General features: G+C 37.0%; 1 protein-coding gene and 3 non-coding genes across 9 annotated transcripts; 3 read left to right on the forward strand and 1 right to left on the reverse strand.

The window, feature by feature from the left end:
* The first annotated feature begins 7,309 nt into the window (after positions 1-7,309).
* Positions 7,310-7,391, forward strand: Trnas-aga (transfer RNA serine (anticodon AGA)). Its single transcript has one exon. It is a non-coding gene; the product is annotated as a tRNA-Ser (tRNA).
* A 6,583-nt stretch (positions 7,392-13,974) lies between these two features.
* Positions 13,975-14,056, forward strand: Trnas-aga (transfer RNA serine (anticodon AGA)). The gene has a single exon. It is a non-coding gene; the product is annotated as a tRNA-Ser (tRNA).
* Positions 14,057-17,887: 3,831 nt separating this feature from the next.
* Positions 17,888-17,971, forward strand: Trnas-aga (transfer RNA serine (anticodon AGA)). The gene has a single exon. It is a non-coding gene; the product is annotated as a tRNA-Ser (tRNA).
* Positions 17,972-19,873: 1,902 nt separating this feature from the next.
* LOC127856353 (uncharacterized) lies at positions 19,874-51,169 on the reverse strand. Of its 6 annotated transcripts, XM_052392498.1 has the most exons (8): positions 50,654-51,168; positions 37,643-37,913; positions 37,250-37,484; positions 31,877-36,751; positions 29,889-30,208; positions 25,729-25,836; positions 23,927-23,977; positions 22,988-23,098 (listed from the first exon to the last, which is right to left on the reverse strand). In XM_052392498.1, the coding sequence occupies exons 2-7, from the start codon at positions 37,865-37,867 to the stop codon at positions 23,975-23,977; spliced, it is 5,766 nt and encodes a 1,921-aa protein (XP_052248458.1). In that variant the 5' UTR covers positions 37,868-37,913; positions 50,654-51,168; the 3' UTR covers positions 22,988-23,098; positions 23,927-23,974. The 6 variants fall into 6 exon arrangements, with proteins under 6 accessions (XP_052248452.1, XP_052248456.1, XP_052248455.1 ...); XM_052392492.1 differs by lacking the exon at positions 23,927-23,977 and having other exon boundaries at positions 19,874-23,098; positions 50,654-51,169; XM_052392496.1 differs by lacking the exons at positions 22,988-23,098; positions 23,927-23,977 and adding an exon at positions 19,874-21,612.
* Between the last annotated feature and the right edge of the window lie 3,116 nt (positions 51,170-54,285).

A 54,285-nucleotide genomic window follows, 5' to 3' on the forward strand; every position in this document is an offset into this window, starting at 1 on the left:
CTGCCAAATATTCATCAGTCCGCATTTAACAAAAATGTTTCGGATGCACTCTATCCAGTCAAATTTAGCATTTTCTATTGCATGTATATTAAATAAGGTGTTGTAGATTTGATATGACAATTTAAAACACAATGGATGGACCAATTTAGACCAAAAGGAAATCATTCTAGTTTCAATGTCAATTTGGAGGGGCTTTACTCCAGTTTCTCCGTATATAATGCAAGATGCCGTACTGGCTTTAACCCCTAATATAATTTTCAGAAACTTCAACTGAACTTTTTCTAATATATAATTATTTCCAAACCCCCAACATTCACAACCGTACAAAAGAATAGGTTTAATCATCTTATTAAAAAGATCAATTTTCATATCTATTTGTAAAGCGAGGTTATTGCATTTATTAATCAGACAGTACATAGCTTTTGTTGCCTGTTCGGCTAGATTCTTTTTGGTCTGGAAAAAAGAGCCACTTCTATTGAATAAAATACCGAGGTATTTATAATTTCTAACAACTTCAATGGGATGATCTTTATAGTAGAATACATAATTAGATGGTCTACCTTTACTAAAAATTACAATTTTTGACATGTCTATGTTAACAGTTAGTTTCCATGTGTCACAATATTGGGAATACACATTTAAACAATTTTGAAGATCGTTAGCTGACTCTGCTACAATAACAGTATCGTCAGCGTACAGCAAAACAAATAGTTTGAAAAAATTTAACATATCGTTTTCATTTGATTGAACATGAAAATTTATTCCGTCTACATCACTGCTATTATTGAAATATGAATGTAGGTCATTCAAAAAGAAGGAAAATAGTATGGGGGATAAATTTTCTCCTTGCCTTACCTCAACTGAACATGAAAAATAGTTAGATTTTTCGCCATTACACATGATACATGATTTTGCGTTGTTGTACATATTTTTGATAATATTTAAGAGCTTTCCATTTATACTGTACTTGCCTAACTTATACCACAATAATGACCTATTAATCGTATCAAATGCAGCCTTTAAATCGATAAATGCACAAAACAGTTTTTTCTTTTGAGTTCTAAGAATGTTAATCAGCGCATATAAGACAAACATATTGTCAGCTGTTGAAAAATGTTTACGGAAACCCGCTTGATGCTTATCAATAAGGTCATATTTCAAAATAAATTTTTCTAAACGTATGTTTAAGACTGAAGTGAATAATTTACTCACACAGCTCAACAGAGTGATTGGTCTATAGTTAGAAGGATCGTTTTCAGAACCTTTATTTTTAAAAATTGGATTAATAAGCCCAATGGTCCAATTGCTAGGTACTATACCAGATTTAAATACTAAGTTAAATAATTTTACATATACATCTTTCATAATTGGAAAGGATGCTTTAATGTGCTCATTTAAAATATTATCAATGCCGCATGCTTTGTTATTTTTAGCAAATTTATAAGTGCTCGATTTCTTCGCATGTTATCTCGGCATTAAGTAAATCGTTATTATAAACGGTAGTTGGCTGTGATTCATCGCTAGTGAAATCAAAGACAGTGTCGTCGGCATTTACAGTTTTAAAATGGTTTTCCAGCAAGGCAATATTTGCTTTTACCGTATTGCGTTTTTTGCCTGAAATAGTTTTCCAGAATACTCTGGGGTTAGTGTTTTTCAGGGATTTAATTTTTTGAGCATTTTTCTTTTTAAATGTGTAATAACATTGTTTAATGGTTTTCTTGTATATTTTACTTGTGCTTTTAATATTAAGGCGATGCGCTTCAGATTTCTTAGTCTTGTATACATATTTTGCACGGTGAAAATTTGTCCGGGCTTCTTTACAATTTCGGTCGAACCATTTGGGCTCGTTGCTATACTTTGATTTATTTACATGTTTATGAGTGCCGAAGCTGTTTTTACAACTGTTTTGATAAACAGAATCAATTTTGGAGACTATATGGTCCATGTCATTAATTGAATAAGTATCCGCGTTTTCAAAAGCTTCGAGATCCCGGATGATGTCATTGACATTTAAAGTATTTATATTTTCTACAAATGCATTACATTTATCATGATCCCACAATTTCACGTTTTCATTGATATTATTATTATTATTATTTTTATTATTATTATTATTATTATAATTATTATTATTATTATTGTTGTTATTGTTATTATCTTTATCATTATCATTATTACTAATAGCATTATAAACATCACCGACATTTGCATCAGCAACAATACAATTCTCACAAACATCAACATTTTCAAAGACATTTAAACATATACATGTATTGTTAACAGTGACAATATCCCTGTTATGATAATTTGGAAATTCGAACACCATAGAAACGGGGTTGTGCACATCTGAAAGTAATGGGCAAAAATCTAAAACTTCTATATTGATTATATGCTTAAAAAGCGTAGGAGAGCTGACAAAATAGTCTATGCTGCTTGAATTTTTACAAGTGAATTTACCCATAAAGTCGCCTTTTGTTCTACCATTTAATATGAACAGTCGGTTTCGTTGTAAGAAATTTATTAACTTGTAGCCAAAACCATTTGCCGCTTTATCTTGGTTATTTCGCGTAATAGTCATACTTGCTTCTAAAAATAGTTTCTCATCGCATATTAAATCAGTGTACATGTCATCTAAGTGTAATTCGCACAAAATATCATGATCAGGTTTAACATAATCTGCTAGCTGTTTTGTACGACTATTCCAATCACCAAACATGCATATATTACTGTATTTATCTCTAAAATTATCAATTTCTATCTGGATATCGGAAAACGGATCATCGTTTACATACACAGAGTTTTCAGGCGGTACATATACAACACCGCACAGTATATCCTCGTTTTTAGTAAAATGTTTAGAGATTTTAAACCACAATACAAATTTACTGCTTGCCTGAATAATTGTGACATGTTTACAGATTGTGCTTTTAACAGCGAGAAATATAACGGAGCGACTGCTACATAACATCTTCATCGAACGGTAGGTGCGATACAACATATGCGATTATTTTATGCTCCCATTTAAACCACACAACGATTAAAATGAAGTTTAAAGACGTATTCTCCGCCTAGTAAAATATATTGAAACATATGCTGTGTCGCATAATTGGTGTATTTCATGTATATTCCTTGTTCGGTGTAACTGAATACATAATATCTGTCTTCATGAAGAAATGCATAAATGGGCATCATATGTCATCGTCAAATTAGACGAGAAAAATGCACCAAGTTATTGCCCATGGCTGGGTTCACTAATTAGTTATGTCTATGGTAAGCACATGCAGCACTGATAATTTGTGTATATTTTCATGTTAAATGACAGGTGAACTTTCATATATGCAGTTAAACAAACGTGGTCTCGCTTAATTATTGGCACATATATGCACAAGATATGTAAGTCACACATAAAGCCATCCCGTATCAGGTAATTCAACTCATGTTAAAGTCAATCACCCAGACAGCCGTCACCCAATTTATTTGTCCATTATTGTATAAATTGGCATCTGCGTTGTATGAAGAGGAGTCCTAAGTTTGACAATCGAGTAGAGTAGTCACGCTTTCTTGACGTGGCGGCCAATAGGCCGCCGCGCTGTAAAATTGTACCTTATGAACATTAGAAGCGTTGTGTTAGAAATTATTTAACAGAAATAAATCTCGATGAAAAAAGAAATGAACTTTGGTTGTTACTGTGCGTTCTCCACGAACAATACGCAATTACGCTACACAGTACATTTTATGGTGCGCAGTGCCAGGATGAACCAGAAGTGCCACTCATTTTAACGACCAACAGGAAAAAACCAACGCGACATGGAAAACGGAGTACAAACAACACTATACGGAATCACGGGCCAACGGAGAAAAAAACGCAGATGGAAAAAAACGGTCAGTATTTTCATAAATTATGGCAAACAGGGGTTTATGTCAAATTTTATAAAGTAAGAAATAAAACGTAAAACAAAAGCGTCAGGACAACGAAATTTTTAAAAATTGTTTTAAAGAATTTTACGTAGTCAGATATTAAAATAATAATGATGATAATCAATTATGTACGAACAAATTTAGTAAATATCAAAATCATGCCAATTTTGCATTTATCGGTACATTTTTATAAATAGCGGTGAATTGAGAATAATAAGAGATATTTGAGTTTTACATTATTTTTATGAGTTATGGAAATCATTTAATTAAAGGTGTACACACAGAGAGTATTTAAAGAATTTTTATATATTTTTGGTATTGTTAGAATATAAGATTATGTACGGACTTATGTTTTTTTTTGCTTACCAATACATTTTAAATTGTTGGAATGTTTGTAAATTTTCATTTAATTAAAATGTACGAGGAAAAATAAGAGTATTTAAAACAGTTGTGTTTATTATTTTAATAAAGAAAATTTGTGGATGATTGTATTTATTAATATAATAGAAAAACTCGAAGAAGGAACAAATATAAAAAATATTCAAAGAATTTACCTAGTATTTTACATTGGCAGAACTAAGAATTTAGGAATTTAGATTATTTAAGACAGTTTTGTTTATTATTTTAATAAAGAAAATAAGGCGGGTTTTGTTTATTAGAATGATAAAGAAAATTAAAGAGGACGAATAAATAAAATTATTGGAAAATTTAAAAATAGTTTTCCGAATTGTAAAAGAAAGAAAATAGGAAATAAGAAAAATAATGTTGATTGCGAATATGAATAGGGCAGACACACACAAAAAAATATTATGTAAATATGTATATACGTCATTGTGTTGATGCAAATATATGTAGGATATCGGTAATATTGAAGGTCTTGAGTAATTTTAAGTAAGAATTTAATGCGATCTGACGCGTATAGCGCAGTGAAAATATAACGATATGTACGCATTAAATTTCTAATATAATTGTTTAAGGGTTACAATTATATTTTATGAGCACGGCTGACTGATCAGCGTTCGGACATACCGAGCCCGAGGTTCTGATAACCTTAGCGTCCTCATGAGTAAGAGAATTTATCCCTGTGCCATCGAAGCAAATTACGCTATGGACAGAAGATGCGATGTCGCATAAGAATTATTTGAGTAGTTCGATTAGGAGCAAAGACCTGAATTTTGAAGTATACCGATACGTGTTCTTATATTATGAATGCATATATATAAAAGTCTGCCTTGTCATATTTGCGCATTTTTACAAGTGCACAGGTCAAACATGTCAATAAATCTATGCCCAACGGCAAAACTATAGTGATAAAGATGAGGTTTATGAAACCATGATATGAACAGGTACGTCTATCATTACCCATTACTCTAGGTCAATAAAGTGGCGCGCGCCTGTCAAAAATTTACTGGCTGCACGTGCGTAAAATGAAAAAATACCAAATAGTCGAAATAGTAATCATATTATGCCTAAGGCGGTACACAAGTCATATTAAGTAAATGGCTTGTCAGATGTCAAACTGTCATGTACTTATCCGAAGTATGTTTTGAGGAATTGACTAATATTTTTTCGTTGTAAAGAATTTTTTTTTTTTTAATAAGATATCACAGTAAGTTGTCATGACGATATTTAACAATAACTAAGGGGATATTTATAAATGTTTGCCATGATTTTGAACAACTGATACTTGTATCACCACGACGCAGATAAAAATATCGAGATTTGAAGACAACGCCGAAGAAGAGCGACTTCGCGAGACAACGCCTTCCACAACGAATAGAAGAAACAAACAACATAATTAGAATGGAACATCACGGCGTTTACTCTCAAAGTGAATACCTGGTTCTATCGCTAAAAGAAGACCAACGCCAGAAGATTTCGAAGGACAACAAGTGACGCAACACTGGACACAATACTTGTGACGTTAAACACTATAGAGTAGATGCAGCCGTTCAACTGTTTGACGTGCGTAGATAACGCATTTGGAATGATACTTCCGAGGCCTAAGACATCAAGGAGAACACTGCTATAGTTAATACCTCGTGAGCATTATGGCCAATAGAAGATCTTAATGTCCCAAGAGAAATGGAGACGCTGGAACCAAGAACAAAAGTACAATCAACAACAACAGAAACAACAATGCGATCACAAAGGTTTTAACAGACGTCACAATTGATAAGCAACGCGGTACGCATCAACACCATATCCAGAGACAACATCACGATGGATTCAACAACAGAAACAACGACGTGATGACGGCTGGTTCAGCGACAAAAACAACAGAAACCACGATGACATATCCAGCCTCGATGTGAACCTTGATACGCAGATGAGTGCAACCGACCACGTGCGATTTGCCTACACAGCTTGGCGATAGATAGAGCTTCTTCACGACAGCAATGGTAGATAACATCACCCATGAATCAACATAGACAGAAAACAACAAACAAAGACATCGTCTTGACAGCAACAGGTACATATTCAACCCGGGCAATACCTACTTCGAATGGACAGCACAGGAGGTCACTAGTCAAACAACGCCTGTAGTGTTACGTGGACAATCGATCAACGTCATTTAACATTGATACATGATATTGTAAGACACTTGTCATTCAGGATTTGATCTTTCTAAAGATTTTAAATCATAAAATATAAAATCTTTCTTTAATGAAAATGAGGTGTGTCGCATAATTTGTGTATTTCATGTATATTCCTTGTTCGGTGTAACTGAATACATAATATCTGTCTTCATGAAGAAATGCATAAATGGGCATCATATGTCATCGTCAAATTAGACGAGAAAAATGCACCAAGTTATTGCCCATGGCTGGGTTCACTAATTAGTTATGTCTATGGTAAGCACATGCAGCACTGTTAATTTGTGTATATTTTCATGTTAAATGACAGGTGAACTTTCATATATGCAGTTAAACAAACGTGGTCTCGCTTAATTATTGGCATATATATGCACAAGATATGTAAGTCACACATAAAGCCATCCCGTATCAGGTAATTCAACTCATGTTAAAGTCAATCATCCAGACAGCCGTCACCCAATTTATTTGTCCATTATTGTATAAATTGGCATCTGCGTTGTATGAAGAGGAGTCCTAAGTTTGACAATCGAGTAGAGTAGTCACGCTTTCTTGACGTGGTGGCCATGTCGGCCACCGCGATGTAAAATTATATTTCATGAACATTAGCAAGCGTTGTGTTAGAGAATATTCAACAGAAATAAATCTCGATGAAAACAGAAATGAACTTTAGTTGTTACTGTGTCTTTTCCACGAACGATACATAATTACGTGACGGTTAGAAAGATAAGGTGTAGAGTTGTAACGTTGATTTACTGGCGACGTAATGAAGGCCGCGCACACTCCGTCAACAGACAGTTGTCGTGGCCGAGTGGTTAAGGCGATAGACTAGAAATCTATTGGGATCTTCCCGCGCAGGTTCGAATCCTGCCGACAACGCGGAAATTTTGTTTCTTTCAGTTATGTTAAGCTTTAGTTTATACGATATATTAGAAATCCATTGCTGGTAAGTTCTCTTCATGCGTAAAGAAGGCAGAGTCTTACCGCATATTTATAAGAATCAAATATTAAGGACTTAAAATATTGTTGGATACAGTAAACTATCTAGGGATGTTTCAAATCAACAAATTACGCTGCATTTTTTCAGCCGGGTCACTACACAGTTAGTCAGGGCTTTGATATCTTATTAAAATCCAATTATATCTTGATGAAAAATCGCGCTTGAATTGTTATTGTATTTATACTATTTTACTTGTTCGTGTTAACGCCGTGTAGCTATTTTCTGAGTTATATAATATCTTATTTGTATCTTAATATTATTTTGCAACATGCAGTTGCGCTTTATGCGACATCAAAATGGCAATCAGAACCAAACCAATCAAACGTTACTCGAATTTTACATTCATTACCAGAATTCTGCCGCACTACATGTTTAGATATAAACAATTCCAACAATAATGTTGAATATTCCTAAACAAAGTTTAACTGGGAGCCTAAAATAATCGCATATTTTATATCGCACTGTTCGATGAAGAAGTCATATAGCAGTCGCGCTGTCCGTGTCTCAGCCATAACTTTGCAATATATTGAAGGGTTTTTAAAGGGGCCTTTTCACAGATTTTGGCACGTATTGAAGTCTGTCATTAAATGCTTTATATTGATAATTTTAAAAAAATTGGTTTTAAAACGCTCTAGCAACAAATCAAGAATACAATTTATGAAAGATAAAAAAGTAACCCTCAACTGGGCTCGAACTTCTTACCCCTGGAGTGATAGTATGTCGCTTATACCACTCGGGCATCCGTGCTTATACAAAGAGCGATGTTATTATATACATGTACTTTATATCTGCAATTCTCGTAATTTCACAAAATATAACGAAAAAAAAACAGAACTCTCCAAATTATTCAATCGTTTCGCGTTGCAACGCTTTATAATTTTCAGGTTTTTAATTCGTCAAAGCAGACAAGGATCTGATATAACATAACATACTACTATAAGTACTACTATTACTGCTACTAATACTGCTGCTGTTGTTGTTGTTGCTGCTGTTACTACTACTACTACTACTACTACTACTACTACTACTACTACTACTACTACTACTACTACTACTACTACTACTACTACTAATATTACTACTACTACTACTACTACTACTACTACTACTACTACTACTACTACTACTACTACTACTACTTACTACTACTACTACATTCGGTTAATATAATTTTTCTTTATAAACTTTAAATCGCGGATAACTTATTAATGAAATCGTGTTAGAATCGAAATAATCGACGGGTAACCGTTGGTTATTGCGGTAATAACCACAAAGCCACTTATTTTGTTTTAAGGATCATTTCGTTATGTTCAAACAAGTAAAAAAGTATAAGTCACAAATCAATAAGATTGCATATTATTTTATTAAATTTTATTAAAATATTATGAATTGAGCTAAAAAAAAATTAACAGGTCAAAATAGTTACTTAAAATGTGGTTAATGACCAATTTTCTGCAACGAATCTTGCTACCAGTTGTTTTATAAAAAATATGTATTATATTCGATAGTTTACGTGACTGGTGAATCCTCTTAGTCGAAATGATCCGTAAAATAAAATAGTGTCTTTGTGTCGTATGAACGAATCTGCGTAAAACTCAATTTAGATTCACATTGTAAATCGAATCATTCCTGTCGTCAGTTGGCAAAACGAAAGTACGGTTGATATTCAAAAGCATTATATTTCTCTTTCCGGGATATTTTTTTCAATATGTTGATGCTGCATTAACGAATATACGTGTATATGAAGTAAAAGCACCAAAAATAAACAACGGTTGCGATAGACACCTATAAACTGTTAGATGCACATAATATCACTTAAACATTAGTTCATTTTTGTTGTTGCAGAATTTATATATGTCGTGCATTAATTTATGACATCAATCTTAACTTTTTATATATAATTTAAACCTAAAGTAGCATAACTTATATTGTTTCACATGTTTTTCATTAAATTAATCGCTTGCATTTATTTAGCTACTGCCGTTTGCATATTTTTGCTAAGAAAGTTTGCCATTCCTAAACGTACTACTGACGTTTGCCATATTTGTTTTCACTCTTTAAACGTTTATTCAATATCTGGTAGATATTTGTGTTTGTTTAGACATATGTAATATATATTCGTCCGGTAAAGCATAGACTGTTCTGTGATCGTTAATTTTCGAGAACACTGACTCTTTGTAATTTTACTACTGACGTTTGCTTCTTAAATGGAAATTTGCGCCGAAGTGTTCTCGAAAACCAGAGCAACACACAAAACGCGTGATATACCGATCGAAAGCTATATGCATGCCATATTGCGTGCACTAGGTCGTATGAAAGTCAGAGGATGATCAGCAAAAATATTGGAAAAAAAACCTACCTTGCGCGGCTGTTTGTTGTCATAAAATGACTACTGACGTTGACTTTTGTGGTCACGTGACAGTTTTTGTTCATTCACAGTGGATATGTTGGTTGAGTTCAAAAATGGTTTTAGTCCATTGAAAAACATGGCCGCCAGGGGGCGGGGCAGTATTCCTTATATGGCTATAGAGAAACTTTGTGAACACTCTAGAAATCACAATTTTTGCCCAATCATCATAAATTATGTAAAAACATTGGTTTCATTGATATCTCGGACGAGTTCGAAAATGGTATAGATTGGTGAAAAAGCATGGCCGCCATGGGGCGGGGCAGTTTTCTCTATATGTATATAGTGAAAACATGTGAACGTTCTAGAAATCACATTTTTGGTCCAATCTTCGTGAAATTTGGTCAGAACATTTGTTTCCTGTATACGACGGTTGAGTTTGAAAATGGCTCGGATCGGTAAAAAAAACATGGCCGCCAGGGGGCAGGGCAGTTTTGCTTATATGGCTTTAGTTAAACCTTGTTAACACTCTAGGAGGCACATTTATTGTCCAATCTTCATGAAACTTGGTCTGAACATTTGTTTTTATGATAGCTAGGCTGAGTTTGAAAAAAGTTTTGGTCTGTTGAAAAATATGGCCGCCAGGGGGCGGGTCAGTTTTGCTTATATAGCTATAGTTGAACGTTGTTAACACTCTAGAAGTAACATTTATAGCCCAATCTTCATGGAACTTGGTCCGAAGATTTGTTGTATTGATAGTTGGCTGTGTTTGAAAATGGTTACGGTTTGTTGAAAAACATGGCCGCTAGGGTAGCGGCAGTTTTCATAATATGACTATATTGAAACCATGTTAACGCTCTAGTTGTAATGCGGATGTTGGTGCACAATGATGATGATGATGATGATGATGATGATGATGATGATGATGATGATGATGATGATGATGATGATGATGATGATGATGATGATGATGATAATGATGATGATGATGATTATGATTATGATGATTATGATGATTATGATAATTATTATGATACTGGTAATGGATTCAGAAACATTAACCACAACCCAATTATCTAATTATGATTATTGCATTACTCAAATTAATTATTGCCATCACTTATGTTTGTTATCTATATCTTTGCAGAAATTTAACATAGTGGTAAAACCAATAAAACAACAAGAAGTGTTACATATGAATCTTATTTGACTTTTCATTCACTTATCATAGGCTACTCTCTATAAAACTCATTTTTACCATTGCTTGCATTGTTGCCAGGTGGTAATTGTGTAACACTCCTGGAAATTGACCCCAATTAACAGGGCACTTCCATCAAAGACCTTTGTGTTGATGTCAGATGGAAATCATTCATAAGTTTAGATAGATAAGACATTACATCTTGAAATGTTTTACCCCTACAATTTGCAGTTAGTCAGTAGTTTGTGTTTGGTTATGAAAGATTTGTGATTTTAGCAGGTTTTATTGTTGTTTCAATTGGAAATATCAATGCAAGGTGTCAGTCCTAAAATTGTTCCAGTTGTTTAAAAACACTTTGTCAAAAATGTGAACAATTTGGTAGTAAAACAACAACGTATCACATCTTTTAAGAAGCACAAACAGCTGTTCAAAGATAAGTCTATTTGCATTTGTTTTTGCAAAAATAATATATTTATGCTACAGATTGTTTGTGCATTTAAATTACAAATAGTTTGATAGTTGTTTTGATATGATACATTTCAAATGTATTGTGTGTGATTTCTTCTATTTTTGCACACATTTATAACTATAAGAAAGATCAAGTGATGTTTTGTTCTATAACAGAAGATAAATATTAAATTTCTAGTAGCTGGACATATTCTCATACTCATTTACTTTTTTATAACTGACTTTGATATATGATAACAATTCAACATATTTTATTTAATTATGCAAAAACTATTTTACAAAAACACATTCTCTTGAACAAATACGGTTGTTTTCAGTATCTAAAAGTTTTCTTGCTAAACAGATTGTAAACAGTTATCCCCTATAAGATGCTTATCTCATGATCTCACATTTGGACAACAATTTGTTGAAAAATGTACTTCCATTTTCTTTTGCTGATGCTCATTATTAAATTACTGTCCGCATATTACTTTTATCCAAAATAATAGCTTTTGTCGCAACAGGTAACAAATGTCTATTTAAAAAAAACACACACACACACATCTACTGCGCATATATGTATATATCTACCGAAACAGCAAACCTTTTCTTTTCACAAAACAATGTTAACAACCCTTGAGTTCAAAAATAGTTTTGATCCATCTAGTAATATGACCGCCAAGGTGGTCATTTGCCTTATATTTATATACTGAAAAAGCCCGTAACACTCTAAAAGTCACATTTTTTACCAATCATCATAAAACTTGGTCAAAACAATGGTTTTATTGATATTTCAGATGAGTTTGAAAATGGTCGTGATTAGTGGAAAAACATTGCCGCCAGGGGATGGGGCAGTTTTCTCTATATGTTTGTAAGAAACATTTTTCTTATATATATATTTTTTTTAAATCTGGGTATTAAAAACATGACCGCCAGGGTGGGTGTGGTAATTTTCTATATAGGCCTATTGTGAATACGTTGGAACACCTTTTTTTAAAGTCAGTCTTGTCATACTAATAACTTAAAATATTTGCTTTAGAGTTTTAAGTCTCTCAGGTGAGCGACCCAGGGCCCTTTGGGGCCTCTTGTTTTATTTAACTGTGTTATCTCAATGTCAGAGAACTAAATTTTTCTGTATTATCTTTATACCAGAGAACTAAATTTTAAAACAAAATGGAACAGAAAAACATGTAAAAGTGTAACACCCCACTTATTCACAAGTCAAACCATGAGAATTCTTTCCAATAATAGTGTCTGCATGTCTATAACGGCACGTTTTGTTCGGCATCAAGGGACCGAACCGACCCGGAATCAGTCAATGGATCGGGATACGGGATCAAGTGGTCCATTTTAAGTTTCCGCGGTCATAAACATCAATCGGATTGTTTCTTACAAATCCAACGATAATCTATTACAACTAAATGTAGTGTTGAAAGAGAGACAAGTAGATCTACATGCAGATCTATGTAAACTTGTAACAGCAAGTCACGTGAAAAGAAGCGAACTAGAATCTATGACAGAAAGAAGTAGAGTTGATAATTGGAAAATATGTCCTTTGAACACGACCAAAATCAATTTCTGATGATAATGTCAATATGAAATGCAGATTTCTAACACATCAAACCCTTCAGGGTAAACATTTTTATGCGTTTTCGAAGTTGAAGCATTTTTATTGTTTTCATGTTTCAAAAAAAAGTGTAGATTCGAGCCTGCTGTGCCGAATAGCAGCTTCGCCCCTGAATATGCATTACTACTATCATATTTAAAACTAAAATCAGTATTAAATATACAAATACTCATTGAATTTAAATATATAAAGTTATATATAAAGTTAACGAACAAATCATGCTCTTGAAATATATATTTAAAATGGTATTGAATTTAATTATGCTATGCATAAATTTTCTTCTTTAAAGAGAGAAGGATGTAATATATGTCGAACACGTGTCTGCATGTTTATCTCTATGAGCATGTCCACTGACCGCTATCCGGCACTAGCCACATGCTATCTGCCAGTTGTAAAATAAACGTCTTAGAAACACCACGCTTGTGTTCTTGACTTGATTGTCTATAATTACCTTATCACATTTGTGATACTACTAAGACTATTTACACTTTTACGACAAACAAAATATTACTACTTAAAACAACATAACATAACACGTATTCTTAAAATAGCGAACATTAGGGCAAACGGATTTACAACCCTTTCAATCTATTGCAAAGTTATGGCTGAGACATGGACGGAGCGACTGCTACATAACATCTTCATCGAACGGTAGGTGCGATACAACATATGCGATTATTTTATGCTCCCATTTAAACCACACAACGATTAAAATGAAGTTTAAAGACGTATTCTCCGCCTAGTAAAATGTATTGAAACATATGTTAGAAAGATAAGGTGTAGAGTTGTAACGTTGATTTACTGGCGACGTAATGAAGGCCGCGCACACTCCGTCAACAAACAGTTGTCGTGGCCGAGTGGTTAAGGCGATAGACTAGAAATCTATTGGGATCTTCCCGCGCAGGTTCGAATCCTGCCGACAACGCGGATTTTTTGTTTCTTTCAGTTATGTTAAGCTTTAGTTTATACGATATATTAGAAATCCATTGCTGGTAAGTTCTCTTCATGCGTAAAGAAGGCAGAGTCTTACCGCATATTTATAAGAATCAAATATTAAGGACTTAACATATTGTCGGATACAGTAAACTGTCTAGGGATGTTTCAAATCAACGAATTACGCTGCTCTTTTTCAGCCGGGTCACTACACAGTTAGTCAGGGCTTTGATATCTTATTAAAATCCAATTATATCTTGATGAAAAATCGCGCTTGAATTGTTATTGTATTTATACTATTTTACTTGTTCGTGTTAACGCCGTGTAGCTATTTTCTGAGTTATATAATATCTTATTTGTATCTTAATATTATTTTGCAACATGCAGTTGCGCTTTATGCGACATCAAAATGGCAATCAGAACCAAACCAATCAAACTTAACTCAAATTTTACATTCATTACCAGAATTCTGCCGCACTACATGTTTAGATATAAACAATTCCAACAATAATGTTGAATATTCCTAAACAAAGTTTAACTGGGAGCCTAAAATAATCGCATATTTTATATCGCACTGTTCGATGAAGAAGTCATATAGCAGTCGCGCTGTCCGTGTCTCAGCCATAACTTTGCAATATATTGAAGGTTTTTTAAAGGGTCCTTTTCACAGATTTTGGCACGTATTGAAGTTTGTCATTAAATGCTTTATATTGATAATTTTTAAAAAATTGGTTTTAAAACGCTCTAGCAACAAATCAAGAATACAATTTATGAAAGATAAAAAAGTAACCCTCAACTGGGCTCGAACTTCTTACCCCTGGAGTGATAGTATGTCGCTTATACCACTCGGGCATCCGTGCTTATACAAAGAGCGATGTTATTATATACATGTACTTTATATCTGCAATTCTCGTAATTTCATAAAATATAACGAAAAAAACAGAACTCTCCAAATTATTCAATCGTTTCGCGTTGCAACGCTTTATAATTTTCAGGTTTTTAATTCGCCAAAGCAGACAAAGATCTGATATAACATAACATACTACTATTAGTACTACTATTAGTGCTACTACTACTGCTGCTGTTGTTGTTGTTGCTGCTGTTACTACTTCTACTACTACTACTACTACTACTACTACTACTACTACTACTACTACTATTACTACTACTACTACTATTACTACTACTACTACTACTACTACTACTTACTACTACTACTACTTCTACTACTACCACTACTACTACTACTACTACTACTACTTCTACTACTACTACTACTACTACTGCTGCTGCTACTACTACTACTACTACTATTACTACTTCTACTACTACTACTACTACTACTACTACTACTACTACTACTACTACTACTACTACTACTACTACTACTACTACTACTACTACTACTACTACTACTTCTTCTTCTTCTTCTACTACTACTACTACTGGAACTATCATTTTACATTTATTAGCAGAATTTTTCTAAATTACATATTTAGATATGAACATTTCCAACAATAATGTAGTATATTCATAAACAAAGTTTAACGTTTCATCTAACATAAACGTGTGATAAAGTTAACATATAAAAACTAAATGGATTTTTTAATATCTTTGTGTGCCTGTTGTAGCGAAAACATTGTTGTATACTACAAATTCAGTGTTTTGCGTTAAGGTTGGAGACGACATGAGACTTTGACAGATGGCGGGAAACCATCATCAACTGGAGATAAGCCGGTAAAAAGATGGCCTTAAAACAGTGACCGTTGATTCGCGTCGAGTTCTTTCTTACATATCACATGACCTATCTTTTTATTGTTTATCTCAATTCGTCTTGGAATGCTCTTTAAAAGGTATAGTTATGAGGGTGTCTTCACGCAAAAGTTTGACTTTATTTTTCGTTGAAATTGTTGGTTTTACATTGAATTTGTTTAGGAAATCTTTTAGTATATTGTGATCTCAAAACGTATAGGGCGGTAACCTCCCTTTGAATAAATTCGACGACCATGCTTGACTACTTTAAGGTTGATGAATACATGAATATAAACTTGATTTCTAAGGTATCATATATATTTTGTGACATTTATAATATAAATGAAATCCTAAGGAAACGTGTCGCGAGATAGCAGCAGGTTTGAATACTTTCAACGTGTAGGGGTGGACGGATGTGGTTGAGGCATTGAAAACGAATGAACGTGTTGACACGATGACATGAACGACAGAAATCAAAATGCTACGAGATTACCGAATCATAATTATAAACAAGAGAAAACTAACGGTTCTAAGTGACTATCTAGTAGCAATTAAATAGCACGTGGATAATGTAATACATACTTTTGTTTAATAAAGAGTGATAATATGTGGAAAATCATCGTGAAATAACTCGCCGTGTATTTCTCACCTGCCTGACTCTGGACTACTTTTTTGAATTTCCAAATAATTTAAAAAACTATTTTAGTGTCCAAGTGGTAAATGCGATAGACTAGAAATCTATTGGGATCTTCCCGCGCAGGTTCGAATCCTGCCGGCAACGCAGCAATTTTGTTTATACGATATATTTAAGACCAATAGGTAAGTTATCTTCATGCGTAAAGAAGGAAGGGTCTTAACGCATATTTATAAGAATCAAATCTTGAGGACGTCACCTATCGCAGGATACAGTAAACTATCAACAGGTGTTTGTAATCAACATATTAAGCTATTGGATTTTATTAACATATCACATTACTGACTGTGTAGTGAAACGCCTTAAAAAGAGCAGCGTAATTCGTTGATTTGAAACACCTGATGATAGTTTAGTGTAACCGGCGATATATGACGTCCTAAAGATTTTATTCTTATAAATATGCGGTAAGACTGAAGAGAACTTATATATGGATGTTTTAATACATCGCATAAATACCTCAGTCTTATTCTCTTATTCTCCGTTCAAAATAATCAATAGAAACATATGTTTGGAAGACGAGGTGTACAGTTGCAACGTTGATTTACTGGCGACGTAATAAAGGCCGCGTACACTCCGTTGACAGACCTGGATGGGTGGCAGGCGGGGGAAAAAAGACGCTGGTGGCTTCGAGTGGAATGAGTGCTGCTCCTTGGTCGGCCTCTAGGACTGATCTACACACAACCGTATACACATAATCACCATAAGACCTAGAACACAACTACATAACACTCATTTACACAGCACCCCCAAACAAACTAGTACACCGAACACACCTATATAACTCCCACATACACAGACAGACAGACAGACAGACAGACAGACAGACAGACAGACAGACAGACAGACAGACAGACAGACAGACAGACAGTTTATTCAGACTTATACATAAGTACATCGTCTTCATACACAAATATATACCTTGATTTCTGTCACGTAAATAGGTTAACAATATTACATTACATAACATAACATAAATGGTCATTTAAGAATACAAATATAAATAAACACAATCAATTACACACAACACTAACCTACACAACACCCTAAGCAATCCAATACACCGAACACTCCTACATAACAAACAAATACACATTACTCATGCACACAGCATTACACCTAATCATAAAATCATCACCAGCAATACAGTACAGGACACATTAAGGTCTCATTGGCCAGCGTGCACTGAACTCTCCTAAAACTCAAAGTAAAAACCTTTGGCAAAACACCCGGACACCCGGGGTAAATCTGACCTACTATGACTTAAAATAACTTTTATCTCCTGAAAGGTCACAGGGGCAGGTCGGACCTCAAAGACCTCGTGAAGAGGCCGGTAGGACCTGTAAATAAACTCTGATTAAAAAAAAAAGTTGACAGACAGTTGTCGTGGCCGAGTGGTTAAGGCGATAGACTAGAAATCTATTGGGATCTTCCCGCGCAGGTTCGAATCCTGCCGACAAGGCAGCACTTTTGTTTCGTTCAGTTTTTGTCTGTTAAACTTCTCTTTTACGCATTACTACAAAGCAGGGGCCTGAATGGTCAAAAGTCGCTCAACTGAGATAACCTGCTCAGTTCAGCCGCACGATATCTTTAAAACAAATGTTCTTACCAAGTTTCATGTAGAGTGAATAATAAATGTAACTTTTAGTGTTAACAAGGTTTAATTATAGCCATATAAGTGCCCTATTCACCCTGCACTTCCTAGTAGAGATAAACACGCCGTTTGTCTTTCAACTACGAGTTCACTCAACAAAATGCGCAATGGTCACGCACATACAATATCTTTGTCTTGAGACAGGCCATGGTGGGTATTATCAGAACAGAACTATAGTTATTATCAGAACTATGTGGTCATCGATTCATATTGTAAACAAGCAACTTCGTTGAATTGATATCCCTCGCCAATATGATTCTGGACACAAAAGTGTAATATTTGACACTAAATAAGCATTTTTTTAATGATACAAAGGGCCATAACTCCGTTATTAACAGATTGTGTACAATGCCATTTGGCGTGCATCGTCCTCTTATCCATATATACACTCATACCAAGTTTCAAAGAAATCCGCCAAAGCACTTCCAAGATATGGCTCCGGAAACAAAAGTGCCGGACGGACGGACGGAAAGACGGACGGACAACGCCAAAACAATATCCCACCGCCGTTGGCGGGGGATAATTAGCGTAGACTGGTCTGTTCTGTTGCTCGGCAGAGTCTAGACGCTAGATATCTCCAACGCTGGGCGGATGTCTTGATATAATATATTCTAGTGTTACGAAAGCACATTGTGCCCGGATGAGCGCAAGACATAATCCGTAGATAAGTTCTCTTTATCTGTTAAGAAGGCACATTCGTACCGCATACTTATAAGAAACCCCTCTATAGGGTGTCGATCTTCGCCGAATTAAGTCAACTATCAACAGGCTTCATATCCACGTATTACGCTACTCAAGTTTTTGAGTCGTGTCACAACATAGTAAGTCAGTAAATGGAAGTCTTATTAAAATCCAACTATATTTTGAGGGATAACCATGCTTGAATTACTGTATATACTTTATTTATGTTCTGTTTCTTGTTCGTGTAAGAGTTTTCCTAATCATATTATATTATTCCAGATTTATATGTAACAACATGCGGTTGCGCTTTATGTGGCATCAAAATGGCAATCAGAAACCAAATCAATCAACACTGAAAGCCATCGTCACTTTTTACGTATACATTTAATGTATATTCGTCAAAATAAACACACTTCAGTTTAATCAAAAACATCCGTTATAATAGGTTTTTTGGGAAAACTTGCTTTATTGCATGTGTGAAAGTTTCGTCCCAGATAAGCCTGTGGAGTCCGCAAAGGCTAATAAGGGAGGACAATTTCTGATTTTATGGATTTTTTATTAAAGATTTTTTTTTAAAAAGAAAATCAGTTTAGGCGGAAAGTCCTTGGTTATCCTGTGCGGACTGCACAGGCTAATTTGGGAACACATGCATTTAGCCCAGTTTTCTCAGAACGTCGTTTTTATCATAAACAATGTTTGAATTTGTAGAAGTTACATGTAATATATATACATACATATATATATATATATATATATATTGTATAAGTTACATGTAATATATATACATACATATATGTATGTATATATATTACATGTAACTTCTACATATATATATATATATGTATGTATTTATATATTTTACTCGTCTCGGATAGTACTTGGAATTGTTTTAAATTTGATAATTAAGTCCGTACACATGCCTAACAATATCTTGATATACTTATAATGATATAGTGTGCATTGTTTTTTACCGTTTTTTAGCGCGAAGCCCTAAACTCAAACAAATGAGTGCATATAATAAAATAAGGAACTATCATTTGACATTTATTAGCAGAATTTTTCTGCATTACATCTTTAGATATAAACATTTCAAACAATAATGTAGTATATTCATAAACAAAGTTTAACGTTTCATCTAACATAAACAGTGTGATAAAGTTAACATATAAAACTATATGGATGTAATTAGTACTGAAAAGAAAAATGACATGATTTGGTAACAAAATAAACCATTGAAATAAACAGAACATGTAAAGTCTTAACAATCAAAAGAACATACATGTACACAGATAAGAAACATGACACTAGCACAGAAATACCAACGTAGCACATTTAAAACATCATACAAAGGCGACACAGGAAGTAAAACAATACGCAAGTCATGTTAGAAATGTCGAAAATCGACATGTGTTAATTCATGTATCTGAATAAATACAATATCAGAAAGTCAGAAAGATATGCGTACGTTTCTGTTTTTGTCAGCAAGAATAAGACATAGTAGATGGTACGATTCCGTTTTCCTATGCAGTAAAAATGAGAGAAATTTGCTTTCGCTGGAATATGAAATGATCTCAAGAACATTGCACACTACCGTGTGAACATGTACGTAATGATTTATCTAAAATAAACAAGTGAAAATGGATGCTGCCTTAATAAATCAATACCGACCTAGACTGAAATACGTACATGTATGTACACAATACCAACATAACCAATACAAAATGACAAAATAAAACACGTTTCAACAATGCCAGTTTTCGACCATTACTGTAAACGATAAAAATTGTCCATAAGACACTTGTTCAATGTACAACAGCAATTCGTAATAAATATGTTTCTTGCTTACTTTATACTTATATTAATAAAAGCGTTATATGTCAACTAAACGGACGTGTGTTGTGATGGCTAGATATCAAGTATATAATACTTAACAAGAACTAGTGAAATAAAATCAAGTGAGTCACTTGTGCTATCATGTACATTCAAAGGACATTTTTGGCCTCAGTATTTATTGCAAACTGCACCAAAGCGCCGAATTCAGTATGAGTTGGTGCCATGTTAAGTGGTCTTCTATTGCCATGAATAACACAAAAAGATTACAATGGTTTCTGTCTTAAATTTGACTTTGGAACTGGTGTCAAATAATATAAAGGTAAAATAATCTAAGTACAAAACAACACATTCGCTGTTTACAAGTCAAGGTTATTGGTGGTATGCTATGAATGAAGGTTGTTATAATTGTATGTGTATATAGAGTGTATTTTAGCCAAAATGGAGCACCGTACACATTTATTTTGTGGCTATTAAAATGTCATTACCGAGCATAGAATCTTGAATCGACAATTTCAGTATACGTCTTTCGCATGCTCATATGTTCAATATTTCGTCACAGCATATTAAGCATAAATACGTTTTTATGACAATCAATGATGATATTTTTGTCAGCAAATATTGTCTCAGTAATTCTTCACTTGCTCAGCGCTGGGGCGGTCATCTTTGAGATTTTTGTTTGGCAATTCGCCAAGTCTCTGCAAAGAGATACAACCGGTCGTATACAAACAGCTCAAATTGTCAAACACAACACATAGATATGGGCCCAATATGTGCCTCGTTCTGGCAAAACTGGGCTTGATTCATGTGCAGTCCGTACTGGCTCATCAAGGACTATTCTTCCCACCATAACTGGATTTCCGTTTAGCAGACTTTCTTCACATCAAAGAAAGCGGAAAGTGTCGTACCTGATTGGCCTGTGCGAAATGCAAAGGCTTATCTGGAATGACACTTTTTGCAAAATCATAAAGCCAAGTTTCTCAACAACGAGTTCCAATTATAAGATTACGTAATAAATTCCAAGAGAACCTGCGTCTTTTTATGAGCATTGGTGTAACTGGTTTCCAATATCATGGTACTCACAAAGCTGAACGGGATTGTACACGGAGTTATCTTACATAAATATTGTGAGTTACAAATCCCATACTTATTGTTATCGTTTATGTTCATTGAAGGATATGAGGTATACAAACTTTACAAAATGGACTATACGAGTTGTATATGACATGCCTAGTTTGAGGTCATGTAGACAAAGTGTCATGTTAGTTTTGTTGCATAGAAAAAAGACATATGATGACAATGTTTGGATGGATGAAGATTTAATGGTATCGATATCAAGTATCCTGAATTACTATGAAAGAACACCATTATAATTGCTGTTGTTTAACAAGACTATAATACCTCGATATTACCTAGCTATCACAGATTTGTTGATAACTGTGCAATGTATTTACAATTTTACAAGCGTCATTTAAATAATATCACATTATGCTTAAAATCAGAGACAACCCGTTTTCTAAGCGAATTTAATAACTTTAACTCCAACGCTGGCTTAACTATGTTGAAATATATACTTGTCATCATCATTGTTCATCCGTTAACATTTGCTCCACACATGTAACAATATGGCTCATCACTTCCGCTACGTCAGAGAAACAATATTCCTGGAATTGAGTTACTTTAATACCATTTGATATCTTAGAATTTTCATTATTTACTCGTTCTGCCTGCTCAGCCGATTGACCAGTTACATATTCGTAATTGTGTTTGCCTAACTCTTTGAAAGTGCTGTCTGGCTCACTTAAACGTTCTTGCCTTTCTTGACAATGTTTGACATCGGAATCATTCAAACCATAATTTGAATTGTCAATCTCAAACGAACTCGACGAGACATCGTCATCTGTGCAAATGTTGGTGTGTGCTGGTTTAGTGTTTTCGTTTTGTTTACTGCTTTTAGAAAGAAGGGCATGTTGTGAGTCACTGTCTGAATCAACACCTTGCGAACTGTCAGAAATATCAATTGCGTCTTCTGAACTGTTTTGAAACACTTTTGAGTGAATATGATCGTGTTTTTGTTTATATTTAATCGGCTTGTTGTACAGATCTTTCGCAATATGGTCATGGATTGATTTAAAGAATAACTCTTGGTCCCAGGGGACGATACAAAGTGTGTTGTCTTTAATATTTTTGGGGGTCTGAAAAGTGGCATTGTCGGTACTAATACGTTCACATTTAGACTTAACAGAAGTAGCACCACAATCATCGGCCGCTGAACATTCTGTCGTATTAACTGAAGACACGTCAGTCTTGTTAATTTTGCTGCAATTGTGAGTGGCGAGAATTTTGAGCAGTATGTTTTTCTCGGCCAATAGCGATTCGAGCTTGTGATGAAGCTTGTTTCGAGTGACTTCTTCACCCTGCAGTTCCTAGTAAAGATAAACACACCGTCTGTCCTTGAAATTTGATTTCAATTAACTGACTGCGCAAGGTCACACAAGGTCAAACGCATAAAATCACTTTATCTTAAAAATGCTTTCGATTGTAACACAATTTCCACGACAAAACCTACGACTCTATTGTTAAATAATTTAAGTACAAATCGATAAACAATTATGTATTTTTAACAAATATTTGACTTTTTCAACAAAGTCTTAATTTTAATAATTATATCATGATATTTTTAGATTATTAAAAAATAGATATAAAAAGCCGCGTTAACATGCTACATTTTCTTGAGCCACTCAATAATATTTATTGGAGAATACACATACGAATGTAATATTGTGGTCTTTATGATAACATTCCAGAATAAGAGAACAAACAATACGACAAGACGACATGCTTATAACTTTCAGTACTTTAGAGTAACCATACAGGTGCAAACTTTAACATAAATGTTCCATGTGATTGTACATATAAATATATAAGGAATACGCCTGCATATATTGACAAACGACTTCAATTAAAGAAAATGAGCAGATGGGTTACGTTTCGTTAAGATAAATCAATGTCTAGCAAGTGAGAACGGTGTTGATGGGTGATTGCCATGAGGACGACAAGAGATGATTTTGACCCAATATGGTCAGGAGGGATTAATGCGGTAGAAACAATTATATACAACATGCATACAAGTAAAGTTTTCTGAAATGCATTTGTAGGAATGATAATATATTGGTAAAGTCGATGTGATTACATTATGGATAGAATGAAGGAGGAATACTTGTACGAAGATTATGTGATGAATGGTGACGTACATGAAGTTACCCTAGAGTGCCAACAGTGACGATACTCCAATCGAACGATCACTAATAATGGTGGGTAGACAATAAATAGACGGAAATATTCATTTCATTGACAATATTCTGTGTTCATATGCTATTTTGTTCCATTAAGTGCTACTGTACGATGATGCTACCAAGAACGATTTTTACAATACTATGATAGGAAGACGTCTGCAACATATGGTATAACACTTCCATTGATGTTTTCAATTTACTGCCAGACAACAGGAAATGATCAGAAAATAAGAGTTATAAATTATGACACGCTCGCGAAAGAAAGATTGAGCATATGCATTGAATTCGCATTATTTCAAATATAACCATTATTAATTATTGTTATTTATTTCCGGGAAATAGAAATTATCAACACACTATCAAACCTTATAGCGTGGTTACCTCTTTAAAAGATAATCAACACGCTGATCAAAACTTATATCGTAGTTACCTCACTGTAAACTAATCAACGCGCTGATAAAACTAAAGCGTGGTAACCTCCCATTGAGAAAATCAACACACTGTCATAACGTATAGGTTGGTAACCTCCCTTTGAATAAATTCGACGACAATGCTTGACTACTTTAAGGTTGATGAATACATGAATATAAACTTTAGTTCTAAGGTATCATATATAATTTTTGACATTTATAATATAAATGAAATCCTAAGGAAACGCGTCGCGAGAGAACAGCAGGATTGAATACTTTCAACGTGTAGGGGTGGACGGATGTGGTTGATGCAATGAAAACGAATGAACATGATGACATGATGACATGAACGACAGAAATCAAAATTATACAAGATTACCGAAGCATAATTATCAACAAGAAAAAACTAACTAATCATGCGGCGTCTCATCTGGATCTATGCTGTTTGCCAAGGCCTTTTTTCAAGACGCTAGGCATAAATGGGTTAACGCGTACCTGGCAGAACCCTTCAAAAAGAACGGTTACTAAAATCGAACAAAAAGTGTGTATTTCATAACGCCAACCTAACGAGTACCTATCACACGTTTGCAGGGATTTCAATAGATGTTGAAAACCAGAGATGAAATCCCGTGCAGGGGTCAATATTATTTAATGTTATTTTGCACAAACTTTAGAGAAATAAAATGCACAAAAAAATTACGGTGTATATATATATATATATATTTAATAAAAAAGTCTTATAAAGGGAGACAAGTCAAACTGAACTAATTGTTCAAAATTAATCCCCTTTGTTTAAAAATAAATCTATTTTTAGTCGTGGCGACCTTGACCTTGGAGATATTGACGTAATTATTTCGTTCGACACACCGTCTAATGATGGTGAACAAATGTGCCAAATGATTTTTAAATCTCACAAAGAATGACATAGTTATGGCCCGAACAAGCTCATTTATGGCCATTTTTGACCTTTGAACTCAAAGTGTGCCCTTGACCTTGGAGATATTGACGTAATTCTTTCGAGCGACACACCGTCTAATGATGGTGAACAAATGTGCCAAAAGAAATTAAAATCTCACAATGAACGACAAAATTATGGCCCAGACAAGCTTGTTCCGCCCGCCAGCCTGCCCACTAGCCCGACCGCCGACATTCGCCAATCTAATAACCAGTTTTTCCCTTGGAAAACCTGGTTAAAAATTCCAATATGCTTGCAACAAAAAGTAGAAACTGCTTCAATTGAAATCCCTGCTGATGGAATGCTTAGCAATTACACACCGAACCAAACAAGGTGAAAATGTCTTCTCCCAGAGTGCAGCTCTACCGGAAGGACAGGACCTCTGTACTACGTACCTCCAACAGACTGTCCACAAGGTCTTTCTTCCTCATCCGGCTCCTCTGCGCCGCCTGGCGGTTACATTCCCGCCGATAGAGCAGCTTCAGTCTCTCCTCTTCCGTTAACTACAGGAAACACACAAGTCCGTCATGCCTCATGACAATCAATATACAAGAACCTCGCTCTGGGTAAACGGGACTTAATGCATGAGAGTAAAGTGTCGTTCCAAATAAACCCGTACCGTCCGCACAGGCTTATCAGCGACGACACTTTCGGAATAAATTGAATTTTCGCTAAAAACATACTTCCTTCAAACGAAAACTATCCCAAAAACAAGAAAATTTTGTCACTGGTAAGCCTGTGAGGACTCCACAGGGACGACACTGCGCACTGTCCAGTATTCCCACACTGGTAAGCCTGTGAGGACTCCACAGGGACGACACTGCGCACTGTCCAGTAAGCCTGTGAGGACTCCACAGGGACGACACTGCGCACTGTCCAGTATTCCCACACTGGTAAGCCTGTGAGGACTCCACAGGGACGACACTGCGCACTGACCAGTATTCCCACACTGGTAAGCCTGTGAGGACTCCACAGGGACGACACTGCGCACTGTCCAGTAAGCCTGTGAGGACTCCACAGGGACGACACTGCGCACTGCCCAGTATTACCACACTGGTAAGCCTGTGAGGACTCCACAGGGACGACACTGCGCACTGTCCAGTAAGCCTGTGAGGACTCCACAGGGACGACACTGCGCACTGCCCAGTATTCCCACACTGGTAAGCCTGTGAGGACTCCACAGGGACGACACTGCGCACTGACCAGTATTCACAGAACGCGGCTCAGAAACGTATCAAAGTTTGAAAAGAAATCCTTACCGAAACGGAAACTGCAGATAATTTTTATATGACACTTACGTTGTTTGAGACCCCATTTGAGTTACCTATTGTTCTACTTGTTTCTTGCATCCACTAAAATGTGTAATACTAGTATTCAAACCGTATATACACGACTCCATAACGTTCACATGTTTTAAACTACCTGTATGCATGCAGTACATAAAGTTTTGCCATGTTTTAAAAATGCTTCGTACTTAATCTTAATCAGTGTCCCGTAACGAAATAAAATTTACGACAATTGATCTGAAATCAAGTATATCATAGATGATCCCATTATGCATGAATGCTTTTTAGAACAAGAGATGTGTTTGTCAGAAACACTATGCTCTCTACTGCGCCGCTTTGAAGCCATATATTTTACCTTTGACCTTGAAGGATGACCTTGACCTTTCACCACACAAAATGTGCAGCTTCATGAGATACACATGCATGCCAAATATCAAGTTGCTATCTTCACTATTGCAAAAGTAATGGGCAATGTTAAATTTTTCGGGCGGACAGACAGACGGCCGTTTCAACTGGTATATGCCACCCTACCGGTGGCATTAAAACAACATGCTGTTAGTGTTTTACCCAGGCCGTTTTAGCGTGGCGAATCGCCATGCCCTTGTTTTGTTTCGCCACGCTGCCCCTTTCAAAGTCAATTATCGCCACGCTGCCCTTTTCAAAGGCAGCCGCCTTGCCCTTTCATGACATAAGCACCCGCTGTTTTTCGCGCCCTTATTGATAACATATTAATAGGCATAATAGCCCTTTGTCCAAACTACCTTGCTGACTAGTAGTGTCAGAGTATGGCCCAAAGGCCGCGAAGATTCGCTCGGTTATGAATTAGTCATGCGTGAATAACCCCGTGTCAATATTTATCGATGATTTCAGTGGCATGGTAATGTATGCATACTAGTCCACAATAAAACAAGGGACAAAATTGTCACAAAACCAGGTTTTCATTGTGAAAAAAATCTCATAAAGGGAGAAAACTCAAACTGAACTTTTGAAATGAACAAACAAAATTAACCCCCTTTGTAAGTTTGTTTTAAAAAAATATATATTTTTAGTCGTGGCGACCTTGACATTTGAGATATTGACGTGATTCTTTCGTGCGACACACCGTCCCATGATGGTGAACAAATGTGCCAAATGATTTTAAAATCTTACAATGAATGACATAGTTATGGCCAGGACAAGCTCATTTATGGCCATTTTTGACCTTTGAACTCAAAGTGTGACCTTGACCTTGGAGATATCGACGTAATTATTTCGCGCGACACACCGTCCAATGATGGTGAACAAATGTGCCAAATGATTTTAAAATCTGACAATGAACGACATAGTTATGGCCCGGACAAGCTTGTTCCGCCCGCCCGCCAGCCCGCCAGCCAGCCCGCCCGCATTCGCCAATCTAATAACCAGTTTTTTCCATCGGAAAACCTGGTTAATCATGGACAGTTACTTCGGAGACTTCTATTGAAACCAAGATTGTCCTCGTGGAAAATGTGCTTTTCATGCATAATACAATATCATGAAAACATTTATCTTAAATTTAGATAATTAATTATTGACAGAATTACTGTAACGTTTTCTTATCTTATTAATAGGCCGACATATTATACGAGTATACGTTGCTATGCGTACCTGTCGGTTTTCATTTTAACAAGATGGCGGACGATACAGCTAATAAATTGTGACTCTCGGCAAAATGGCTATTTTACGATGGAGATCACACATTTAGAAGGATAAATGAAATGCACGTGCTAAAAAAATGTGCAGCTCCATGAGATACACATGCATGTCAAATATCAAGTTGCTATCTTCAATATTGCAAAAGTATTCATAAAATTAGCGATTTGGACCACATATATTTGATCTATGACCTTGAAGGATGACCTTGACCTTTCACCACTCAAAATGTGCAGCTCCATGAGATACACATGCATGCCAAATATCAAGTTGCTATCTTCAATATTGCAAAAGTACTCATAAAATGAACGATTTTGGCCACATATATTTGACATCTGACCTTGAAGGATGACCTTGACCTTGACCTTTCACCACTCAAATTGTGCAGTTCCATGAGATACACACGCATGCCAATATCAAGTTGCTATCTTGAATATTGAAATACTGCAAAAGTGTACATTAAATGAGCGATTTTGACCCATATATGTGACCTTTGACCTTGAAGGATGACCTAGACCTTTCACCACTCAAAATGTGCAGCTCCATGAGATACATATGCATGCCAAATATCAAGTTCCTATCTTCAATATTGCAAAAGTTATTGCAAATGTTAAAGTTGGCGCAAACCAACCAACAGACCAACCAACAGACCAACCAGCAGACCAACAGACAGGGCAAAAACAATATGTCCCCCACTACTATAGTGGGGGACATAAAAACGATGCATTAATCGTTAAACACAAAAACAACATATTTATCAGTTATCTGTTCATTTGAAGTATGTCACGGAAACGAGTGTTTGCAAATTGTTAGCGTTCAGTTTACTAATTTTACTGAAAAAAACCTTCTGACGGGATAATCGTTAGAAAATGGGATAAGACATACATGGTTTAATTTATGTGTTTGTGGATCTGTGTATAATCAGATTCCTATGCATATATTGCTTTATTATGTTTGTCATTCTGTACAGTTTACTGCAAAAGCATGCTACTTTAATGGAGACATAGCAAGGTAAATGTATTAATATTTATTAAAGAAAATTTTATACACCACTTACCATTAAATGTGCTTGTTTATATGTTTATGTGTATATGTTTCTCTCTAAACCACTTAGTCACGTAACGTTTTTGCCCTTTTTACCTTAACTGCGCGTTAAATCGCCCTTTTTTAAAGTAATGCGCTATGCCCCTTTTCCTCCTGGGAAAACACTAGCTGTATATAAATTGACCCTATTATGCTTAATTAGATGGGTTCCAGATCAGTAAGTTCTCGTATAGCAATCATTTGAAACGCGGTCTGGGAAAATTGGTTTTAATGAATATGCGTTAAGAGTTACATCCCAAATAAACATGTGCAGTCCTAACAGACTTATCAAGAACGACGCTTTCCGTTTTCATGGAATTAAAAATCCATTTTAAGCGCAAACTATGGTCCCTGATTAGCAGTGTGGACTGCACAGGCTAATCTGGTACGACACTACGCCCATGCATTAAGCTCAGTTTTCCCGGAACGCGGAAAATAGGTCAGTCTTAAATTGAATTGGAATATCGAGGGACAATCATGGGTCAAGATGTGTATCTGAGTAGAAAAGGGTTAACCTCCGAGGGTTCCGGTGACTTGAACTCCACTTTGAGGTCATCAAGCCCCTGCGAGCGCCGCCTGGCGTAGATCTTCTGTCGGAGCTCCTCACGCAGCTGCGCCTCGCTGATATTTCCGGCAGAAGGCGAGGAGACGCTGTCGCTTCCGTCACTTCCGGTCCCTTCTATTTTGAAGTGCGACATGGGCGAATCGAGATCGGAGTTCCCGTTGGACGCATTCCCGGCGGCGGTGACCTCATCGCGGGACATCTGGAGGTTAAGTGAGAGGGGTGGGGAAATCTTTGGCTGCTTCGATGGGGTGTGACTCGACTGGGAGAAATCTGAAAAGAGTTACCTTTTCGTGATTTTTTTATTAACGGGAATTATTTAACCATTTCAAAACTTCAGGATGCTCAAATAAGTTTACGACGTATTGTTACTTTATAAAGTAAATTAAGTGTACGCAACGTCGTCACAAGAGTTTCTCAGCGTTCATATATCGTTAATAATTTAATATGCAAGTTAACAGTTATGAAAGTTCAGGCGGTAAAAGTGAAAAGTCCCCAGGTTTTTTAAAGCGAGCTATGTGATTATTATTGTAATCCATTTGTTCTGATGACCATTCAAATATGCTCCGTTTCATGTATATTAACAACTATGGAAAAACGCAATTAACAACAAGAGCACCGCATAAAGGGTGCCACGCTCGGCTGCAAAAGCTTGTCAGATTTTTTTTTTAAAGGTCAGTGACCTTGACCTTTGACCTAGTGACCCAACAAGAGATGTGTTAGTCAAAAAGACAATGCCCCCTACTGCGCCACTTTGAAATAAAATTTCTATTTATCATTTGGCAGGTATAGAAATCATCTCCCTTTAAAGCTTATTACTTCCCATGGATTTGTCCAATCCAACCGGGGGGGGGGGGTCTGTAGACAGCCAAAAATGACCAAGTCAGACATCACTGACAGCCAAGGCCTGTGGTTTATCAAAGAGATCATAGCCAGAGTTCATCATGTATCTATGGACATAAGTCCACAGGTATGTAATGAACACTACTATTAACTACGGAGTACATGAAAGAAATGATAATTATATCATTAAAAAAAACTTTGACAAATCAATCATTTGAGTTATAAATAATCAAAATAATAAATCTGTACAGTAACTGTGAAAAGAACTTCAATTGTTGGTAAGGATATATAATATGAGATTTATAATTGTATAAAGTACTTCCCTTTAAAATAATTGTCTCTAACAAATCTCTAATTTTAGTGGCAAATAATTAAAAGCGACTACCGTGACTGTAGATTCACCACTCAAAATGTGAAGCTCCATGAGATACACATGCATGCCAAATATATAAAGTGGCTATGTTAAATATTGAATAATTATCTCCCTTTAAACTTATGACTTCCCCTAAATGTGTATTTTTTACCGTCGACCTTGAAGGATGGCCTTGACGTTGACCTTTTACCACAATGTGTTTGTCAGAAAGTTCAAACACAACGCCGCCTACTGCGCCGCTTTGATTTATTTAACAAAAATATATACGTGGGCAGGTCAGATAACTATGTCCATTTAAAGGTTATTACTTCCCTTGACTTTGTTTTTTTTTACCCTAGACCTTGAAGGATGTTGTTCGCCTTGAAATTTTACCACTCAAAATGTGCAGCTTCATGAGATACACATGCTTGCCAAATATCAAGTTGCTATCTTCAATATTTAAAAAGTTATGGCCAATGTTAAGGTTTTAGCACGACGCCTACGGCGGACGGCGGATGTCGGACGACGAGCTGGCTATGACAATAGCTCGGGTTTTCTCTGAAAACATCAGATCTAATAAATTTAAAATAAACAAACTGGAAAATTAAACATACACATAGACATATAATCATTTACAGTCCTATTCATACGTGGAAGTTAAAATCATAAATTTAGATTACTTAATACAATATGTTCATACAGAGCATGTTGAAATAAATGTCGAAAATATGAACATTCATACGAACCAGTGGGAGCTTCCGGCGACGTCTCGCGCTTGATCGAGCCGGACAGGACCGCAAGACCCTGAGCCTTAGCGTGCTCAACCATGTGCAGGTGGTGGTCGAACTTACTGTACACGATCTTGCCGCACAGCTCGCACTTGAAAATGTTCATCAGAGGTGGAGGTATCACAGAGGTCATCGGATGTCTGCGGGATTCGAATTCTATCATTGGCATAAGGAGAGGGGGCATGCGTTTGCCATGATCGGCGCTTTCAGACGTTCTGGTGTGTTTTTCGTGAAACTCGTTTCGACTTTGGGTAAAATTGGTTTCCGCGCGTGACGTGTTCGACAGTGATGTCGTTGGTGAATTTGAGATAACGCTCGTCGAGTGGGATGTGAGATCTAATGTAGAATTACTATTGCTTTTGGAAATGGAAGTTTTCCTCATTGATAGATCCTCGGGCATATCTGGTGCGGCCTTTTGTAACATAAAACCAGTTGACAGAGTCCTTGTGGGTAAGTTCGCCGAGGTCATGAACTGTTGGCCACTGGTGTGAGATGACGACGACAGTGGTGTACACATGGCTGCGGTCGCTTTTAGTATATTCAGCTGGTCCTGTAGGAAGGGCAATGACTGCATATTCCTGGACAGTTCGTACATTTCCTGACTGCTCAGTGGGAGCCTATGTGGAAACGCGAATGCGGGATGGTAAGGTATTCTGTGATGGATGTTCTCCGGAGTTGATACATGCGGGGCGTGTGGTGCTCGCGGAATACCCTGAGATTGCACCGCACTGGTGGCTGCCACTTGCGACTGTTTCACCGCTTGTGAGATTGCGCTGTCGATAAGGGACGAGATTTGGGTGGACGAGCGACTGCATATGGACTGCGCAGGAATTGGTGACGTCATTCTTTTCAGAACAGATGACGTTGATGACGGCGGATGTGACGTGCAATCAGCTAGCCTGTGATCACCTGAAGTCGGTCTGCTTTGGTATGTATCACAGTTTGAGTCAGACAGCATTGCTGCGACCGCGGCTGACGACGTGGGCAATGATGGCCCAGATACATGTAGAAGCGGCTCAATCATCATGCCGATTTTCGCCGAATCGGCTAACTGCGACGGAAGAATAAAAGATTTGCAGTCTGTCTGCGACACCGCAGCAGGAGAAGTCTTCTGCAGATAGCCTCGTTTCAGATTGGCCAGTATCTCAATAGTCTCGAGCTCCTTCTGCTTCTCCTCCAGCTCGCAGCGCTTCCGGTCCTCCTCGTGTTCGGCATTCCGGATGTCGCTGCACACGGCGCTAAGCAAGTTCAACGTCATGCTGTTCTTGGTCAGGTCCTGTGGAACGTTGTATGACTTCCGCCCACTGCCTGACAGCCCTTCACCCTCGGACAGATCTGACAATTTTGAATGAACCTCGCCCTCAGAATACAAGTATGTCCGCGCCTCTGAGTCGGAATCATTGTCACCCACCTCTTTCTTGGTTTCCTGATTGTTTGCCTGGTCAAAGAGGGTCACATTTTCCACAGTTAAAGGTGTTATCACTGGTTCAACTTTGGAGCTATTATTATTTTCAATGTCGCTTTCGCGTTCTTCATTTACTTCCGCTTCATCTCGCCTCTTATCGTAAAAACTGCCATCCAAATTCGGTGGCCCGCCCTGATGAAGTCTCATATGCTGTTCAAATGTGTTTCTCCGGTGGAAAACCTTATTGCATGGCTCGCATTTCATTCGGTTTTCCAGGCAGCTCGTTTTCAGATGCCGCAACAAACTGCAGCTCTGTGTGAACCTGTGTCGACAGATGTGACATTCATACAGGTGAGTCTCTACCGTGTTGTGTTTAGCCATGTGAGACTTAAGAAAGATCACATTTGGAAATTCCTCTTTGCACACCCGACACGAGGTCCGGTACACTCGAGTCTTTCTGGACTTCTTACCACTGGAGGGAATCTCGTCTGATAAAACGTCACTTTCGCTACAGCCCGATTCGGTTCGTGGTTTTCTTTTCACGGTACTTTGTAAGGACATAAATGCATCTTGGTTATGCTCATTGCCAATATTAATATCGGATATGTTATCATATCGTTCCTCTTGTTCGTCCACATCATTTGTTATAAGAGGAGGACTGAGATGAAAGTTATGTGAATGATTCAGGTTCGGACCATTAGCTGGAGATAGAACAGGAGGCAAACTTGTTTCCTCCGGTCGGATTTTAACAGTCAAATCAAGAGCATTGTATTTTTTATCGGAATTCATCATGTCAACAAATTGGCTTTTAATCTTCTCTTCCCTTAACATAGAATACGTGTCAAGCATTGTTTTCTCAAACATTTTGTTTGCCTCTATGTGTTTTGCGTCTTGTTGCGACGGTTTAATATGGACCGCTCGATGTCGCATTAAACTGCTACGATGGATAAACGATTTTCGACAAATGTCGCAAATGTAGGGCCGCGGCAGATTATGTGTTAGTAGATGTTTATCGAGTGTGATTTGTCGGAAGAAGGCTTTGCCGCAAAGATCACATAGAAAACAATTGTCTTTGTGAATTAAAGCGTGTAATCTGAGTTTCTGTTTGGATGTGTATGAGTTGTCACAAGCGTGGCAGACGTACCGCTTCAGTGAATCATCCCCGATGATGACGCGTACAGGAGGGTCCTCGTCTTTCTGCGATGCATCTAACATGGACCTTTCAGTTTCAATCAAACTAATGGACGAATTAAGCAAATGTGATTTTCTTTCTTCAGCAGAAGTTGAAATAGATTCGGTCGCGGATACAACCCGAGACGTTTTGGTAGACGCAGTCTTTTTATTATTGGATGGTTTCCCACCGGAAACAAAGTCTCTAAATGCTTTTCTATACAGTTTGCGCTCAATCAGTTTCTCACTATGAACGCGCATATGCGAGTTCAAACTTTTTTGGAATTTGAAGACCTTATTGCACACTTCGCATGAAACGTTCCCTTTATTAACAAAGCCCAATGCTTTCATTTGGTTCGCCTTTGCTTTCTTCAAAGACTGCAACATTGGATTGCGTTTATGGACTGCCATATGAAGGAGTAGATAATGATTAGAATGGAATGTTCTAGAACAAACTTCACATTTTACTTTTTTCGTTTTCTTTTTTCCTTTCCTGTTGGAGTTTAGCGATTCTTGAAAATTTGGAAGATCATTGCTATAATACATTTTCTCGAAAATATTGTCATGGGTCTCCACTCTCTTTTCCAGCATATTATTATCTGAATCTTCCCTCTCGTCATCGTGTGCAGACATTGTCTCTTCATCTTGGTAAATGTGATCTTTCATCTCGTCAAGCACCACACGGACATCACTTTCAACGTTTTCCTGTACATAATCAATACACTTCGCCTTGGGTGGTTTCTCTGTTTCATGGCTTGTATTTTGTAATAAAGCAGTTTCATTTGTACAAAGTTCTGTTTCACATTTACTATTTCTCACTGTACTTTGGTCAATGTCTTCGTCTTTAACACGAACGATTTCTGGTGTGTTAACAAAGTCCTGTATTGTTGCTGAAACTTCTGGTGATTGCCGCTCCAAATTCCCATTAAGCTTTTGAACACTATATTCCAAGGAATTCTCATTTATTGTCTTGGCACAAACTTTTTTCAGTTCACCTGTGCTTGTATCTAATTCCAGCTCTTCATCTGCAGTAAACTGCGGGAATGGATTGTCAACTCTTCGTGACTGACATTTTGTTGCCTCGTCAACTTCAGGTTCAACTGTGAAAGTCTGCACCGGCAACTTTAACCCTGTACCAACATTTTCCAACAAAATGTTCCGACTTTCTTCAACGTTTATTTCCCGTGTCTTACATTCTGTTTCGCTATCAATCCTCGTTTCAGTAGTTACATTTTCATGGGTCAATTTGCTCCTTTGTTTGGCTTTCTCAGATTCAATTTCAGCAACTGCATTGCTTAAAATTGCCTGCACGATATCTTTCTGTAGCATTTCCTTCTTACTATTGTTAAGACTTTTATCGATTTTCCCATCATGATCTTTCTTTATTGCTTCGTCGATTTTTCCTTTAACCTTTTCTTCCAAAGACTGTTTATCATTCTCCTCGTCAGATAAAACAACTATCGAATCAACACTAGATTTAGGAGGAACATTTCTATATGTCAATGGCTGCGGACCAGGATTTATCATTTTCTGAACTTGCAATTCTTTCAATTGTTCTACCGATATTTCGGACACTTCTCCCGTTTCTCTCGTATGCTTCTTCAGGTGTTTGTGAAGCAGAAATATCGCCATAAATGTCTTCTTACAGGCGCGACATTCAAAGGGCTTTTCGCCGCTGTGTTTCCTTTGATGGACAACAAGATGATGTCGATGGAGAAAACGTCGCTGACAGATCTGACATCCATATTGTCTTTCCTCTATTGTCTTATGTACAGTCATGTGCAATTTCATCGCTGCTTTAGTCTTAAAAGTCTTGGTGCACTGGGTACATGCAAATCCATTAAGTACTTCCGGGGAAAATGTCTGAGACCCCACTATACTTCCTGGAAAGTCATCCGGATGTTGTAGCATATACCGCTCCGTGATAACATGAGGATCCATGCCTTTTTGGATGTGGAGTTTATTTGAATTTGAAACCTTCTGATAACCGGAATCTGATAGGCTAACCGAGTACCCATGGTTCCTCGCGCACGACACTGATTGGTAAGCGTCCGTGACGCTCACTGTCGTATCGCTGATGCTCTGGCTCTTGGTCGCCACGGGTGGGTTGTGAGGCTGTGGTGTCGTGATAGCAATGGGCTTGGCGACCCCGTGGATTATCGCTCCTGTACTCGAGGTGAGAGCCATGTGGGGTAGAGAGAAACTGCGAGACGGCGCGCTCGCAAACGGCTTGATCCCACGGTCGCCAATCGGGAAACCTACAAGTAGAAAATAAGAATGCAGTTTTAAGATACTGTTTATAATGAATAGTATTAGCTTATAAACTAGCTTTAAATCAAAGCGCATATAATGTCTTAAATTTTTATTTTATGAGTTTGTAAGTACGTACATTATGCGTCGTAAACGGTGAAGAAATGACTAGGCCGATGTAAATGGGTTGTCTAATTCCAAAAAAAGTTTGAATTCGCATATGCGAGCTCATTGTTAAAATGTAAGCAAGGTTGCATTAAACGAATTATGCTTATACTGAAGAGACGCCTTACTTCTTGTCTTATCAAAAACCAGTACTTGGTGCCTTTGGAAAGACGTCGACTAGAACCCTCATGAGTGGGTATTTAGAACCAATTGTTTACCAAAACAATTGGTCACAATTCAGAAACCATAACAACTACATTATATCGGCTGATGTTTACAGGTCATCCGAGACTAATGTTAATCATGTCGTTATTGTTAATAAGGCATATCTCAAACTTTACCTCCACCGTATAGTGGCTGTCCATTGCGATCAACTAAGCCAGCATTCGGTTGGTTGGAATTCAACGCCGCTTGTAACAAGCTATAAGATTGGACGATTGGTGACCGCGACGATCCAATCGACGGTGGCGTTTTTGACGACCCTAGTGATTGGTGGGGCGAATAGATTCTCTGATTTGATTGGATGTGGCTCTTATTGCCACCTGGCTTACTCAAATCGAGCGCTTCATTCTGCTCCTGAAACGAACGACATGCATAAGCTAAAATACCTGATCAACATTTCTCAAATGTTTGAGTGTATAGCTTAGACATTTACAGTATCAATTCTTAAAAATAACGTTTTTATTATAGACAAATGTTATATCTACTGGTATCAAACGTATTAAAGCGCTTACTTGGCTGCGACTATATCCTGACAGATCTAGCGCTGCGTCCAATGCATCACCCCACTTCCGTTCAGTCTCCATGACAAAATCCGGTCTCCCCATGCGAGCGGAAAGATCAATGACGTCATGACGGAGTAGTTCCGGGGTGCCCGGATGAGAGCGAGCGTCTCCGGGGCCGGAAATGGAGGCGGGAGGAGTGAACGGCGAGTGGCTGTAGTATTGGTACTTCTTCATAATATGCGGCCGGGTTGGATTAATTAGCCATCAAGTTATCATTGACCTGCAACAGACAATCATATCATATCACTTTATGTTGGCACGAAACTCTTAAAAGTCAGAAAGATCCATAGTGTTACTCAATTATGAGTCAAAAAAGAGAATTGGTGAATTATCCTTGACGCGAATTCGCCGATAAACGTCGAGCGGTTTGCGCTTAACTGGGCCTTGCTCATGGAAACGGGGTTAAATGCGTGTGCGTAAAGCTTTCCGCTTTCATTGTATTTTTCATTAAAATAAAGTATCTTCTTTAAAAAAAAAAGTTAAGGTAAGTTAATAACTCATTTGTTATGGTAGAAAAATGTCGTCCTTCATTGGCCTCTGATTAGCCTGTTCGCAATGCACAGGCTAATCTATGACGACACTTTAGCTGTTCGCAATGCACAGGCTAATCTATGACGACACTTTAGCTGTTCGCAATGCACAGGCTAATCTATATCGACACTTTAGCTGTTCGCAATGCACAGGCTAATCTATGACGACACTTTAGGCACATACATAAAACCCATTTTCCAGAGCGAGTTCTCATACTATGTTCGCACAAGACATACTTCAAAAGCAGATTGAAGTTGAACGCAATCATATACATGTACATATTCTTTGAACTTGTCATAATTATATACTTCCGTAGATTGTCTACATACAGACTTACAACTAAACGGGATGTTATTGCACAAGTGCCACTGCTGATACAAGTATGGCTAGCCCGATATAGGCAAATTCCTTCAGTGAACTTTGAAATCACACGACCGGCGTCATGCGAAAATGGATCTTATGGTGACATTTTAAAAATGAGCCTCGTCGAGCGAAAACAGATCTTGAACGATAGGCGACCTGCAAACCATCGTGCAAATTGCGACCTGCAAACCATCGTGCAAATTGAGCAGTCTGGTCTGGAGATACCTTGTCCGCTATTAAGATTTAAGATTCGCCAGCTTCCATGGTTTCATTCACGGACATCGTAGCTCCTGTGCGAATGAGCAGGCTGGTCTTGAGCTACGCTGGACGCAAATGACAGTCGCATAAAACCCGTTTTCGTATGACGCGGCCAAAATTGCTAGCAGGTTACCGTTCACGTTTAAAATAAATGCTATTAACAGCTTACGTTTAACATTGAAGCAGTTACGGCGAATCATAGTACTGTACATTTACATCTTAATTTGATGTCTGCAATATGATCGATAAACATATTTTTATAAGATGTATGTTAATCTACCGATAAACATGTATACGCGGACCCATAGCTTTAAAGCGCTATTATATATTTCAGGTAAACATTTCTGCAATTAACCCGCTACTTTTCGGTCTGGTGTAATGCTATACACGATCGATACGTACTAGCCAGATAGACGGTTGAGATCAGATCGTCTGGGATTGAAGTCTAGCGCGCGGGAAATTGATTTGCGAGTGGTTTGAATGCTTTTCATGAAAAAATGAAGTTTCTTCTAAACAAACGTTCAATTATATTTTTCGGCGTAAGCTGCATAAGCCAGCTTTTCACCTTAGCCTGACCTTTGTAAGTGTCCAATAAAATTCCAATAAAATTTCCCGCGGCTAGGTACGAATGAATACACTTCATTTATTCCATTGGCTGATTTGAGTATACCACCAGAACATTGGAAACATATCCGCGTCTTTGTAACACTGTTTTACTGTATGAAACAATTTTATCTCGAATGAAAAGGCTTAATAGATAGAACAGTTTTACACTCAATTCTCGACATCAATACAGTTTGTGCGTACACTTTAAAGCATTGCATTTCAACCCGCGAGGTATATCGGGTCAATTCGCGGACATTCAGAGTTTATATACAGGTCATCACCGGAGTTGGCGGCCAGTAAAATAATCGTTATATAATAAAGACGCTATCCGTGAACTAGGTGACCTGGAATTTTCTTTAGACCAGAAATATGTTAAATGAAGATAATCAGCAATATAATTATGGTATGTAAATAATAGATTCTTAATGTGTTTTCAACAATACAATGATAAATATTATTGTTGATAAATTTAACAATAATTATTCGTCCATATTGCCTAATGTACTAAAGTGATATTATGAGCATGTAACAGTTTATAGGTGTCTATTGCAACCGTTGATTATTTTTGATGTTTCTACTTCATATACACTTATATTAATTAATGCAGCATCATCATACTAAAACAATATACCAGAAAGAGAAAAATAATGCATTTGAATATCAACCGTACTTTCGTTTGACAACTGATCATGCGTTTACGAGTTGAACCTAAATTTAGTTTTAGTGCAGATTTGTTCATACGACACAAAGACACGAAATTGTTTTACGGATCATTTCAGCTTACAGGACTGGGTGGGTCACGTAAGAATATCGAATATAAAATATATTTTTATAAACAACTGGTAGGAAGGTGAGTTGCAGATAATTAATCAGAAACCACATTTTAACTAACTCTTTTGACCTGTTAATTCTTTTCAGCTCAATTCAACAGTGCAAAATGCCCATAATATCACTTTAAGCATTATCACGATGATAATTGCTACTGTTAATAATCGAATCAAATAGCAATGCCCGACAAACCACTAAAACAGGTTTGTTCGAAGAACGCGCCTATAAATACGGTTACTTCTCGTGTGGCCGGTTGACTCATATGTTTAAATTTCACTTCCATTCTTCTTTTGTTTTCTGTTTTGTATCTATAGGTTTATGACCAGCAATATGTTATAATGTAAAATAAGCCGCGAAAACTCCCCGTAACATCCCGTACTGCGTGTGATGCAGCTAAGAACTGCACAGAAAAAGACATTCGCTATACTTGATCTCATTCATTAAACTATTTACGCCGTATATCTTTTTTTAAGATATTTCTTGTTATTAATAAGTTCATAGTATAACTATGCACATGACTAATGTATGTTCTATATTATATAGTGGTTTACTTTATAGTCGAATATGATTGTTAAGAGTTTGCGACTTTTGTTTTCGTGCAATAACATCATTGACAGAGCACGGCATATCGTTGTTACATTCAACTTTCGCGTAAAATTCCGATTTCACGAAGAAAACTTTGCTGCTGTCATAACTTAGACGATGCGTAGTATAGTATAGGACAAATAGTTAGACAAGAACCAATTTGTAGCTACTGACCAATGTTGAATCCAATACCTTTAATGAACCCAGACAATTCCAATAATATAAAATACACACGGTCATCAGGACCATTGTCAAAACACAATTCGATTATATAAAACGAGCATTTTATAATATAAATAAGCCGCGTCGTGCGTAAGTGGGTCCTATGCCACATGCGACCAGATTAGCCCCAGATCAGCCTGTGCCTTCAATGCGAAGCCTGGTCATCATGAGCTACCCTGCCCGCTTATGAGACCACGAAACGTTACGTGCCTTTATAGCAAATGTGCAGGCTGGCCTGGACCTACGCTGGCCGCATATACTAGCACAATACTTATTTACGCACGACGCGGAACATATCAGATTATAATGTCACCATATAGCTTTCAGTATTAAAACTGACGCGTATCGCATACTGAGTATCTCGGGTTTAGGACTATACAGCAGCAAGTCGATATTGAAATCAGTGACCACAAATAATATATCCGTGACTCATCGAGCAATGAATAGTCGCTGAAAGCGACACGCATGAGTGCACTTAAATCACTATAATTAGTAGGTCGAGCATAGCCGATCCCCGGTCACGGGTGAGTCAAATATAAAGCTCTATTGACCTTTGGTAAACGAATACCTGATATTTTTGTCACTTCCGTTTAAGATCTGTATTTATTGACCGTACTGATATGTAACAAGAATTCATAAGCATTGTGTCATGGAATTCATTTATTCACATAGTCATATGATTTTTTTAAAGGCAATTGATTTCTTTAATGATTACTTTTTACATATTGAAAAACTCGAGCCGTTTATGTTTTAAGCTTTAAACATATATGTAAAGCACTTATGCCACACAACACGGTTCTGGTGATTCGTTTTCCAATAAGCAAGAGCATTTACGAGCTATAGTTAAGAAATCGGAAGCGCTCAACGTCGGTGGACAAATTTACCACCGACGCGAAAAGTAGGTATCGATCCGTGGATCGACTGGTGACGAAGTCTGTTATGCCTCCGTTCGACTAATCTATGGATAAAATTACCAGTTTACCTGAGCAAATATCGACAAAATGTAAAAAGCGACGAGCTTGCGGGTAACCGTTGAATATACGTGATAATGTTAACTCGCGGGTAAACATTGTGTTCAACGCAACTTGATACGATCTATTGGATTTTTTGGCAATTATGTCGATGTGTGGTAAATAACAAGAATAGAACATACTGGGATAGTGCTTTAACGGAGAGCGCGATGGGTATTACCCGGGAGTTCAAAGTTTGAAACCATAAAGCCGTGAAGATTGTGGTTGGCTCTTACTGAGTATCTTGTTTACGGGACATGCGCATTGTGTAATTAAGCTGATGTATCGTTACCCCTAGAGTTAACATGACGAGTTTGAACCAGGTTTATGACTGAAGAATCACACGTGTTCAGGAAACTACTTCATCTTAGCACTTTAACACAGCAGCGTGCTAATTACGATATGTGAGCATAAAAATGTTTTACTTCAAATCTACCGTATCTGTATTCAGGAAGTTAAGTCCCTTAAGGCACGCTGCCAGTCAGTCTGGATATGTAATACTATTATACTACTGTACAGTGCCTTCCCCAGGAATTTTTTTCAGGCGCCCCGGGGCCGATCGGGGGTGGGTTCGGGAGGGGTGTCCCCTCCCTACGTTGATTTTTTTTATTTAACGTGTCAATTCACGTTCTGTGGTGCCTTATAACTCAAAGAAAAACAGCGTCAAAAGACGTCATTTGGTGCGCTATGACTCTTCAAAAAAAATCCCCCAGTCATTAAAAAATATATTTTTTATATTGTGTAATTGTTTTAAAACTTTTCCGCACAGATAGTAAAATCCCGACTCGAACGATTCCCCAATACATCCGTTTCAACCCGACTCTATTACTGTATACTTACTATTTTTCAAGTTTCTATTTATTACCCGATAATCCCGTTTATTCCGTTTTTATCAATCTCTTTCTGGTAAATATTTACGATAAAAGCTTTCAGTTATTTCTTTAACACAAACCTTGCCATTTTTTAAGTGACTATTTATAGATTTGATAAAATATTGCCTCTGCCTCTGAATATGCGTCAATCCCCTGACCTGTTTTTTGTGTGCTTTTTAAAACGCTCAATACACGCCATTTGTATGCAATAGACGCGACGTTGTACATGCTGCATAATTTTCGCGCTCTTTTTAATTGAGAAAAAGATTCGACACAAAATAAATTTGCACTGCTAATTTGAAGCAAAAATATTTAACGTTGCGGTAACATTTACATTCGGAAGTGTGTTTCGGATTAAAAACGCGTTAACATCGACTTACGGGAATGGGTTTCGGATTACAAATTTAATTATTCCCATTTGAGATTTCAACAAATATTAACCGTTGCGTTATAAATTCAACGATAATTTGTTTAAACACTTTACGAGTCGAAATTCACGTTGTCCACGAGGATCACGGCCGGCTGCCATTATCAGTCTTCTAACTATCGATTATTGGACGAAACATTTACAAGTGTGCGTAATTAATCCAACGAAAATTTGTAAAAGCGCATTACGTGTCGAATAAATGTCAGAAAAACGAGGTGAATCAGTTCTATAAATGGACATATTGAAATATACATGTACTGGAATTAAATTAATTGTTATCACATAATTGTAACCGGGAGTCATTTGCACAACTTACTCGCTATAATAATTAATTGTTTACCACTTGCAATTAATTTCTCGTATTAATTATGAGTCATAGGTAACACTTGTTTACAGTAAAAAGGTATGATGATGATGCCCGAAACCGTCTTTAATGATCTGTACTGTACTAAATACCGGTTTTATATTACTCAAATGGTACAACTTCTTGCTAATCAAGCTGCGATAAACTCTTGCTTCATGCCCGACGTCAATCAAAAAGAATGGTCGATAGTTAACCCCGCCCTCATAAGCATTCGCGTAACCGATTGGACGATGAACTTCACAGTTTGATGACTGGAAAGTCACCAGATACATCCTTGTCAGCATTTAGATGACCGTGTAATGTGGCTAGAATAATCGATACGCGCGTCATGCTATTCTCTTATCAGTGGATTATCCATTACCCCATGTGGTGTTTATGGCGATTACTTGTGAAAGTAGGTACCGAGTGCTCTTTTAAAACAGGGAATATTGATACACTGATAGGGAAACCTTGATTTTTTTGGACACTCTGCACTTTCTTTTACTGAAGAATACACTGATCGGAAAATTTCAAGCGCCCCGGGGACTCTGATTTCGAAATTCAAGCGCCCCGGCAAGGGGCGCTTAAATGGTCTGGGGAAGACCCTGCTGTACAAGGCTTAACAGTTTACTTAAATAACGTTAATTTACGTTAAATTAATAATAAGTATAGTTATTTAAAGTTGACATCCACGGTTAGGGAATGATACGACTATACATGTAGGTACATACAATTTGTTATCGGCGAAGTTTCTACGAATTCGGGCTTGCATTAAAATGAGGGTCGCGTCATGAAAAGTTCTTAACCAGTCAAAGGCTTTAATCTAAAGCTGAAGTGAAAATTATTCGACCGTAATGAATATGTACAATCAATCGTACGCAGCGGCACGACATGTTATTCCCTTGAGCAAAACGCGAGTTTGGAACCAGCTGCGTCTAAGCCGCTTTAGCCAGCCAGGTAATGTATTCATGCACACGATGTTCTCTATACATGAACAAGCCGCATAGCTGCCCTGGATTTCGGAACGCGACACGTTACGTTTGGAAATCCTGAATCGCGAAACCAAGCCAATTTGGGATGAAGCAAAGATCTATTAAAACAAAATTAATTTAGATCTTTGATTGAAGTATGAAGAAGTTTACTAAATGATAAAACCATTTATAGCAATATACGATCTACGATCAAACGGAGTTGAAGTCCAAGTTGGTTATAATACGTATTTTATAACAGTTTCACAAACTAAACGAATACTCAAAATACCTTACGATACTTAACCCATTTATGCCTAGCGTCTCGAAAAAAGGCCTTGGCAAACAGCGTAGACCCAGATGAGACGCCGCATGATGTGGCGTCTGATCTGAGTCTGCACTGTTTGCTTAAAGGAATTTCTGTAAGAAATATTCTAAATATAGAAATAAATATACTAGACATCCCTAATTTTGGAAATAAATTGATCCATTTAGAAGTATGGGGGAGTCCACTAGGCATAAATAGGTTAATGCCGTTTCTCAGAACTTTGAAATGTCTGGTCCTCGTTACACAATGGTTAAATTTCACCGACCTAAGGGGTATTTTACCCTCGTTCTGGGAAAACAGGGCTTAATGCGCTTAAAATGTTCCAGGTGTACTGCATGAATTGCACATGCGTTGAGCATGTTTTCATAAACGAGGCTTATATAAAGTAACAATTTGAGCGCAGTTGAGCATGCTTGTTCTTTCAATGCCAGACCTTCAAACAGACAAACAATAACCCAGTCTGTTCTTCTATGGAATGCAAACGTATGTGTACACTACCGCATTTCTTCATTTTGTCGGTATCGCTCATTCGCTGGGCGTAATAACCCACAAAGAATATTAGGAAGACATTAAGTTTGATTAGAAAATGGCAAAACATTACCGGTGAAAAAAATGTGCAGTGTACAACACTACTGTTCTTTCCAAAAGTCGACCAACATAAAACCAACATGAAAACATATGCGCCTACCTTTAGAAAAGATGCGACCCGCCGTAATAAATATATCCGGTTTTTAACGCTAGATACACAAAGAAATCCGGATTCACAAAATGTGTTTACATTAGGACCAACCTTTTAAATTGTTCAAAAGCCTACAATTTCACGCTAGGATTCCTCTTGTAAAACCGAACGTTGTCACAGACTGAATTCAATCCATGAAGTTAAACTATTTGCATGCAGTTACTACTATCGCTTCGTATAGAGCTGAAATCTTAAACCGTAACAAATTATAAACACTGTTTATACAAGTTATGCACAGAACATCATGTTTTATACTGCAACTTATTATCCTCAGATCAAGTTAAGTATAATGTTTAAAATCAGTTAAACATTATACGTTAAACGCGGGCTGTATCGCACACGCCGTACCACAGTTGTATGGTAGCTGTATAGCGTGGTATACAAAGCGCCATGTATAATCGATATAAATACACCTCAGCGCGTCATACCGGATTATCGATCATTTCTTCTATACAACTCTACAAAGCCCGCGCTCTCGGCGTATAGTTGTGGTGGGGAAATAATGATTTTCAATACTTTAACGTAAAAGAAAGCACGGTGGTAACATTTTTTCTGGTTCTGATTGTTGGAAATCGCAGGTCAGACAGTTTTATCCATGAGGCGATGTTCAGTTTACAAGGCAAACACTTGCAGGTGAGTAAGTAGACATGTTATTTTGTAAGATTATTCCGCACGTTATCAAATGATTCAGCGAGCTCCACCGGTGATTCAGAATTTGCTAAATCGCCGAGCTACATATATGTAGTTGTGCATTTAACATTACAGGGACACGTGCAGAAATAATATATTATTTTAAGCCATCGAACACCAGAAAACAAAAGCGGAAAGATCAATCATAATGATTATGAAATTACTTTTCTTATTTATTGTTTTGCAATGCATATTCAACCACTTGAACCGTCTAGACAGCAAAAACCTTACAATCACCATTTCATGGAAAAGCGTGTGACTTACCTGTTCAGACCTACCTTATCTAAATAGTTTATGGTCTATATGCTGTTATGCGATAAGTGTGACAACGACATAAAGAAAGGATCAAGTTGGACCCAAAAATCAAACATACACCACCAGACACAATAGTTGAGATTTCCCGAATATTTTCCCATTCTGGCGCGTAATCGCACGTGCGCATGAGTCACAGCGCGCCATTCACAGACGGAGGAAGCAGGCAGATACCGCTCGATAACACGCAACCATCAAGCGCCGTAAATTCAGACAAAAATGCGCTGCGTCGACCCCGATCCGCAGCGGAGTCTAGTATAGAAAACGGCCTCAAGGAAATCAATGTGCACATGATCGATATGAGTTCCGGAATTCGCTTGAAATGTCTGCAACTTTGTTTCCGCTCAGAATGAGACCTTGAAATAGGACAATGCTCTGTCTGTCTTTCTTCGTTTCTATCTCAAGATATATACGGCGTGATTAAGAATGAGATAAAGAGCGACAATCAAAATCTGGGGCAGAGAAGATAGGTCAGTAAGAATATGAACTGGTGACATTTTTCGGACCGGCGAGTCACGTCTATACTTACATTAAAGACGTAAATTGCTAGATGAATCGCTAAAAATTCAAATAAATGATATGAATTCGCACCAATGCTTCTCATTATTTAAAAAGTGCGATTCCAAACTTAAACAAGACTATTGCCAAGCAATATGAGTCCCCTACCGGCTCCACCATTGTCAGTTTTGTTTTTTATAAATATTTGTTGCTAGTATAGCAACTAGAATTTTTGACGTATGAACAAAATGAAATGACGTGCATAATGTCCATAATGCCATCTATCCATGTTTCAAATTTCATGCAAAAAATATTAAGAACTTTTAAAGTTATCGCAGGATCCAGAAAAGTGTGACGGACTCACGGACACACAGAGCGCAAACCATAAGTCCCCTCCGGTGAAACCGGGAGGGGACAATTATTATTAAATAAAGTCCGCTGCTGCTGAAGGTGATGATGATTTGATGAAAATTATGAAGATGCTGCTGCTGATGATGATGAAAATATATCGTTATATGTTGGTTGATGATATGATGGTGACGATGAGCGTGGTGGTGGTGGTGATAACGGTGGTAGTTGTGATGGTGCTGGTGGCGATGGTCAAGACAGTGATACGGACGATCAAAATGAATGCGATTATGATAAAAACTCTGCAATGCCTAAATAATTTGTGCAGACAGTCCATGAAACCTCCTTCGATCGTCGAACGCATACATTAAACGTTTACGGCCCCGGCACACCTTTTATAACATCCGGTTTAGATATTGAACACTGCTTGCTCAAGTCGCTCAGAACAAAACATGTGCAATGCCGACACACCTATTCCATCCTTATTCCTAACTGCAATCAACGCCATATGTTCGTTCCCGAAGAATATCATAATTATTAAATGGCGGTGATCTATCTGAACGTTGCTCAAATTTCAATATAGACTTTAATACTTCAGATATGTAATACTTTAACTGCATCATATTACAATGCATCAGACGTTTATGTGGACATGATCATCAATTCGTTTAACGTAAAGATGTCTATTAAATTATGAATATTAACTGACATTAAATCTTATAAGATAGTAAGCTTACAAGTGTGATGTAACTTAATTATCAAATTTACGTATCGTTATATTGGAAAGATTTAAAATTGCCGCAGTGTATGATATTTGCATGTTGATGGTATTTTTTTCACAGGCTTTTTCCGCCCTATGCTACGGGTCCGAAATTCGGCCCCATTCCCAATGCAAATCTGGTTGTTTTTTTCCCAATTGAAAAAAAATTCCAAATTCAAAAAGAAAAAAAAAACATTTTTTTTTTTACCCTTAAAATATATAAGTTGACCTGATCCGGTGTAGAAAATAGAAAGTATTGCATAATTAAATTATCTGTTGCCTTGAATTTGTTTTTAAAACTGTAAAATATGTTATTGATTATTTAAGACTTTCCTTATTTTCCTCAAAATCCAGCACTTCGCGCGATTTTTTTCACCTACAAAAAAGGCCAAGCCTTTTCCCCAAATTCAGATTAAAAAACTTGCACTTATCACACATGTTTATAATATTTTGTAAAATTTTAATAATAAGTCATCCAAATAGTCGTTATTTACCAGTTAACGGCTTCTTTGAAATATAAGAAACACTATTTACATGCGATAATTTTTTCCAATTGAGCCAGTTTTGCGATTAATTTTTTTCCCAAAATGGGGGTTTTGACGACGCGAAATTCCCAAAATTCCAGTGTAGGCGTTTTCCCAAAATGGAGCGAAAAAAGCCTGTTTCATTTTCAACCCAACACGCAACACCCCTCTCCACAAAAACCGTAAATCCTTGAACCGCCCCTGGAACTCATTAAAGCTGATAGGACATAGTCGCGTGAGTTTAGAATATAATGTTGACATTGCTGTCAAATTTGTAGTACACTTCTACTTCAAAGATGCGTGACAGCTGACAGATTTTGTATTTGTTGGTAATATACCATCGTTCGACAGTCTTCCAACATTTAAGCAAAACCAGTGTGTACTTCTAGATCGAAATTCTTACTCGAGTGTGTCTCTTTTACGTTTGAATAAACCTCAAAGTAGCAGCTTACAAAGGAATCCACATTCCGCCTGGTGATATTAGCTACCTAAGCAAACATGTGTATCTGTAGTTCTGGTCGTTTATAATACAACGTATCGATACTTAAAGATTGGACATAAATAGTACTGATAACGGGTAAATATACCTAGCTTTGCTTAATGATCGATAAAAACAAATCGATAAAGCCTAAAAGGTAATCCATACGCCAAAGCTCTGCGAGTCAATATTCATTTAGGAATGTTTTGTAAAATATAATTTAAGAGTAATGTATTAAAATGTAAAAGATCAACATCCATTTAAAATACTAAAATCCTGCAGCGCAAACAAGAATACTGATTAGAGCTATTACAGTTTAGTTTGACAAGAATTCGGAATGTGTTGATGTGATAATTTCATAGGCCTAATCATAAACAGCTGAACATCGTATCGTTACTGCATTAGGACGTGTGCTACCTACTTATACTTGAACTTCATACATGTCACTACAATATACAGATTGCACATTGTATGTACACGCAAATCGCCTGGTTCGTTTTGGCAGTGAGCCAAGACACTTTTTATCTCGATGAATTGAGTGTGTATTAGCTGTGTTTCCGTCGTCTGAAAGGCTTGAGTGGATAACAATTGAAAGCAAAACTGTAGACATTATCTTGATGCGTCATTCAAATCAAGTGGAACATATTTTCCGTTTTAATTGTTCGCAGACAAAGTCAAACTGAAACTTAATAGAAGACGAATTTAAACAGCTTTAAAAAGATGTGTTGAATGCTAGATACATGACTCAATGTTATTTTTAACCATCCCCGATTTGTTCAGTTGTTCGAGCCATTAAATTTACTAACTACAAATTCACATGGTACTTCATTATTTTGTATTAATAGAAATGTAAAGCACCAAATTAATTGTTCATAGAATTCAAAGAAACGCATCTAGATTTACATGAAATTGTGAACGTGTATCCGGTATGCTGAGTACACGTTCTATTAAATATAACTTCTAAGAATCAGTTGATCCTGACCGACATATATTGCACACATTGGGCGATTCGAAAACACAGTAATCCAATTCCTTTAAGCTTAAAGATTCCGCTTCCTTTAAAATTTAACAGAACATCACGACTTTTAAATCAGATCTACAATACTGAACACGTGAGTCTCGTTACACAGATTCCATAAATTTATTTCGCCACAGCACGACAACAATGACAATGTAGCTAATACAATATGCGCGATGTAAAACAGCAAGATAATATATTTTAAACTGAAAAACAAAACACAAAAGTATTAATACAAAACACATAACTTACCTCGAATACACTCCAAGTTCAATCCACATGCACAATTGTCTAACTTTCTTAACTGAAACTTTTCGAATTCTTCACTTCGTTCAAAACACACGTGTTCACCAGTTTTAACTGAATAAAAATCTGCACACTAACACCTCTTTTTACAGATTCCAAATGTGTTTATTCACAAAGCAACCTTAATGTGTCTGACGCTATACAAACGCGCAAGTTGCTAGCTGTTAAGTCCACCGAAATATTGTATATTGGACGATTCACTAACTATCTAGGTCAACGCTTTATCTTATTTGTTCCCCATACATGAATGGTCTAAAAATAGAACGCATACATACAACCTCGATCTACCTGTTGTGTTTGACGCGGAAACAAGAGTTGAGCCAGACAGCAGGTTTTCAGTGTGTATTTAGTTCTTTGTTATGCGCGTTTACAAAGTTGTCACTTGCATAGTTTATAATAGTTTTTGGAGTCACCAAAATAGCTAGGATGTTCTTCATTTAAACAAGGAATTACCCATTTCGCATTACTGTAGACGAGTCCATATCGATTTACTGCATGAGCGTTTTTTTGCAGAACGAGGGTCGTTCAATCGATTATCGAGAATATGAGGGCTGACTCATCAACATCCAAGCGCGCATTAACTAAAATTGAGAAATTATACATACGGTTTAAATCGCACATTAAATTTGAGTAAAATATACTTAGATTTAACTTATCTGTGCATAGTTTATTCAGTTAATGTTATGCATGAAATGATTTAGTATAACAAGCATGTTTTCCATTTTTTGTTCAGGTTAACAACATTTTGTTCTTAAAAGAATTATACTGAAGTTAGCTTATCACTATATTCATGGCGACATTAAGAATTGTCACAGTGTATGGCATTTGCATGCACTATTAAATAGTGATGTTTTTTTTTTATTTTAGAAATTTTTATTTTAAAAATCTTAAAATCATTAGTTTAATGTTAAGTATGCGATAAACCATTTCACATTCCCGATATTGAGTTATGTGGAGGTTGCCTCCCATCTACAATCATTTTTATATTCATAATCTGATTGTTATTGAAAGTATATCTTTAAATAGAATAAAATGTGTTCCTTGCTATAATACTATTTTGTATCATGAAAGCAATATCTATCAATAAACAAATCTTATTTTTAGATCATTGATGAAAACAATAGCGATGATAAATTGTGCTCAAGTAATAATTTATTGTGTCCCGATTACCGTTTATTTACTTGATTTTTCCACTTGGTCTGACAATTTCTAATTCAAAAATTTGGTATCATTACGTAAATTTGTAAAAGGAATAGACCGTGACCATACAGAAGGCGTCGAAAACATCAATTAGTAAACACTTGGCAACAATTATATGTGCTACCTTAGAATATTGAAAGACGTGAAATAAACTTTCGATTGATATACACAAAAGCTGACTAGAAATTAGAAAACGCAAATATCACATTAGTTAACAATCGACACCCAGCCCCGTGCCGTCAAAAAGTGTTAATGGTCATTCCATGTATTAAACATTTGTGCGAACTCACCAGAAACCTATCGATAAAATTATATGTGCAGTGCTCTGTGAAAAGGAGGTTTAATGAATGTGCGTAATCTGTCGTCCCAGATTAGCCTGTGCAGTCCACACAGGCTTATCAGGGACGACACTTTTCGCCTACACTGGATTTTTGCTATTTTTCAGATGTATGTTGACTGACTTTACCTTATGTAAACGAAAAACTTTAACAATTATCAAACACGTCTTCGTCCTTGGATTGAACCAGCTACATTTTATCAGAACTTTCAAACTTCGCTCGGTGTATTTTGTACATTATATATATAAAGTCTCACAAAATGCTATGTTAAAAATTCAGTAGGTGAAATTGGATCATGTTCAGATTAAGAAATGAAAACGTAGGGCACTGTCGCTTTTTACGAGATTTAATTACTTTTCTTAAACCAATAAATAAAATTGTAAAATACGAACTAAGTTGGAGCTACGTTGTTTGATCTTTAAGAAATTTTCTAAATTTCATAGATTTTAAAACATATTGTCAGAATTTAATTGGTTTAAAAATAAAACTACGTATAAAATGCGAGATAACTATCGAATTTCAACAAAACGCAAACCGTAATATATATAAATTAGATATTTAATATCTACCAGCCATCCAGCCGAGTCATCCTGGTTGACCTCACTCGCACCACTACTACCCATGTTCAGGCGAGATGGATTTTGACTGACTTACCTGACCGTCGCCGCTTCATCGGCCAGAATGAAATTCAATGCATTAAAGTACATATCTCGGATCACCAAGAAAGACAAACCGACAAACAGATACATTCTCCAAGTACAGAACGAGGAGATACCATCGATAATGAAGAGCCCCATCCAATGCATTGGCATATGGTTTTACGCAAGGCTTCAGGACAGCGACAATGTCAGAAAGCTTGAAACCCAGGTAGATTAGGGACTGAAGAAGTTGGACCGCTGCAACTTTCATGGAAAGTTTAAACTAAACCTAAGGGAATTACTTATAAATACCCCCCCCCCCCCAATTTATGTAGTGTAGGACTGTACGGAGAGAGCAACAAGCTTCAACTCCAAACTTGTGGATGAATTAAAGACAGCAAGGACGAAACTGGTACTCACCCTTAGAGACTCCCCAGAGCAGCAGATCAAAGAAGCAGGCATTGTTACCCGCACCAGCAGGAAATGGTCGGCCACGGAGACTGTCAGTCAAGCTGAGAATTCGCTCAAGCACAGATACTAGTACATTGTATGATTGACAGCCGTCGGATGTCAGGGGATTGAAACGAAACAAACACTTACGTGGAGCCGAGCAGACAAGAAAGAAAGGCGCGACATGGTCCAGGCAGAAGTCCGAAGGGCAGAAGAAAACAAGAGAAAACATAGAGCGGTAGAAATTGGAACACAGGAAGCATGGCCAACATGAAATATACTAGACAGTAAATTAACCTGGGACGACATCAGGCAGTATGACTTCATCAGACCTTCCTTTCTCCTTAGGTCAGTGCATGACCTCTTACCATCCCCCGCAAACATCTGCCCTTTGGGGCTAATACCAGATCCTAAATGTAAACGTTTTGATGGTCCTGACACTCTAGAACGTGTTTTTTCTTGCTGCCCTACAGCTTTGTCACACGGAAGATACAGATGGCGTCACGGCAATGTCCTCAGAGAGGTTGCTGACTGGCTTAAAGAAGAAATGAAAAAGGAACGCAGTAGTATTCAGCGATATTGATTATCAACTTCGTGAAGCCGGGTGAAACTGCACAGGGACAGCCGACACAGAAAATCTCAATCCCCGACGGGGCAACCGGATGGAGCTTGACGGTTGACCTTGTCAAAGAGCTGGTCTGTCCAAGTATTGTACAGCCAACCTCAGGCCCGACATAGTGGTGTTGTCAGAGGCGGGAAACGACTCATCCTGATCGTGTTAACCGCACCTTGGGAAACCAGTAGCGAGGAGGACTACGAAAGGAAAAACTACACAGAGCTGCTAGAAGCTTGCAGCCAAAGGCGTATTTGGTGGTTCCCCATAGAAGTAGGCGCTAGGGGGTTGTGTGCCAAAGCATGCTCTCTATTTATGAATTGTCGCGAAATCATAAAG

Source organism: Dreissena polymorpha, chromosome 13 (assembly GCF_020536995.1).
Source record: "Dreissena polymorpha isolate Duluth1 chromosome 13, UMN_Dpol_1.0, whole genome shotgun sequence".
Lineage (NCBI taxonomy): Eukaryota > Metazoa > Mollusca > Bivalvia > Myida > Dreissenidae > Dreissena > Dreissena polymorpha.

What these genes read in the sequence shown, in the direction of transcription:
- LOC127856353 (XM_052392492.1), bottom strand. Translation starts at nt 37,867, where the DNA reads ATGAAGAAGTACCAATACTACAGCCACTCGCCGTTCACTCCTCCCGCC. An exon ending in GTCGCCGGAAGCTCCCACTG is followed by an intron (nt 30,209 to 31,876) that starts GTTCGTATGAAT and finishes AACTCTTTTCAG; the next exon opens with ATTTCTCCCAGTCGAGTCAC. An exon ending in TTGTGGACAGTCTGTTGGAG is followed by an intron (nt 23,099 to 25,728) that starts GTACGTAGTACA and finishes TATCTTTACTAG; the next exon opens with GAACTGCAGGGTGAAGAAGT.